A 61,988-nucleotide genomic window follows, 5' to 3' on the forward strand; every position below is an offset into this window, starting at 1 on the left:
TGCTGTGATGCTCTCCACTAGACTCAGATGGAGAGTAAAGTTTTTCCTAATAACGTTGCTTTAATCTTTGTGATTTCTAAGCTGGGAGAATTATCCCAGAAATAAAACAACAGAGAGATTACCTGCACAAACATGCAGCTCCATTTATTGTACATTAATGTATAGATGCCTGGGCCTCCATGGGCCTTGGATTTAAGGAGCCTGTGTGCTGCGCTGTACCCACCTGTACTTTACCACCAGGCCTGCTGTGTGTGAGAGTAGAATTAGGTCAGCTTCTGCCTGAGAGCAGTCTCGGTTAGTTCCTTATCATGGAGCTCAGCTAGGCTCTGTCACATTGGATTCTGCCAGAATAGGTTCAGGTCAGGTCAGGTCTTGTTTGAGAGCACCAATGGGTCAGGTAAGATTGGCATCTGCCCTAGATTGGGTTGAGTTCTGCCTGAGAATGGGACCGGGTTCTGCCTGACGGCACAGTTGGGTTTGGGTCACATCAACATCCGTCTGAGATTGGGTTTCAATTGGGTCAGGGTTCGCCTCAGAACACAGTCAGGTTGGGTCAGAAAGGGTTCTGCCTGGGCGGGATGTTGTTTCTGCCTAAGCATGGGTTCGTGAGCTGAGTGTGGTGGGTTGGGTGCCTCAGGTCGTGTTCTGTCTAAGTGGATTCGTATCAGGTCAGATTCCATCTGAGAATGCAGATCAAGTTCTGTCTGAGGTGGGGTTGGGCCTGTTCTGCCTGAGAGCATGAACCGGTCAGGCTAGGACAGGATCTGGTCAGGTCATGTTGTGCCTGAAAGCATGAACCGGTGGGGCTAGGTCAAGATCTGGCCAGGTCACATTCTGTCTGAGTGAGATCGAATGCTGCTTCGATGGGGGTAGAAGTTATGCTGCAGCTATACAAAACCCTGGTTGGACCACACCTGGAGCACTGTGAGCAATTCTGGGCACCACATCTTAGGAAGGATATATTGGCCTTGGAGGGAGTGCAGCGTAGGTTTACCAGAATAATACCTGGACTGCAAGGGTTAAGTTATGAGGAGAGATTACACAAATTAGGGTTGTATTCCCTAGAATTTAGAAGGTTAAGGGGTGATCTGATCGAAGTTTTCAGGATATTAAGGGAACAGATAGGGTAGATAGAGAGAAACTATTTTTTGCTGGTTGGGGAGTCTAGGACTGGGGGGGGGGGGGGGGCAGAGTCTAAAAATTAGAGCCAGACCTTTCAGGAGTGAAATTAGGAAATATTTCTACACACAAAAGGTGGTAGAAGTTTGGAACTCTCTTCCGCAAACGGCAATTGATGCTGGATCAATTATTAATTTTAAATCTGAGATTGATAGCTTTCTGTTAACCAAAGGTATTAAGGGATATGGGCCAAAGGTGGGTATATGGAGTTAGGTCACAGATCAGCCATGATCTCATTGAATGGCGGAGCAGGCTCGAGGGGCTGAATGGCCTCCTCCTGTTCCTATGTCCTTACATTGAAAAGCTGTTGGAAAAAAAACTCTTTCTCCTACAAGTAAAGTATGTCATTTTATTTTGGTTGGTACATGGTGGGCGGGAGGGGTGTGGAGTGTTTGAGGGCAGTCATTGTATACCCAAAATAACAACAGAAAATGCTGGAAAAACTCAGCAGGTCAGGCAACATCCGTGGACAGAAATTTGAGTTGACGTTTCGGGTCGAACCCTTCTTCAAAACTGGAAAGAAAAGATAGATCGGAGGCAGGGCTACGATCGGACAAAAGAATATGAACAAGGTTGAAGAGCCAAACGGAGATCCCGTCGAAGAGAAGAGCAGAACTTCTTAAGTTGCCTTGTATATGCAAGTATATATGATAGATCTGAAGCAGCAAAGCAGTGAATAGCACAGTACAAGTCAGAGGAGCAGCTATTGATTTAAGATGTACGGAACATATATATGAATCAGAGAGACAATGAGGTAAATGGTGAAAGGCTCCACAGTCTGATACGAGACAGGAAGTATCTTCACATATGAGACTTCAGGGTTTCCCACTGGTTGGTGTTGGCGCTGTTTCTGCTGAAAGTGTTTTGCTTCTAGTTCCTAAATAGGTCATTGCTCAAACATGTTCCCCCCGCCCGCCCCCAGTTGAATGGCTGTGCATCACTTCACGTGGTCAGTTGGCAGGTACTCCCATCCTCAAGGTTAATTGAAGAAGGAGGGTGTGTGTTTATAATGGTTTTGCTGACCTCAGAACCATTCTAGGGTCCCATACGAGCACCATTAATGTGAGAGAAAATAAAATGCCAGGAAACTTTCAAGCTTTGCAGAATTTCTGCCGCTTTTATAAGAAAACCTGTAATAAAAGAATCTATTTTTTGTGTTTAGCCTGAAAATTCACCACGGGAAACGGACTCAATAGTTTAACAACCAAACCTCCTTTGTGTTTCCGCACAGGCTGCTTAAGCCACACAGTGCACATTGAGTTAAGAAAGGAAGACAAATCACTTCACCCTCCCCCCCCCCCCCAACAGGTATATACGGCAGTGAAGTAAAAGGTAAATTATATGTAAGATCACCAAAATAAACGGAGGCATAGTAAATGATGCCTTCAGACTATTTTCATTATTGGAAACTTCCTATCTGTCCTTGAAGCAATTCTTCAGCGTGAGGAGAAGTTATGCAGTCTTTGATGGTATCCTGCGGTAAGCATTTCTAAAGTAACAGGGATTTTGTCTAGACAACTCTTCCACTGCATTCCCTTGACAAATTTTCCCTGGTTTCGCTTTAACATTCATTTTCTGTTTGGTGACAAGAGGTGCCACAAGGTATCTATACATTGTGAATGTTAGCATAAAATCAATCAGCGTGATTATGCAATTTAGCGGTGTTTCTAGTGCTAATTTATCTACTTGCATCTGCAAATTACTTTACTATAAAAAATTCAGGAGCAGCACGGAAAACCAAAGCGGACCTCTCGACAGCTTAGGGAACCTCTAAAAGCTTCCGCGGGCAGCGGGGCCATCAAGTGATATATCGGAAAAGGTAAAATGGGATATATGTTCATTTGCCACTGACAGCAGTTATTTCATTTCCACTTTGAATGAAAGCGCATTGATAGCTGCTATTGCCGTACTAATATACCTTGGGGATGCTTTTACATTTGTTTCTGTTACCTAGTCATTTAGGAATGATGGGTCATAGCCTTTTCTTAACACTTAAACTGGCTGGGTTCACTACTCTGAATGTATCTCGGAGATGGTTTTGCTGTCCAGAGGAAGTATAGTGAAAAGGTGACATTCATATACATAGATCAAAGGGTAAAATTACAGCAATGCCTCTCTTCTGTCCCATTTTAAAGTTTTTTAGGCTTCTCTCCTGTACCTATGCAGCATCGCCTCATCAGAAGAAAGAACTTGCATTTATATAGCGCCTTTCACAACCTCAGGACGTCCCAATTTACAGCTAAGGTGGCATTCTTTTTGAAGCGTAGTCACTGTTGTAATGCAGGAAATATTAAATGATATAAATGATCTAGATGAGGGAACTAGATGTAATATCTCCAAGTTTGCAGACGACACAAAGCTGGGTGGGTGTGTGTGCTGTGAGGAGGATGCCGAGAAACTCCAGTATGATTTGGACAGGTTGGGTGATTAGGCAGAAGCATGGCAGATGCAGTATAATGTGGATAAATGTGAGGTTATCCACTTTGGTGGCAAAAACAGGAAGGCAGATTATTATCTGAATGGCAATAGATTGGGAGAAGGGGAAGTGCAACGAGACCTGGGTGTCCTTGTGCACCAGTCGCTGAAGGTAAGCATGCAGGTGCAGCAGGCGGTTAAGAAGGCAAATGGTATGTTGGCCTTTGTAGCTGGAGGGTTCGAGTACAGGAACAAGGATGCCTTGCTGCAGTTGTACAGGGCCTTGGTGAGACCACACCTTGAGTATTGTGTGCAGTTTTGGTCACCTTATCTGAGGAAGGATGTTCTTGTCATGGAGGGAGTGCAGCGAAGATTCACCAGACTGATACCTGGGATGGCAGGAATGACGTATGAGGAGAGATTGGGTCGATTGGGCTTATACTTGCTGGAGTTTAGAAGAATGAGAGGGGATCTCATTGAAACTTATAAAATTCTAACAGGACTTGACAGACTAGATGCAGGAAGGATGTTCCCAATGGCCAGGGCGTCCAGAACCAGGAGTCACAGTCCAAGGATAAGGGGTAAGCCATTTAGGACTGAGATGAGGAGGAATTTCTTCACCCAGAGAGTGGTGAACCTGTGGAATTCTCTCCCACAGAAGGCAGTTGAGCCAATTCATTAAATATATTCAAGAAGGAGTTAGATATATTTCTTAAGGCTAAAGGGATCAAGGGATATGCGGAGAAGGCAGGGACAGGGTACTGAATTTGGATGATCAGCCATGATCTCATTGAATGGCGGAGCAGGCTCGAGGGGCCGAATGGCCTACTCCTGCTCCTATCTTCTATGTTTCTATGTCTATGAAATACGGCTGCCAATTTGCGCACAGCGCGCTTCCACAAACAGCAATGGGATGATGATCAGAACATTTGTTTTAGTGCTGCTGGTTGAGAGATCAATATTGTCCAGGACAGGATACCAGGGAGAACTCACCTGCTCTACTTTGAAATAGTGCCATGGGATCTTTTACGTCCAGCTGAGAGGGTCTCTGTTTAACATCTCATCTGAAAGATGCCACCTTTGACAGTGCAGCACTCCCTCATTACTACAGGACATCGCTGCAGGAGTTCCTCAGGGCAGTGTCATAGTCCTAACCTCCTTCAGCTGCTTCATCAATGACCCTCCCTCCATCATAAGGTCAGAAGCGGGGATGTTCACTGATGATTGTAGAGTGTTCGATGCCATTTGCAAATCCTCAGATAATGAAGCAGGCCATCCCCACATGCAGCAAGACCCGGACAACATCTAGTCTTGGGCTGATAAGTGCCAAGTAACATTTGCACCACACCAGACAATGACCATCTCCAACAAGAGAGTCTAATCACCTCCCCTTGACATTCAATGGCATTATCATCATCGAACCCCTCAACATCCTGAGGGTCAACACTGACTGGAAACTTAACTGAATTAGCCACGTAAATACTGTGACTACAAGAGCAGGTCAGAGGCTGGGCATACTGCAGTGAGAGACTCACCTCCTGACTCCCAAAAGCCTTTCCACCATCTACAAGTCACAAGTAAGGAGTGTGATGGAATACTCTCTACTTGCCTGGATGAGTGCAGCTCCAACAACACTCAAGAAGCTCGACACCATCCAGGACAAAGCAGCCCACTTGATAGGCACCCCATCCACCGCCTTAAACATTCACTCTCTCCACCACCGGCGTATCATGTCTGCAGTGTGAACAATCTACAAGATGCACTGCAGCAACTCGCCAAGTCTTCTTTGACAGCACCTCCCAAACCCGCGACCTCCACCACCTAGACGTACAAGGGCAGCAGGTGCATGGGAACACCACCACCTGCAAGTTCCCCTCCAAGTCACACACCATCCTGACTTGGAAATATATCGCCGATCCTTCATCGTCGCTGGGCAAAAATCCTAGAACTCCCTCCCTAACAGCACTGTGGGAGCACCTTCACCACACGGACTGCAGTGGTTCAAGAAGGGGGCTCATCACCACCTTCTCAAGGGCAACTAGGGATGGGCAATAAATGCTGGCCTTACCAGCGACGCCCACATCCCGTGAATGAATTTAAAAAAACACTGGAGTGTAATCCTAGATCTTGTGCTCAAGTCTCTGGAGTGAACTTCTAGCTCAACCTCCTAACTCAGAGGCAAGAATGCTATCACTGAGCCATGGCTGATGACAGGTGTGTGATCCACTTTGGGGGCCTTGACTTTTTGCTTTTCTTTAATGATCTAGAAGATATTTGGAAATCTGCCTTATGAGGAACTGTGGGTTTCAACCAATTCATAGGCCGAGAAATTCGTCTCGGGCAGTGACACAAATCGGGCACTATCGGATCGGCCGTCCGTTAAATGCAGGGACTGACGCTCAGTTCCAGTAGCTTTTTTGGATTTGGGTAATATTTAAACATCAAACCTTTGTGAAAATAGTTTCATTTCTGATACTTATATATTTAATTATCTAGTTGCAAAAAGCTTAACATTGCATTTTTGCAATGCCCAAATAAAGAGGAGGATGTCCCAAGATTTCTTAAAGGGAAGGGAAAATTTTGATTTTTCACTTTTGTCTATTCCTACATATTCAAAGGCAAATATATGAGCAAAAATTGCAGAGTACAAAGCCCTTTGGCAAGGATCCTTTCTTATGCGAGTACTTTACCTCCTTATATGAATGTTTACACCAGTATTTAAATTTCTCAAATCAGCCATTCTGAAAACGAAATTCTGAAAGGAAGGTGTAGCATATTTGTGCCCAAGTAATGCTTGTCCACCGTGTTCTGTAGTAAAGCCTACGTAAGAGCAGCTTTGACATGATCAAACCCATATTTAGATCACATTTTTAATGGACTGCTCTATGACTTATTTATGCAGTTGCAGATATTACAACCTCCCGGTGAGATCAGTCCTTCCTTTGACAAAATAAATGTAATCTTGTGAGTGTCATGAGGATGTTATTAAATACCAATTTTTAATAATGTCGTTTCAAGAATCAGTGTCAGACTTAACATGTCATCTTATGTCTTGTTCAGTTTTGACAAAATCTGCTATGGTAACGTGCTCAATATTAGTGCCATTATGTTGATGTTCTATCAAGTGACATTATTTGTCACATACACAGGGACTAGGGGAGGCGGGGAAGCTGCGGGTGAGGTCGAAAACAGCCGGACAACCCGGGAAGGCTGGAACGCGGAGGTCCTGCCGATCTTAATGGCAGGGCCACATTTTGCATCTTGTAGCTCCGGCGCCCGCCTGATAGCCGACCAAATGGACAGCCTGGCTAGTGGGTGGGAGTGAACACTAGCAGATCGAGGCCACAGCCGGGGACCCTTGGGGACTGTCCTCGGCAATTGGGGTGGGGCAGAGGGAGGTTGCCAATCGGGAGGGCTGGTGGAAGGGGAAGCTGCGGTCAGCAATCAGTGAGGGTGGGGGTGACGGGTACCTGTGAACGGGAGGGGTGGTTGGGGGAGGCTGGAGATCGGGGCTGGAGGAGGCCGATTTAAATATGTTAATAAGCGTCCTGCCTCTCCACAGCAAGACCGTCTCTCAGGGTGACAGTATATCTGGACCCTCGCAATCCCCCCCGCAATCAAAGCCCAGCCCGGTGCCAGAAAGCCAGCAGATGCCGAGTTGCTACAGCCTCAGGCCCGAGCTCCTAAAGGTTGCTGACCAGAACATCTCATGAGCCCTTGACTGAGCCACAGTGGCCTTCCACCTCCCATGCTGCAGCTGCTGAGGAAGCGCCTCATAGAAGCACGTGAGTCGGTCAGAGAGAGCACTTAATCAGGCAGTAGGAGCTCATTGCAGGGTGATAATATGTAGACATTTTTGTGTAAGCCAGTAAAATGATAACCCTTTTGTAAATCTTTGTGTGCAGAGAGTACTCCTTTAGTAGCTGATAATCAATAGCATTGTTAGTTGACATGAATAAAAATGTTGGCCTCTGGGCAGATGCAGTTTATTTAAGGGTGGAAGAATTGGGAGAGCTGTTGGACATGACGGCGAATGCAAGGGTAGCAGGGATTACTCAGATGAAGCATTCTTCAATGAACTGCTTGCCGAAGAGCTCTGGCTGTAGGTAACTGTTGAACGCCTCCCTCTTTCTCACCACCCTCTATATCACCAGTGTCCTCTCCCTCATCATGCTGAAGGTCTCTGTCCAATGGCAGCTCCACGTGCAGAGCAAAATTATGCAGCATGCAGCAAATCACTATTCTATGGGACACTTTTGTGGGCTGCATTGCAGGACACCAACAGACCAGATGACGTGCAGGCACCTGAATTGTTGCTTGAGTCCTCCAATGGTCTGCTCGAGAAGGTCTTCAGTTGTTTCATTAAGCCGATTGTAGCACAGTTAGTCACCGAGCGTGGGCTCCTAAGAGGAGTCGTGAGGCAAGTGTGCGGGAGATAGCCCTTATACTCAAGCAGCCAGCCTCTTTTGCTGTGCAGGGACAAAGACTGGATTGGCATAATATAAAGGCATCATGGCAACTGCAGGAAAGCGGATATAGTCCTCTTTGATGCGCTGCTGGTGATCTCCCAACAGTTGAACATTAATGAAGTGGCAGTGTGGTCACGTGAAGGAGTCCGTGGAGCAACATGGGTGCAGTCAATGATGACCTGGAGTTGGGGGAATCCTGTAATCAGTGCGAAGCCCAGAGCCCTATCCTCCTGCTTTTGATTGTCCTCAGGAAACATGAAGAAAGTGTTTGTTCGTGGCATCAGTCTCCTGCTTAATGCAAGCAAGAATTGCAGGTTGGCTGATGTTACTGATATCCCCTGGCGTAGCCTGGAAGGAGCTGTAGGCAAAGAAGTTGGGGGACGGCAGCGATCTTGGCTGCAGCAGGCAGTGCCGTGCCAGCTGTGGCAGTTGGTTGCAGGTCTTGTTGCAGGAGGCGACACAATTCTGTCGCAGCCTCCCTCGAGAAATGAAGCCTCCTTATGCGCTGCTCCTCGGAGAATTGCAGGTGTGAGCACCATTGGGAGGGAAAGGCTTCCACAGGCACGTTTCCTTCTAGTAGTTCTCCCTCGAGCTGGTGCTCTTTTTGCTCCTAAAACTGCTCCTGACAGAGTGGAATTCCTAGAAGGACCCCCATGAAAGGGTAAGTGCCTTGCCATCAGAAGCCCTTTAAGAGTTCAGAATGTTCTTCAACAAGTACAAGCACTTTGAAGTTGTCTAAGTAGCAAAAATCACTCTAATGCAACCAAAATGTCTCCCAAAATTTTCTAGTGTTACCTGAGGATCCCTTTAAATACATATAAGAACATAAGAAATAGGAGCAGGAGTAGGCCATACGGCCCCTCGGGCCTGCTCCGCTATTCAATAGGATCATGGCTGATCTGAACCTAGACTCACGTCCACTTCCCTGCCCTCTCCCCGTAACCCCTAATTCCCTTATCTGCACACGAAAATGTCTATCTCCATTTTAAATTTATTTAATGTTGCAGCTTCCACAGCTCTCTGGGGTAGCAAATTCCATAGATTTACTACCCTCTGAGTGAAGAAGTTTCTCCTCATCTCAGTTTTGAAAGGGCAGCCCCTTATTCTAAGATTATGCCCCCTAGTTCTAATCTCACCCATCAGTGGAAACATCCTCACCGCATCCACCCGATCAAGCCCCCTCACAATCTTATATGTTTCGATAAGATCGCCTCTCATTCTTCTGAACTCCAATGAGTAGAGTCCCAACCTACTCAACCTTTCCTCATACGTCAACCCCCTCATCTCTGGAATCAACCGAGTGAACCTTCTCTGAACCGCCTCGAGAGCAAGTATATCTTTTCTTAAATATGGAAACCAAAACTGCACGCAGTATTCCAGGTGTGGCCTCACCAATACCCTGTATAACTGCAGCAAGACTTCCCTGTTTTTATACTTCATCCCCCTTGCAATAAAAGCCAAGATTCCATTGGCCTTCCTGATCACCTGCTGCACCTGCATACTAACTTTTTGTGTTTCATGCACCAGGACCCCCAGATCCCTTTGTACTGTAGCACTTTGCAGTTTCTCTCCATTTATATAATAACTTGCTCTTTGATTTTTTCTGCCAAAGTGCATAACCTCACACTTTCCAACATTATATTGCATCTGCCAAATCTCTGCCCACTCACTTAGCCTGTCTATATCCTTTTGCAGGTTTTTTATGTCCTCCGCACTCACTGCTTTCCCTCCCATCTTTGTATCATCGGCAAACTTGGATATGTTGCACTCGGTCCCCTCCTCCAAATCGTTAATATAGATACCACTGCAAAATGTCCGCCTCCTGACTTGTACCGCCCATGGTTTGTGGGCGGTAGCGGGAACTGGCGCGTGCAAGGCGGGCAGAGATGAAATTGGGGTCAGGGGTTGTAACTACGTCACTGTGGTAAACCACTTTTATCGTTCACTATCGTTACACTATAGTTATCACTGTTGTATTGTTCTCACTGTTCTCACTGTTGTATCACTATACGAGGTCGCCTCTTGTCGCGCTGTTATACCTGGGCTGACCACCTCCGACTCCGTCCATGGCTCCACCTACCTGCCCAGGTATAAAGGTAGTCGACTGGCTGGTATTCCTCCTTGTTGGACCCGATCACCCACGAGGGTGGGCTCTGTTATTTAGTCAATAAAAACCTTTAGTTACATTCCTAACTCGTCGCTTTTTATTGGACGAATTGATAGGTATATCAGTCACCTGAGCCTGGTCTGCATTTATTCAGGAGGTGCTCACCTGTTGGAGGAGCAATGGGGGCAGTAGCAACATACACGTTGCTCCCAGTGATTGCCCACTGATCATGGAGCAACCCAACCCTTTTGAATGTCTAATCCAATCGTTATAACAAATAAGGAATTTTCCACTGGGTATTGGCTTGTTGACATTCGTATTGTTGTCAGACTGAGAGTAGCTCACAGCATTTACACTTTCAAATAAACAACAGAGGTACACCTGGGCACTAGCACGAGAGAAAATCCGCAACTTAGACAGTGTTCATGGCACTCAATCATCTGCCAACTCATTCTCCGCTGCGGAGAACAGGGTGGAAACAAACTGAGCTTTACAAAAAACAAACAAAACCCTAGCACATAGTAGTTCCTGTCTTCTTCCCATCCCTAGCCAGCTGATCCTCTATGACAAGGAAGCTGCCTGTTGACACAAGCACACACTGAGCCCCATCTGTGACTGGGTTTTGTTATGTTTAAAGACCTTGAACTGTCTTGATTATGCATTGTCTCACAACTGCGATAGTTAACTAAGCAGTGAGTTATTTTCAAGCGCAACCTAGAGCTCCGCCAGCTTTTACTGTGCCTTACATAGAGTTAACGCAGGCCATTTGGCCCAACTGGCCCATGCCGGGTACGGCATTGCCTTCGCTCACAAGTCGCAACCCTTATCCCAGTTTGGAGTGCTTTCCGAGATCTCGGGCCGGAATTTCCCGTGGGGGCGCAATTGACAAGCGGGGCCGATTTTATGCCCATTCTTGTGCCCATTTTGATGATGTGATTTTACGCCAAAATTTCCTGTTCCTAATTTGACTCGGCAGGAATGTAGGAATCAGCATAAATAATCAGCATGATTTAAGCGAAGCCAATGGGAGGCAGACCTATTTTTAAAAAAAAGCAGGGAGAATTTTTCTTCCGAGTGAGACTAGGAATTGCGAGGTAAATCACAGCCAGCTACCTCTTCTTAAGGTTTCTTTTCATTTATTTAAGTTCCTCCATTGCCTCAATTCTTTTCCCCTTCGCACAGATGAGTGTTGAATCTCAGCTGAGGCCTGCCAGGAAGAGGAGCCTGCAATTTCGTGGAGGGTGACCTTCAGGCCCTCCTGAACGAATATTGGGGGGAAGCCGGACTGGCTCCTCAGCTCCCCCACATCCCAGCCCTCATGTGTGGTCAGGAGATGGGCACAGAGGGAGGTGGCAGAGGCATTGAGTGCCATCTCCACAGTCCCCAGGACGCCAAGAAATTCAATGACATGACCAGAACAGGGAAGGTAAGACAATCGCCATGCTCTCCCTTTATTCCTTGCCCACCTTGGGCATCAGCATACTCAAGTCTCTGAAGAAGATTTGCATTTATATAGTGCCTTTTATGAACTCAGGACGTCACAAAGTGCTTTACAGCCAATTAAGTAATTTATTTTTGAAGGCCCTGCTGCACATTCACTCACTGCACAAACCATCTTTACCACTCAGCCAAGGATGACATATTTATATTGTTTGCTGTAATTTATTTAGTTTTTATTTGTTCATGGGATGTGGGAGTCACTGGCAAGGCCAGCATTTATTGCCCGTCCCTAGTTGCCCTTGAGAAGGCGGTGGTGAGCCGCTTTCTTGAACCGCTACAGTCCGTGTGGTGAAGGTGCTCCCACAGTGCTGTTAGGTAGGGAGTTCCAGGATTTTGACTCAGCCACGATGAAGGAATGGCAATATATTTCCAAGTCAGGATGGTGTGTGACTTGGAGGGGAACTTGGGGGTGGTGGTGCTCCCATGCACCTGCTGCCCTTGTCCTTCTAGGTGGAAGAGGTTGCGGGTTTGGGAGGTGCTGCTGAAGAAGCCTTGGCGAGTTGCTGCAGTGCATCTTGTAGATGGTACACACTGCAGTCACGGTGCGCCAGTGGTGGAGGGAGTGAATGTTTAAGGTGGTGGATGGGGTGCCATAACATCATGTATATGATCGGCTATATGGTAGATTCTGAAATTTGGTTCTAGTGGCATAATGAGTAAATGTCTATTGTTCTCGTTCTTGGTGTCACTGGGGTGGAAGTTCATGTTACCTCATGAGGGTTGAGTTTTATGTAAAACATCTGCTCCAACAACAACAACTTGCATTTAGATAGCACCTTTAACATAGTAAAACATCCCAAGGCGCTTCACAGGAGCGTTATCAAACACCGAGCCACATAAGGAGATGTTCGGACAGGTGACCAAAAACTTGGTCAAAGAGGTAGGTTTCAAGGAAAGCTCCAAGGCTATCTTGAACCAGAGATTCTAAACTAAAAAAACTGAAGGACCCTTTGCAGTATTATGTTGGTTATTCTTCAGTGGAAAGTGCGTCTCCTTTAATCAACAGTGGCAATGACAACTTAAAGATAGTCCAATACTGTAAACTATTTAGTACTTTATAACTAATTGATTGGCACCAGACCAATGAATATTTTACTGAAAACATGGACATAGAGGACAAAAGAACTCCTCATGTATCCCAACACTACTATAGAGGCCCAGACGATAACAGAAACAGAGGTTGCCTTTAACCAACAGTTCTAAATCATGAAACAAGATAACAGAGGAGTAACTGAAAACTACCATTAAATCTACAGGTAGCTTCTTTTTTAACATTTAGAATTATGGGATGACTTAATAGGATGTTTCGGACATTACAACAGTAACTACACTTCACAAAGAGTACTTAATTGGCTGTAAAGGCACTATATAAATGCAAGTCTTTCTTTCTTTCCCTTTAAGAGCAGTACATAACAAAAATCAAACTGTAATTTTGAAAAGATATAAGCCATTTTTAGAATAAAGGGTCGCCCTTTTAGAACTGAGATGAGGAATTTCTTGTCCCAGAGGGTTGTAAATCTGTGGAATTCTCTGCCCCAGAGAGCTGTGGAGGCTGGGTCATTAAATGCATTTAAGGTGGAGATAGACAGATTTTTGCAAGATAAGGCAGTGAAGGGTTATGGGGAGCGGGCGACAGTGCAGCACTCCCTCAGCACTGCACTGGAGTGTCAGCCTAGATTTATGTGCTCAAGTCTCTGCAGTGGGACTTGAACTCACAACCTTCTGACTCAGAGGTGAGTGTGCTACCCACTGAGCCACAGCTGACACAGAAATTTATATTTATAAGAAATTGTGGCGTAAAACCATCTATGAAGGCACCTTCGGGGAGGCCCATCGCACTGCTGATGCAGAATGTAAATGCCAGCTGAGGAAGTCTGGCCTGAAAAATCAGGATTTCCAAGTTGGTATATCTAGGATCCACTCACTCTGCGGACGCTCATTCCCAGCATAAATCGATCTCATCAGTCATCAAAGGAACTCTCTGCAGAAAATGAGATGATATTGTGGCTGTCTTCTTTGATATCAAAGAGCGAACAAACTCGAACTCGAACCACTTTGGGACCTGGCGCCATGTTTGGTCTGTAAATTTGTTGCTTCCCGTCTCATGGGGCTGGGTACTTTATAGTGTGGGACAGTGCAATGAAACCAGGAGGCAGATAGCCATCCACGTCCTGTCTGCTCGTACTCAGGTTGGCACCTTACAAAGTGGATTTCACTGTACCCCGGTGGTACACTGCTTAGCTACTGTTTAATTACAACAGTGACTACACTCCAAAAGTACTTCATTGGCTGTAAAGTGCTTTGAGACATCCAGTGGTCACGAAAGGCGCTATATAAATGCAAGTCTTTCTTTACTGGTGTTCTAAACTTAAACTTTAAATAAAATGAATCATAAAAACATACACACATCCAAGTGCAGGTATTTTGAAGCATTTTGGTTCCCTTTTAATTTAAATTCAACAAAATAATGGAGAAGTAGTAGACGAACCCGACACCTATTTCGCACCAGAAATTTTTGATTAGGCTGCCAGGCCATTCTATTCATGCTTTTTACTACCTCCTCCACCTTTATGTTCACTGTCACACCCTCTGTCATCTCTAATGTAATCCCACTATGCTAATGTAACCCCACTATTCAAAAAAGGTGGTAGAGAGAAAACGGGGAATTATAGACCGGTAAGCCTGGCATCGGTAGTGGGGAAAATGCTAGAGTCCGTTATAAAAGATGTAATAGCAGAGCACTTGGAAAACACTGACAGGATCGGACAAAGTCAACATGGATTTACAAAAGGTAAATCGTGTTTAACTAATCTACTGGAATTTTTTGAGGATGTAACTGGTAGAATAGATAAGGAAGAACCAGTGGATGTGTTGTATTTGGACTTTCAGAAGGCTTTCGATAAGGTCCCGCATAAGAGATTAGCATGTAAAGTTAAAGCACATGGGATTGGGGGTAAGGTACTATCTTGGATAGAGAACTGGTTGGCAGACAGGAAGCAAAGAGTTGGAATAAACAGGTCTTTTTCCGAGTGGCAGGCAGTGACTAGTGGGGTAACGTAGGGATCGGTGCTAGGACCCCAGCTATTCACAATATATATTAATGATCTAGACGAGGGAAGTAGATGTAATATCTCCAAGCTGGCAGACGACACAAAGCTGGGTGGGCGTGTGTGCTGTGAGGAGGATGCTGAGAAGCTCCAGTATGATTTGGACAGGTTGGGTGATTGGGCAGATGCATGGCAGATGCAGTATAATGTGGATAAATGTGAGGTTATCCACTTTGGTGGCAAAAACAGGATGGCAGATTATTATCTGAACAGCAATAGATTGGGAGAAGGGGAAGTGCAACGAGACCTGGGTGCCCTTGTGCACCAGTCGTTGAAGGTAAGTATGCAGGTGCAGCAGCCGGTTACGAAGGCAATGGTATGTTGGCCTTCTGTGGAGGATTCGAGTACAGGAGCAAGGGTGCCTTGCCGCAGTTGTACCGGGCCTTGGTGAGACCACACCTTGAGTATTGTGTGCAGTTTTGTTCACCTTATCTGAGGAAGGATGTTCTTGCCATGGAGGGAGTGCAGTGAAGATTCACCAGACTGATACCTGGGATGGCAGGATTGACGTATGAGGAGAGATTGGGTCAATTGGGCTTATATTCGCAGGAGTTTAGAAGAATGAGAGGGGATCTCATTGAAACTTATAAAATTCTAACAGGACTAGACAGACTAGATGCAGGAAGGATGTTCCCGATGGCGGGGAGTCCAGAACCAGGGGTCACAGTCTAAAGATAAGGGGTAAGCCATTTAAGACAGAGATGAGGAGGAATTTCTTCACCCAGAGAGTGGTGAACCTGTGGAATTCTCTACCACAGAAGGCAGTAGAGGCCAATTCATTAAATATATTCAAGAAGGAGTTAGATATATTTCTTTAGGCTAAAGGGATCAAGGGATATGGGGAGAAAGCAGGGACAGGGTACTGAATTTGGATGATCAGCCATGATCTCATTAAATGGCGGAGCAGGCTCAAGGGGCCAAATGGCCTACTCCTGCTCCTATCTTCTATGTTTCTATTGCTACCTCTTCCAGCCCATAATCCCTTTAAGTACCTCGTCATTCATCCTAATTAACTCATATCATTTCACATCAAATCATTTGCATCCTTCACTTACCTCCTTCTCCCCTCGGGTTATGTTTTGCTCACTTCTCTCTTTTCTCCTAGGGTATATCTGAATAAGACTTCAGAAGTGAAATGTTATCATGTCCTAAGCGTTTTTTAGTCTGTGTAAACTTGAGCACATCCAAAACTCGCACCAAGTCCTGTTCACCCATCTTCTTTTCTTCTTAGGCAGTCCCTCGGAACCGAGGATGACTTGCTTCCACACTAAAGATGAGTTCTCAGGTGACTGATGAGTCCAATGCGGGACCTACAGTCTCTGTCACAGGTGGGGCAGACGGTGGTTGAAGGGGCGGGTGGGTGGAGTGCTTGGGTTGACGTGCGCTCCTTCCGCTGTTTACGCTTGGCTTCCGCTTGCTCCCAGTGAAGAGACTCGAGGTGTTTGGCACCTTCCCGGATGCTTCTCCTCCACTTTGTGAGGTCTTGGGCCAGAATTCCCAGGTGTCAGTGGGGATGTTGCACTTTTTCAAGGAGGCTTTGAGGGTGTCCTTGAAGCATTTCCGCTGCCCACCATGGACTCTCTTGCTGTGTCGGAGCTCCAAGTAGAGCACTTGTTTTGGAAGTCTCGTGTCGGGCATGCAGACGATGTGTCCCGTCCATCGGAGTTGATCGAGCGTGGTCAAAGCTTCGATGCTGGGGATGTTGGCCTGAGCGAGAACACTGATGTTGGTGCGCCTATCCTGCCAATGGATTTGCAGGATCTTGCGGAGTTGGTGATACCTCTCCAGTGCTTTGAGGTGCCTGCTGTACATGGTCCATGTCTCTGAAGCATACAGGAGGGCATCACCCCTGTGCTCACTGAACTACATTGGCTCCCGGTTCGACATTGCCTTGATTATAAAATTCTCATCCTTGTTTTCAAATCCTTCCATGGCCTCGCCCCTCCTTATCTCTGTAATCTCTGTAGTGTATGTACCCGTCTACCTTTAAGGGAACTATTGAATGTAACCGTTCACCTTTAAGAGAACTACTTTAGGTGTGGCACTATTTGTTTGGCTTCTGTATACTGTAATACCGACAGTGACCACACCAGTATATAAGTGTTGTGGCAGGATAACTGGGGCAGATTCGCCCTGACCTTCGAATAGTAAAGACCTGTTTGTTTGTTACTCCTGAAGTCTGTGTCGTTATTAACCGTACAACCCACAGACTTTACAGTGGCGACGAGTCCGATCGTACCCTGCAGCAAGACTACCAAAGCAACGAAGAGCGTCGAAGAGAGGCAACCGCCCTCGTCGTGCTGCTGAAAGAAAACATGAGGCTGCAGCAGGAGGAAGGAGGAAGACTTTAGCAATAAAAGCTTCCATCTGCAACAGGCACTGACTACCCTTCTACCACGGTGCGGAGTGAGCCGATCAGCTGGAAACAAGGCGGCCACGGAGACTGTGAGTAGGGGAAGGTGTAGAGAATATCCGGAGGATAAGGGCTGTGCACTCGACCACGGTCAAGGGGGAACGGAGCCGGTCAGAAAGTCGGGTCCAACGGCGTCGTGAGACAGTCGGACCTCGATCGGCGGGAAAAGCTGGGCAGCGACCGCAGCCACGAAGCGCTGAGACTGGGAGTAGGCGCGGGAAGAGAAACCCAGCTGCAGCCGGGGAGGGAAACACCGGTCTGCGAGAGGGCTGGGAGGCGAACAGGAACCGTGCGGGTGGGAGAGAGAGACAGAGCCGAGCAAGGGGAGAGAGACTGTGCGAGAGCCAGTCCAGCGGCTGAACTGTTCTCCACCAACGGGGTACCCAGAGCCGGTAGAACCGAACGTGCGGGGGAGAGAGCGACAGAGCCGGGTACGGAGAGAGAGACTGCGCGAGAGCCAGTCCAGCGGCTGAACTGTCCTCCGTTAACGGGGTGTACCCAGCGCCGGTAGAGCCGTGCGGGCGGGAGGAAAAGACAGAGCCGAGTAAGGGGAGCTGTGCGAGAGCCAGCCCAGCGGCTGAACCTGTCCGCTGTGGGGAAAGCATACCCCTTCCACCAGGAAGAAACGCGGAAAGCCGCCATTAGGTGGAGAAGACGACAGAGGCAGGAAACCGCCATTGAAGTGGGCGGGGAGAGAAAGGAAGAGTGGGGAACCGCCATTTTCGCGGGAAAAACCACCATCTTAACTGCCATTGAAGTGGGCAGAGAGAGAGAGAGAGAGAGAAGGGAAGAGCGGGAAACCGCCATTTTCACGGGAAAACCGCCATTTTAGAAATAAACAGATAATAAATAATACTTAAAGAAATACTGTGCTGCTCCAAGGAAAGGAAGATGCCTAAGCGAGGGAATATTAACGATTTTAATTCTGAGATAGAAGACTGGGCCACGTACGTGGAACGCATCGAGATCTATTGTGAAGCCAACAAAATAGAGGAAGACGACAAGGCGATAACATTGTTAAACTCGATGGGCGCAAAGACATACGGGCTCTTGAAGGATTTACTAGCACCAGCTAAACCGGCGGATCAGTCTTTCGATGATATTGTGGCTGTTCTGAAGGACCACTTGAACCCCACACCGTTGATGTTGGCTGAACAATTCAAATTCTATGCAAGAACGCAACGGAAAGACGAAAGCAACGCAGAATACTTGGTCGAACTGCGTAGGCTAGCGAAATACTGCCAGTTCGGAGGGAATCTGACAGAGGCACTGCGAGACAAGTTCGTAAGCGAATTGTCCAAGGAAGGGACGCAAAAGCGCCTACTCGAAGAGAACGACCTTACACTTGACAGGGCTGTCCTTATAGCCGCATCACATGAAGCCGCAGCGAAAGGAACGGCGGAAATGCAACTAAAGGCGGCGGCACTCTGGGTGGACCAAATTACCTCGAGTACAACAAAATGCTATCGTTGTGGGAAGACAACACACGACCAGAATCAATGCTGGTTTAAGAACCAAGAATGTAGGAAATGTGGCAAACTGGGTCACATCGCTAAGGTATGCCGGTCAGGGAAGAAGACCAACAACCAAAGGAAGCCATCACAAGAAAAGTACAACAAGGTATACAAGGGGGCTGAGAAGAGTTCAGACGAACAGAATCCAGACTCAGATCCAAACGGCCAGGAGCTGGGTAGTCTGAGTATCCACCATGTGAGTAAGGAAGCTGACCTACAAACTATCTGGGTCATGCTAAAAATAGCTGGAGTCCAAGTGAAAATGGAGTTGGACACTGGATCAGCTGTATCAGTCATAAATCGAAGGGATTACCACCGGCTATTCCCACACATACCCTTAAGAGATACCAAGTTCATATTACAGACATACACGGGGCATAAAGTATACCCCATGGGAAAAATAAGAGTCAAGGTGAGAGATAGGGGTAAAGTACACCCAAGAATGAACTTGTACGTACTACCTGAGGGAGGACCACCACTTCTAGGACGAGAGTGGATCAAGAAAATAGACATGGAATGGCACTACCTACAAGCAATGACGAGTGAGGACTCGGTGCAGACAAGCAGCTCAGACTCTGAGCCGGAAGACGATAAGTCCAGCCCACGTATGAAAAACAAGGTTAACATGAACTCACTGACTAAGGTTGGAAAAACGATGGCGTGCATAAAGACAGAGAATTCTGAGTCTGTTCAAGTTACAGACATATGCATTACGGAGGAACACCGGGCTCGAACTCAACGTTATTTCAAAGTACGACAACAATTAGAACAATTAAGTTACCGTCTCGTACAAGAGATGAAAACAATGAAAAAGTTCTATGACACCGAATGGGAGAGTCTGGAAAGACAACAGAACCTGCTGGCTCAAGCAGAGAGCGACCATAGAGCCATCGTGACCAATTACCGATCACATCTCCCTTATGATGTTCAGGAGTTAAAATATTTGCATGATCTAGAGATACAGCATAAAGGCAAACCACGCTACACTGAGGATTTTGTTCTGCAATTGGAGACGGAGCTAGTGCAGGCAAGGTTAAGAGAAGCTGAATCGCAGTGTGCACTTAAAGAGATGCAGAAAAAAATCTTGGACATGGAAAAGAGAAACGCTTCTTTACCTGATGTGAATAATGTGGCCATGTTGCAAGAGGAGCTTATAGGGGCGAAACTAAAAGAAGCTAAGCAAAGGATGTTGGAACTTGAAACACAGAACCAAATCAGCAGTAACCAGCTATGTCGAGCAGAGAAGGAGTGCTATGGTCTACATGAGAAGGTGCAATATCTCTCAGCCCAGAATAAGGGTCTACTCACTCAGTTAAATGAAAGTAAACGGAAAATGGCTGAGATAGACTGCAAGAATAAAGAAGATTTGATGGCAGTGAGACTTCAAGAGGCAGATAGCATAGCAGCCTTGGCTGAACTCCAACAGGAAATTGCGAAAGAAGCAAATGAAGAGGAATCTTCAGGAAGCCAGGATTTTATTCCAGTTCTTCTCTACGACTCCTTACAAGCAGAGTGTGAGAAGTTGAAAGAACAGTATGAACAGGCCCAGGCTACAATTCTGGAGGGGATTAACTCGGCAACCTCCGAAAAGCTAGTTTCAGTAGAAGCATATGAACAACTAAAGGTTGAACATGAGCAAGAAGTCCAAAGGCTGCAGGAAATTCTTGATGAGCTCAAGGCCAAGACAGACTCATCGGTAGAAGTTCCATCCATAGATGAGAATTTAGAGGTGAAAGACATGGCAGAACATGAAAGACAAGATGTCCAAGAACTCATAAAAATATTGAAGGAAACCCAAGTCAAATATGAGGCGGCAATGACCGAGGTTCAACGACTTGAAGAACAAATTCAACTGGGAATCCTTTCAGTGGAAGGAAAGGAAACTGTAAGAAACACAGAGACTGTAAGAATGGGCCCTGAACATGAGCTAGGGAGCATCAAGGCGCAACTTCTTCGAGCGCTTGAAACCAAAGTACAAGAGGAAAGGAAGGTGAAAGCATTGGAGGGAAAGGTGGATGAAATGGAGAAGACTCTGATCCACAGAGTCCCCGTGGAAGAGTTAACGGTCAGCCAACTCCTTCACATGCTGAGAGACAAGACTCCACAATGGGAACACGAGCTTCAATCTTCAAAGGGAAGGAATTCGGAGCTCCCAAAAGTTACGGAAATAACTGAGGTGGCAACACAGATTTTGTATTACAGTTTATTCTATGAAGAGTTCGTTGAATCACGTAAATGTGAACAGAAGAATGTTGAAACAGCTGCTTCAGTAGAAGGATTAAATAGCCTGATAACGCAATCCCCGATGGAAGGGAAGGTATTGAACTCACAAATGAGGTCAGTAGTGAAGGAATGGCAGACAACCCAGGAAGAGCGGGATGAAATTGAATGCATGAAGAAGTCTTTTCAAGAAAGATGTCTAGGGAAGGAACCACAGTCAGCTAACGTCCAGATGGGTAAGGAGGAAGTAGAAGGCCCTCTCGCTGGCCTAACTCAGGACGAACCCGAGTATTACCATGACCTGTTGAGTGACACTGAATATTACGAGGATCTGGTCTGCTCAGTTTGTGATGAAAACTCCCAAAGTGCTGAATTCCGGATGAAGCACTTAAGGTCTAAGGAACATAGAGAGTTGGTGGCGCTACAGCTGGCAGCCGAGAAAGGAGCTCCGAGAGTTTCAAAAAGGCAGAAAAGAAAAAGAAGAAGCAGAAGATAATAACCGTCTAAAATATTATCACTTCTACCATCTCAGGCGGGACACTACGAAAGGAGCTAAATTAGTTGAAAAACCGGAAATTATCAAGACAGCCAGTTGGTTGTAAAAGTCCGCACTGCTGGCTCAACAGGACGAAAGTTCAAGCTGTTACGTCAAGAAAAAGGCTATGGAGGAGTCACGCTAGCCATGTGAACCGGCTACACCAAAGAGATGCTGTTCGGAACGAGTCAAGATCAGAGACTGAATCTATGAACTGTTCCCACCGAGATTATATCTGTAAATTGTTTTATATGAAGTTGAAGATATGTATGTTTAACGGGGACTCTAAGTAATAAGCTAAAAAGGGAGGATTGTAGTGTATGTACCTGTCCACCTTTAAGGGAACTATTGAATGTAACCGTTCACCTTTAAGAGAACTACTTTAGGTGTGGCACTATTTGTTTGGCTTCTGTATACTGTAATACCGACAGTGACCACACCAGTATATAAGTGTTGTGGCAGGATAACTGGGGCAGATTCGCCCGGACCTTCGAATAGTAAAGACCTGTTTGTTTGTTACTCCTGAAGTCTGTGTCGTTATTAACCGTACAACCCACAGACTTTACAATCTCCCTACAACCCTCTGAGATCTCTGCGCTGCTCCATTTCTGGCCTTTTGAGCATTCCCGATTTTAATCAGTCCACCATTGGTGGCCGTGCCTTCAGCTACCTAGGTCCTAAGCTCTGGAATTCCCTCCCTAAACCTCTCTGCCTCTCTCTTCTCCTTTTAAAATGCTCCTGAAAACCTCCTTCTTTGACCCAGCTCTCTGTCCTAATATCTCCTTAAGTGGTTCGGTGTCAAGTTTTGTGTGATTATGCTCCAGTGAAGTGCCGTGGGATGTTTTACTACGTTAAAGGTGCTATATAAATGAAATTTGTTGCTCTTGTGTAACTCTTTGGAACAGCCAAGGTTACACAGTGTATTCTTTAGTATAAATGCATTCCAAGCAGTTGCTAATGAATATCATAGAATCGTAGAGTCATAGAATGGTTACAGCACGGAAGAAATCCGAAATAACAACAGAAAACACTGGAAAAACTCAGCAGGCCAGGGCAGCATCCGTGGAGAGAGAAACGGAGTTAACGTTCCAGGTCGAAGACCCTTTGTCAGAACTGGGAAAAAAAAAACAGGAAAAGGGGATAGATTTAAAGCAAGTGGGGGCTGGGGAAAGGGGGAGGGGGGTGAAAGAAACTGAAAGCAATGAAGATGAACAAGGTTGAAGAGACAAACGGAGATCCCGGCGAAGAGAAGAGCAGAACTTCTTCAAGGTGGGCATTCCTAGAAGAGAGGTGGCAGTGAACCTGCTTGTATGTGTTTCTCTTGCGTCTGCTGGTGGCAACTTCATTACTGCGGATGGACTGTTATCAGCCTCAAAAGAGTGATGGGGCAGTAATGAACAAAAGGTCCCGCTGCGGCACCAGGACATCACCTGATGTCTTGATGTTTCCATTCCGAACAGAGCTCCAAGAGGGAAGAGACATCCTTTTGTCTCAGCTGTCTGTGTAATTATCGCTCTTGCTCACTTGGGAGGGCAGCCAGTGCATTGTTTAATCACTCAATCAGCAAACTTGCACTTTCCAACTGCACGGCAGCTAATCACTCTGGGAGCGAGCCCATGCTTAAAATGTGCAACAGCATCAATATCTGATTTCTGATTGCTCACCGCAAATCAGCAGTTGGACGCTGTTTTTTCCCCCTCCGAAGTCGCTTTGCCTTTTGAACTTGTTCGCGTGGTAATTACACATACGATATTAGTTTCTGGACGAGTTACACGGCAGCCACCTCAGATGATTGCCTCAGTGCGGTGACAAGGCACAAGAGCAGTTATAAATACAATCCAGTGTGAAAATGGGGGGGCATTGACTCCAAATCAGCATGATTAAAATTTAAACTGACAAACCAATAAAGGGCAATTTGTTAAGTGATTAAAAAATTGCACCTTTGAAAAGTGTAAGCCACACAAGCTCTCTGTTGCAATGTTCCACAACTGATGCATATGAGATTTCAGTTCTTCTGACAATTTTTCAGTGATAAATGACTAGGCTTCCCTTCTAAGCCTTCAAGTATGCATTAGGAAACTTCAACACAATGCGGCAGAAATTTGCTGTCAAAACACCGGTGAGGTTAATGGCGTGCGCCGTTATTTGCGCGCAAATGGTACAGCAACTTCAGGCGAGGGGCAGCTGCACTGTTTAAGGCGGCGATCCAAAGGTTGCTGTCCGAGCTGCGCCACTCCGCTCTGCCGTGAGCTTCACGAAAACAGCATCCCGCTGCCTGCCTCGTCATTGACAGGTATCGAATGTCGTGAAGTTGCTGCATTTGCAGGGTAAACTAAACTCGCCACCGAAAGTTATGCCTTGTCCATTCCCATCTAAGTGCCCTTTTAACGTGGTGGTAAGTGTTAATTACTGCCAAACAACCTCGCTGAAAATGAACTACTACAAGGGTGGAATCTCATTCCTTCAGGTTTTAATTGTTGTTGGAGATTTTAAAAATTTTAATTAAAAAAAATAAATATTTTTAACTTTTCCTTTGTGTCTCTTTTCTCTCTCTCATATTCCAATTTTTCTTTCCCTTTCTTTATTTCTCTTTCTGTAGCTGGTTTGGCATTGAGTTCATCCACTTTAATTGACACTTCCTTCTCAGTCCTTTCGCTGGTTATTTTCAATCCTTCAATCTGATTGGTTAAGGAGCTACACAGTTGCTTGGTCTGTTCACTCAAGTCCCAGGTGCCCTGTTTCCCTCGCTGCGCTGTTATCAGCTCGCACTTTCAGCAACTTACCATGCAAAAAATATTGAAAACCTAAGCGTGCAAGAAACAAGTCCAACTCATGGCAGACGCCGTTAGATGCCCTGCTACAGCAAATGATGGCCCATTATAGAAGAAGAATGGATCAGGGCTGATGGATGACTGTGCTTATTCCTGGCTGACATATAGCAGAAAAGGAGAGGGAACTCTTCAGATGGGAATTTAAAAAATGTTTCCTTCATAAATTTCTGCTCAAAATGTCAATAGATCGTGCAACAGTTCGGGTTAGGTAATTCTCCTGCATTTGTCATTTGGTGGTATTTTAATTATTCTTTTTTGAATTCTAAGATGGCAACAGCACATGTTATATTGCCTGTAGTGTGGTTAGTCTTGCAGCTCCATGTGGACCTAACTTGGGCTCGACATACAGTGATATAATATCTGTACCACATCAGTCACAGGCCATTTGCCATCTTCCCGAATCGGGGCGTGATCCGTATGCAGCACACGCCTAATGAGGCCAGCGGTAGGAGCACACCAAATTGCCACCCACCACCCTCCCTCCCCACCAACCCCCCCGGCCTCAGTAGTACTGTACCGGCGGCAAGCTTGCCAGTGCCAAACGCGGCCTCAGAGGTGGCCCGCCGATCGCGGGCGGTTTAACAAGATAGGCCAGTTGGGTCTAATCGGGAGGCGGGGGAGAGCGGTGGATGACAGTTTTAATGTGGAGCCGAGAGGAGCACTCCTGCTCTTTAAGGACTGCTAGTTAGGCCACATGTAGACCAGGTGATCCTGAATTCAGGGCCTGCTGCCTGCTGCATTCAGGGCAAACCAATTTCTGGTTTGGTCGCTGAAATAGGCCCCTTATTAGCACATTAAAGGGGCCTAACACTTGTTTTAGGTGGTTGCCAGGCAATGTTCCCTTTAAGCTCTGGACCTCTGGATCTCCCGCGCAGCCGGCTCACAGGCTTTTCAATGGGGAAAAAGCATGCATGCCCGTTAGTTTAAAGGGTCTGGAAACCCCCCCAAAATTTATGGGAACATTGCTGCCAGGAGGGAGCCCATATAGCACCCGAACCATACGGCATTGGGAATACCTGACTCTTTTTGGATGTGGGAGGTTGGCACCTAAATCGGACATCGTCGCACCTGTTCTCCACCTGAGAAATTGGTGTAACGAGGTCCAATTTCACCTCTGCTCTCTTCCTCTTGGTATTATTCCCTGAACTTTACTGAACACTGGTTGTTGCCATTCATCCTGTGTACATTGCTAATTTTGGTTGGGTATAAACTCCTTCAGCTTTACTCACTGTTGAATGCCTTAGTTTAACAGATGATCTTACTACCCTAAGCGCAGGATCAAAGGATCACATGCAATTTCAAGGGACTCTAGCTTCTGTCAGTCCTCTGATTTCGGTGTTTAGTTTTCAGCAGGATTGACAATACAAAGATCTTGAGTCATCTCATCTTTGTCTAACATGCAGTGTTACCATCCTTTCAGACAGCCTATGGATCAGCAATTGCTGCTGTTGACAGTTTCATTTTTGCTTTATGTCTCAACTGAGCAGCTGTTAGTTGGTTTGAAGTTATTGCTGAAGTATTTGAAAGTCATGACACTTGTTGCCTCTCTGTTTCATCATAGATTCATAGAATCATAGAAATTTACAGCACAGAAGGAGGCCATTCGGCCCATCTTGTCCGTGCCGGCCGACAAGGAGCTATCCAGCCTAATCCCACTTTCCAGCACTTGATCCGTAACCCTGCAGGTTACGGCACTTCAAGTGCATATCCAAGTACTTTTTAAATGCGACGAGGGTTTCTGCCTCTACCATCCTTTCAGGCAGTGAGTTCCAGACCCCCACCACCTCCTGGGTGAAAAAATTTCTCCTCAAATCCCCTCTAAACCTCCGACCAATTACTTTAAATCTATGCCCCCTGGTTATTGACCCTTCTGCTAAGGGAAATAGGTCCTTCCTATCCACTCTATCCAGGCCCCTCATCATTTTATACACCTCAGTTAGGCCCCCCCTCAGCCTCCTCTATTCCAAAGAAAACAACCCCAGCCTATCCAATCTTTCCACATAGCTAAAATTCCCCAGCCCTGGCAACATCCTCACAAATCTCCTCTGCAACCCCCTCTAGTGCAATCACATCCTTCCTGTGATGTGGTGACCAGAACTGCACGGTCTAGCTGCAGCTGCAGCCTAACTAGTGTTTTATACAGTTCAGCACAATTCGACTGAAATCAGCGTAACCGGCACAAAAGATCGCGGAATGTTTGTGATGTAAGAAAACTACTAGGCACTTGGTCAGAGTATTAAACAAGGCTTTAATCGACTGTTTCACAACATGGAAGTCCAGTTATCCTTCACTAGTTCCTGTTTACAAAATGTCCCTGAACAAGCTGGGCCCGTGCCCGAGTATTTATACTCACCCTGGACAGCGCCACCAGCAGGCCGCCCAGTATATTTCATAAGTCCTTTCTACAAAAATGGCACGATTTATGTCAGTTTGTTTCGCAAACATATGGTGCGCTGGGATCTTTGGGGAATACCACAGTCTGGGTCTACTGGATACTTTAATTTTACCCATTCAACCTCTACAGATCCTCGCCAATGAGATCAATTATCAGTGCCACATCTGGGCCTGGAGTTTCCACCCAGCTGCGTCGTTTATTTTTGGCGCAATTTGGCTGAAATCAGCATAACCAGCGCAAAAAGATCGCGGCATTTTGAGCGCGAATTACGTTCAGCGCAACTGGTGTTCCCGCGAGCTTTTGCGCTAGTTTAAAAAAAATATTGCGCTGGAAGCAGTCCACTACCCACAAAACTGGCCACGCTCCCCCCCCCTCCCCAGGGTGAATTAATCACCATTGGGAGTTTCCGCTAATTGCGCTCGTTTGCGGGCCTTCAGGGGGTTTTGGGCACAAGGACACTAAAACGTAGGTTTTAAGAGCTTTTGAATGTCATTTTTATTTTAATTTACTAAGAAACTGTCTACTGTACCCCAATCTAACCAGAAAACTGTTTTGTCCATTCTGTTTAAGTGAATTTCAAGTAAGTTAAAAATCAAGTTACTCACAGGTGCTGGACTGACACTGTGATTAAAAATGCTTATTTTTTTGTGATAAACCCATTTTCAGCTGTTTTAATCAAACGCTACCAAGTTACTGCTCTTAAATATATGAAGGAAAATTTTTAAAAGCAAGATTTTATTTTATTTTTTATTCCGTTTTAAAAGGCTGCCCGATTGCGCTGGTTCATGGCAGATTTTGCGTTCGGCGATATGTAAATGAGTTTTAGTGGAAACTCGGGCGGGGGGGTGGGGGGGGTGGACTTTCCAAAACAGGCGCAATTTTGGCTGCGATTTATGCCGTAATCCTCGATTGCGCCCAAAGCGGAAACTCTATCCCCAATATTTAAGAATACTGGCAATGACTCGAAGTACATTCAAAGTCCTTTAAGACGCTTCTTAAAACCTACCTCTTTGACCAAGCTTTTGGTCATCTGCCCTTATGTGGCTCGGTGTCAAATTTTGTTTTATCATGTGATATACCTATCAATTCCTCCAATAAAAGGCGAAGAGTTACGAAGGTGACTAAAGGTTTTTATTGACTAAATAACAGCCCACTCTCGTGGGTGATCCGATCCAAGCAGGAGGAATACCAGCCAGTCGCTCACCTTTATACCTGGCCTGGTGGGTGGAGCCAAGGCGGAGTCGGCAGTGGTCATCCCAGGTATAGCAGTGTGGCAAGAGGCGACCTCGTACCGTGATACAATAGTGGTCAGTGATACAGTTATAACGAACAGTGGTGAACAGTGCTAACGATAGTGAACGTGGTTTACCACATTCACCCCTTGTTTAGAATTAAGTCCGGCGGGGTGAAGTGTACTACCAATTCTGGTAGGTCAGTCTGTCCGGAGGCTTCGTAAGCCTCTCCGATCGCCGCAGCGGTGGTGTTGCCTTATCCGGTGCTGGTGCCTTATCCGGTGTTGATGCTGGTGTTTGCGTGGTCGGCGAGGGCTCGTGGGGTTCCGGCATGCCGTCTACCTGGACTGAGGTTGGGGGGGGTGGTGGCGGTGTTTCCGGATCGGCTGAGGGTGCGAGGTCTCGTAGGGAGACAGTGTCCTCCCGCCCGTCTGGGTACGCCACGTAGGCGTACTGGGGGTTGGCGTGCAGGAGGTTCACCCTCTCGACCAGGGGGTCCGTTTTATGGGTCCTCACGTGTTTCCGCAGCCAGACCGGCCCCGGGGCGGTCAGCCAGGTTGGTAGAGTGGTTCCCGTAGTCGACTTCCTGGGGAAAACGAACATTCGTTCATGGGGGGTGGTGTTAGTGGCCGTGCAAAGTAATGACCGGATGGAGTGCAGCGCTGTCGGGAGGACTTCTTGCCAGCGGGAGGTTGGGAGGCCCTTAGACTTTAAGGCTAAGAGGACGGCCTTCCATACCGTCGCGTTCTCTCTTTCCACCTGACCGTTACCTCTGGGGTTGTAGCTGGTGGTCCTGCTTGCTGCAATACCTCTCTCTAGGAGGAATTGCCGGAGTTCCTCGCTCATGAAGGAGGAGCCCCGGTCGCTGTGTATATAGTTCGGGAACCCGAACAAGGCGAAGAGGGCATTCAGGCACTTAATGACCGTGCTACTGGTCATGTCGGGGCAGGGGAAGGCAAAGGGGAAACGGGAGTACTCATCAACGATGTTGAGGAAGTACACATTACGGTCAGAGGACGGGAGGGGCCCCTTAAAGTCGATGCTCAGGCGCTCGAAGGGGCGGGTGGCCTTGATCAGGCTTGCTCGGTCCGGCCTATAGAAGTGCGGTTTGCACTCCGCACAGGTCTGGCAGTTCCTGGTCATGGTCCTGACCTCCTCGATGGAGTAGGTCAGGTTGCGGGCCTTAATGAAATGGTAGAGTCTGGTGACTCCGGGGTGGCAGAGCTGGTCGTGGAGGGTCTGAAGCCTATCGATATGCGCGCTGGCGCATGTCATTCGTGAAAGGGCATCAGGGGATTCGTTCAGCTTGCCTGGCCGGTACAAGATCTCATAATCGTAGGTGGAGAGCTCGATTCTCCATCTCAAAATCTTGTCATTCTTGATTTTGCCCTTCAGCTTGTTATTAAACATGAAAGCCACCGAACGCTGGTCGGTGAGGAGGGTAAATCGTTTGCCTGCCAGGTAGTGCCTCCAGCGCCGTACTGCCTCCACGATCGCCTGGGCCTCTTTCTCGACCGACGAATGTCGGATCTCGGGGCCCTGTAGGGTCCTTGAGAAGAAGGCCACTGGCCTCCCCTCCTGGTTTAGGGTGGCGGCTAAGGCGAAGTCGGAGGCGTCGCTCTCCACCTGAAAGGGGATGGACTCGTCCACTGCGTGCATCGTGGCCTTGGCTATGTCTCCCTTAATGAGGGAGAAGGCCGCGCACGCCTCCTCCGTGAGGGGGAAGGAAGTGGCTTTCAGGAGGGGTCTGGCTTTGTCCGCGTAATTGGGTACCCATTGGGCATAGTAGGCGAAAAGCCCCAGGGTTCTCCTAAGTGCTTTAGGGCAGTGGGGGAGGGGTAGCTCCATGAGGGGGCGCATTCTTTCTGGGTCGGGGCCGATGATTCCGTTCTCCACTACGCAGCCGAGGATGGCAAGGCGCGTGGTGTTAAACACGCATTTCTCCTTATTGTAGGTGAGGTTCAGCCGTTGGGCCGTACGGAGGAATCTCTCTAGATTAACGTCATGTTCCTGCTGGTCGCGGCCGCAGATAGTGACGTTATCTAGGTAGGGGAATGTAGCCTGCAGTTCGTTCTGGTCAACCATCTGGTCCATCTCCCTTTGGAAGACCGAGACCCCATTAGTGACACCGAAGGGGACCCTAAGGAAGTGGTATAGGCGCCCATTCGCCTCGAAGGCGGTATACTGGCGGTCCTCAGGGTGGATAGGGAGTTGGTGGTAGGCCGACTTCAGGTCGATGGTCGAGAATACTTTATACTGTGCAATCTGATTGACCATGTCAGATATGCGGGGGAGGGGGTATGCGTCCAGCTGGGTATATCTGTTTATGGTCTGGCTGTAGTCGATGACCAGGCGGTTTTTATCGCCGGTCTTTACGACTACGACCTGGGCACGCCAGGGGCTGCTGCTCCCCTCGATAATGCCCTCTTTCAGGAGGCGCCGCACCTCAGAGCTAATGAAGGCTCTGTCCCCGGCGCTATACCGCCTGCTTTTGGTAGCGACGGGTTTGCAGTCAGGGGTAAGGTTAGCAAACAGAGAGGGTGGCGGGACCTTGAGGGTGGAGAGGCTGCAGGTGTTACGCGGTGGGCGGTTTAACGTTTGCTGGTTGTTGACTGTGAGTGGGGGGAGGGGTCCACCGTATGCTAGGGTTACGCTTTGGAGGTGGGATTGGAAGTCCAGCCCTAGTAGGACGGCAGCGCAGAGATGGGGGAGGACGAGGAGTTTAAAGTTTTTATACTCCGTGCCCTTAACCGACAGGGTCACGACACAGTAGCCGCTGATGTCCGTGGCGTGGGACCTCGATGCCATCGAGATTCGGCTGCGCGTTGGTAGGACAGAGAGGGAGTAGTGGCTCACCGTGTCTGGGTGGATGAAGCTCTCCGTGCTTCCGCTGTCGAACAGGCAGGTCGTGGCGTGGCCGTTCACTTTGATGTCCATCATTGACTTGGACAGATGGTGCGGGCGGGCTTGGTCCAGGGTGACGGAAGCTAGTGTGTAGCTGAGCGAGTCGTTGTCATCTGCGGGCGAGGCGGTCGGGCGTGGTGAGTAAAATGGCGTCTCCCACGAGGTAGGGCCCCATGAGGCACTATTGGGGTCGGTTGCCTTAATCAAAGATGGCCGCCCCCATGACTCATGTGTGGGGATGCTGGCCTCAGTTGCCCTAAACAAAGATGGCCGCCCCCATGACTCATGTGTGGGGATGCTGGCCTCAGTTGCCCTAAACGAAGATGGCCGCCCCCATAGTTCGCATGCGGCACTGCTGGCCTCTGAGGATCCGCTCCTGCAGGCCTTGGAGAAGTGGCCTTTCTTCAGGCAGGTTCTACATATGGAGTTCTTGGCTGGGCAGCGCGACCTCGGGTGCTTCTCCTGGCCACAAAAAAAACAGCCGGCGGCCCGATCGCGGATGCCCGATGTCGGGGCCGGTGCCGGGGGTGGCAGGGCCGGTCGGGTCCGGGACGCCGACGCAGAGGTAGGTCCCGGGGGCGGCGCTGGGAAGGGTGCTGTGGTAGGGGTCGGGCCCGAGTCCCAGGGTCGCGAGCAGTACCTGGTGAATGCTTCCTGATCTTGGTGGGCCACTTCCAGGGAGATAGCGAGGGCTTCAGCTTTTTCCATGCTGAGGTCTTTAGCTTCCAGCAGTCTTTGCCGTGAGTACTCGGACCGTAGGCCTTTCAGGAATGCGTCGCGGATATTATCTTCAGTATTTTCGGCTGCCGACACCGATTTAAAGTCACAGTTCCTGGCGAGTGCATATAGCGCCTGTGAGAATTCGGCTACTGATTCTCCTGGCTGTTGCGGCCGTGATCTTAGGAGGTGCCTAGCGTACATGTAGTTTACCGGGGTCCGGTACTTCTGTTTCAGCAGGTTGATGGCGGTCTCGTAGGTAGTCATGTCCTCGATGAGAGTGTATACTCTCGGGCTCAGTTGTGCCTGCAGGACACTTAGTTTGGATGCCTGAGGGACGCTGGATTCTCTCAGGTATGATTCGAAGCAGACCAGCCAGTGTTTAAAGTCTACGGCTGAGTTTGCTGCTCGTGGGTTCAGGTCCAGGTACGGCGGTCTGAGGGCTCGCAGCCAAGCTGGCTGGTGTGGCTGTGCTCCTGGGAGCTGCGCTGGTGGCTCCTCCGCCGGTTGTGACTCGTTGTCGGACATCATTAAATTTAGTCAATAAAATTGATATACCTATCAATTCCTCCAATAAAAGGCGAAGAGTTACGAAGGTGACTAAAGGTTTTTATTGACTAAATAACAGCCCACTCTCGTGGGTGATCCGATCCAAGCAGGAGGAATACCAGCCAGTCGCTCACCTTTATACCTGGCCTGGTGGGTGGAGCCAAGGCGGAGTCGGCAGTGGTCATCCCAGGTATAGCAGTGTGGCAAGAGGCGACCTCGTACCGTGATACAATAGTGGTCAGTGATACAGTTATAACGAACAGTGGTGAACAGTGCTAACGATAGTGAACGTGGTTTACCACATCATGCTCCTGTTTTTAAAAATTAATTCACGGGATGTGGGCGTCGCTGGCAAGGCCCAGCATTTATTGCCCATCCCTAGTTGCCATCGAGATGGTGGTGGTGAGCCGCCTTCTTGAACCGCTGCAGTCCGTGTGGCGAGGGTACTCCCACAGTGCTGTTAGGGTATGTGAGGCTGTTGCTTGACTAGTCTGTGGGACAGCTCTCCCAATTTTGGCACAAGTTCACAGATGTTGGTGAGGAGGACTTTGCAGGGTCGACTGGGCTGGGTGTGCAGTTGTCGTGTCCGTAGCTGGTGCCGAGGTCAATGCCGGGTGGTCGGTCCGGTTTTATTCTTATTATTGTTTGTTACAACTGAGTGGCTTGCTAGGCCATTTCAGAGGGCAGTTAAGAGTCAACCATATTGCAGTGGGTCTAGAGTCACATATAGGCTAGACCGGGTAAGGACGGCAGTACACAAGTCAATGCCTTATATCGAGGAAGCTGCCCTGATATCTTCCTTATATAGCAGTCTGCTGTGCTCAGATAATTTGAAACCTCCGGATGGATGGTTGCTTGGAGACCAGGGTGGGCCTCTGTAACCATGGTTGCTGAAGCCCTCCTTATGAAACCCCCTGAAAAGCAGTGAACTGTGAAGCAGTGTGATTGGTGGGGAGAAGGCGGGAAGTCCTGTGAGACAACAACTCTTAAAGGGCTGCTGCTCACTGTTGAAGCAGAGATGATATAGGCCCAGAACTTCTGGTCTCCACGGGTGAGTACGCACGGGGTACTCACCCGTAAGCCCAATGGAAGTGCCGGTTTCCTGCATGCACTGCGCATGTGTGGGAAACCGGCACTTCTGTTCCCCTGAAAGAAGGGGTTCAGAGTTCGAATGCGTGCGCAGGAGAGGCTGCGCGTGCGCATTGAACTTAGGTTTTTTTTGCAGGTTTTCCCGGGAGGGTAAGTCTCCAGAAGTTAGACATGTAAAAAGCAGGTGTAAGGCCTGCTTTTTACAAGGTAAGTGGTGAATTAATTGAAATTGAAACATTTTTTCCACAGGTTTATTATTTTTAAATACTTTAAAGAAAGGTAAGTTTATTTTTAGCCCCGTTAGAAAATGTAATCATTTTTTTCAAAAATTTAAATTATTGTTTAAAATAGTTATTTTATGTAATTTATAGTTTATTTTAAAAATGTGATTTAAAAAAAAAATGATTTGAAGGTTTAGTGATGTTTTGGGGCTTATAGTATTTATAGGTTTGACAGGTCTGTCAAACTTATGAATGAAGCATTCCCTGCTACCATTGGCTCTCCATGGCCCACGTGATCCCGGGGGACGCTTCGAACTAACTGCACCCCTGGGATACGCAAGCACTGCGCGCCGGCAGTTGGAGGAGGCCCAGGATCGGAATCCCACGCGGGCCCACAGCTCAACGGCCGGCGCGCTAGGTAAGTTCAGGTCGGGGGCTTGCACCCGCGGGAAGCCCCCGACCCGAATTTCTGGGCCATTGTTTTCTCACGGCACACATACTTTGTTTAAGCAAAACTTATTGTCTGCTGGGTCAAAAGTCCCCGGCTTCTTCCATCAAATTAGCAACATAGATTTCCAGTGCCAGCGCTTTGAAAGTGGTTAACTGCTTCAAGTTGGTAGGTCCCCCTTCCAGTCCCTTCTCACAACATAGATGCAGATGTTAGAATTTGGATGCATGGCTAGACAGCCACCCCGTGATCAGTCTGCACCTGCCCCCCCCCCCGACCTTGTGTGAATTTATTAGGATGCAACATGCATATTGTTTTTGATGGCAGCATTGGATCGAGCCAAACATGGCAAGAATTCTCTGGAACAAGCTATTTGTGTGCCACGTACAAAGCTTCCTTGTTGTGAAAGCATATGTGAGGTTGTCTCTAAGCTTTGCATGCTGTATGTCTCTGTGAATGCACCAGGCTATTTATGTGCGTGCCATGAATGCTATGCACTAATAATAACAGCCTGCCCAAATGTGGATGTGATTACACTGGGACTCCTGATATCTAAAAACCTTTTTCCTGAATTTGGCCCCAGGTCTGGACTGCATTCATTCTGTGTGCCGCCTCCATCCAGCTGCTTAATAAAGGAGGGTGCCCTCATGCTCCAAAGCTGTTCAGCCTCCTTTGCTGCAACTCCTGCAACAGGCCCTCCAAGACATTGTCATCGTCCAAAGCAGAAGTTTGCCCATATCTCTCCGTCGAGGTAATGGGCCGTATTTTGCAACCCCTACAGGTGCGTCCGAGGTGCGCACGCGCCCGTAAGGGGGCGCGCAAGTTCCAGGTTTAGGCGCGCAAAGCGCAGGCGCTGAAACCCGGCACTTGTGATCTGTCAAGAATTCTCCTGACAGATCCTCCGCATGCCTGGGAGAAGGGCCTCTGTGGGTGGAGAGTTGAGCTAATTGCACAACTTCCGCCTGCTGAATGCCTGTCAAATTCTTACGCCTGGTAAAAGACCTGGCGTAAGACCTACTTTTACCAGCATAAGAGTTTTAAAAAATAGAAAAATAAAATTGTATCACTCATTTATACAGGAAAATCTTTGGTATCCGGCACCGACGGGACCGGGATGGTGCAGGTTGATTAAAAATTCCGGATGACGGAGAGGGTTATCTACCGAGGCTATTTTTAACAAACAACGAGTCAGACTCCTGTTATTGAGGTGTTCGGACTTCCGACAGTGCCAAGAAGCCGAGTAGTGGCAGTTTGGAGAACTACCCCCACTGACTAACTCGGCCACCGCGGGAGACTCGGACTCGGCAACATTTCCAGTTATTGAGGTGTTGTTTTCGGAGTGAGAATTTTGCCGGTTAATAGAGAATTCTGGACATTTAGATGCCGTTTAAACAAGAGTTTCCTGTAGATTAAAAATACTCTTCAATAAGGTAAGTTTATTTTTAGCCCCATAAAAACATAATTTTTTTTTCCAAAATTACATTTTTGTTTAAAATATTGAATTAAATGGCATTTTAATTAATTTTAAATATGTAATGTTTAAAAAAAATTTATTTCATGTGTTGGTGTATTTTTTTAAGTGATCCCGATTCATACTTATTAAGTTCCGTACGTACGGAACTCCGATGAGTATGAATGGGGATTCCCTTCTTTTATTGATTGGGCCAGCCCACGTGATCACAGGGGCGCTTATGAATCACCTGCGTCCCTCGGATATGGGGACCTCTGTCCGCATGGACCCGGAGAAGCCTAGGTTCGCAATCCGCCGTATCTCCCAGGCCACCAGGTATATTCGTAGAATTCTTGCAGGTTGGAAGCCTCCAATCGCAAATGTTGGCCCATTGTATCAACTTTGTGGTGTAAGTTTGGCCCAGTAAACAATGAGTGTTGCTTTAATAACCATTTGTGCCATGACAAAAAATAATCAGCTCCACTTTAATGATGTGCAGCAGCCCTTTAAGAACTGCTGACTCGCAGGACTTTCGTCCCTCTTCGCACCAATCGCACCACTCCACCGTCTCTCTGTGTTCATTTCTCATGCTGTGGGAGCCTATTAAAAGGGATAGGAAGAGCTGCTCTCGCCGTTTCCATTGAGGCCAGCCCTCTGTAGTTTCAGACTGAGCCTGCCCGTTCTGTCAGCTGTACTGCGCTCCCTGAATTTGCTAGGACTCCAAGAATCAGGGCTGCAGTTTCTGTTACATCAGTGATTCTTTTCATTCTGCCTCTTGGATATGGCAATGAGACATTGTTGGCCGCTGTGCTTTGAGGCCGTATTGTGTTTTTGCTAAATGTCAATGTTTATTATTGGTTGCCTGCCACATAGAAGCCTGAAGAAATGCTGGCGGTCGAGAATGAAGAGAGAAAATATAAATAAATCTCTCTGTTCCAACTTGTGTAAACAAGATAATACATAGTGATGCTTCATAAATATAGTGCTATGCACAATTCCTAAACCATTCACCTTTCATATCAATATAAACATCGTGGAACGAGCCTTATTTGGACTTCTTCACAAATAGGAAATGTATTTCTGTTAGGTTTAAAATGGACATGTTAATTTTATGATAAAATGCAAAAAGAAAAGACTTGCATTTATATAGCGCCTTTCACAACCTCAGGATGTCCCAAAGCACTTCACAGCCAATGAAGCACTTTTGAAGTGTAGTCACTAGTGTAACGTAGGAAATTCAGCAGCCAATTTGCGCACAGCAAGCTCTCATAAACAGCTCAGGAAACCCGGCAGCTGAAAGGAGACGAGAACTCCCGGATCCAATGGGTAAATGCTATTCCAGCACTGCTTGTGGGCCAGGAGGAACAGGAATGCTTCCCTGACCACCCCCCCAAGCTAACCTGCCATGATCTGCCTCCCTCCCCATGATCAGCCGACCCTCCTACGATCCGATTTTCAGCCTCCCCGCAATCCGATGCCAACCCGTGATCTCCCCACCCCCCACCAACTCCTATCCCGTGATCTCCCCAGTGATCTCTCCCTCCCTCCTTCCTCTCTGCGTTCCCCATATTTCCACGTATCCCACCTGCTAAAAGTTGCCCCCGTTCCCTCCCCCTAAATATCGGGGCCTATGGCTCCAAACGTATGTTGAGGAATCTGTAATGTTGTTGAAGTGAGAGCTCAGAAATTTCTCCTCAGCAGTTTGAGAAATGCTACAATCGCCAACTCCTTAATCTGGTAAAGGCCTTTCGTTTTCCAAATGTCCTTTGGAGTAGGTTCACTCTCAACAGGGAGCAGCGCTGGAAAGGAACAGAGATGGGCTACAACACGACATCACTGATTCTCCAACAAGGCACTCCCAATGACAGCAACAACAGCTTGTATTCATATAGCGCCTTTAACATAATAAAACATCCCAAGGCGCCTCACAGGAGCGTTCTCAAATAAAATTTGACACCGAGCCACATAAGGAGATATTAGGACAGGTAACCAAAAGCTTGGTCAAAAAGATAGGCTTTAGGGAGCATCCGAAAGGAGGAGAGAGGAAATTCCAGAGCTTAGGGCATACCTTTAGGAAGCCAACTTGTGCATTCCTTGAAGTTGCGCAGCTTATTGAATATTTAACCTAAAGGCTGTAAATGCCAAGCTCCTCACTGTCCCGTGAGGCGCCGGGGGATGTTTTATTATGTTAAAGGCGCTATATGAATACAAGCTGTTGTTGCTGTCATTGGGAGTGCCGTGTTGGAGAATCAGCATTGGGGAACTGTAAAATCTCCAGCTTCTGAATTAAGGATGGAGTTTGTTCTGTCAATCGTAATGAAAAAGTTACATCGAGTGAGTGTACAGCACAGAAACAGGCCATTTGACCCAACTGGTCTATGCCAGCATTTATGCTCCACACGAGCCTCCTCCCACCCTACTTCATCTAAGCCCATCAAATTATCCTTCTATTCCTTTCTCCCTCATGTGCTTATCTAGCTTCCCCTGAAATGCATCTATGCTATTTGCCTCAACTATTCCTTGTGCCTTCCATCCCATCACAGACCTTCCCTTTGTTCTTTCCTCCCCTCCTCCCTGTCCCTGTTTAAAAATCTCTCCTCCCTAAACTTTTCCAGTTCTGATGAAAGGTTCGACCCGAAACGTTGACTCTGTTTCTCCTCTCCTCGATGCTGCCTGACCTGCTGAGTGTTTCCAGCACTTTCTGTTGTTACTCCTTGACATGAATCAGCCATTCATGAAAGAAAGACTTATGAAATAATACTGAGCGGCCTACGGGTGGCGCTGTCCAGGGAGAGTATAAATACTCGGGCACGGGCCCAGCTTGCGCAGGACATTCTTAACAGGAACTAGTGAAGGACACAACTACACCTCCATGTTGTAAAACAGTTGATTAAAGCTTTGTTTAACGCTTAGACCAAGTGCCTAATAGTTTTCTTACATCACTCCTTGTGGTAGCGGGTTCCACATTCTCAGCCATCTCTGGGTGAAGAAGTTTCTCCTGAATTCCCTAATGGATTTATTAGTGACTATCTTATATTCATGACCCCTATATATTTGGACTTCCCCACAAGTGGAAACATTTTCTCTGCGTCTACCCTAACAAACCCTTGCGTTATCTTAAAGACCTCTATCAGGTCATCCCTCAGCCTAGCACAAAATAGGATTCCCCATTTTTACTCATGCTGAATGTTCAGTAAAATTATTAAGGGAAGAAATTCCGCTACTTAATGATGACAAGTGAGAATCCATTATCTAAAGCAATCTACATGACACCACAGATTCAAATATGGGCCCATACGTCACTTGCTCCGTGTGCCATAGGCTTCTTAGACGAGGATCATTCAGGAGTAAGTCCTGTTGACTGAAACTGTTAGGCCTGCTGCCTATTTTAAGTACAAGCATAGCTGTTAAAATCATTTTAGGTCAATGTTTCTTCAGCGTTCTAAGTTCATAATTTTAGCCTGGCCAAATGAAATCGCAGCTTATGAATAGTTATTACCCTGCCGAAATGTTTTGCAGCTCGCTCGAAACAACAGGTAGGAATGACACACAGCTTGATTATGTAGCTTGCCTGAAATATCCCTTGTTTTTATCTTTCTTTCCCCTTCTGTTTTCTATTATACCACCACAAATGTAATTTAGTCAGCTCTGCTTGGAGTACCTTATTGTGACTGAGACTAATAATCATTGGTGCCAAGGTTAGGACCACAGGAGCTAATTTAATAACCCAGTGCTGGGCTGGATTGAATGCTTATTTGAAGGTACAGTACCTTTCTCCATTCTTAAAGACAGCTGAATAGCTCAAAGAGCAGCGTGAATGTTTATAATGGAGACATCTTTGGACCGAGGTAGATCATTTATTAAAAGAATGAATAGACGACATGGATTAGATAATTGTGTAGTGTTCAACTACTTAAATGATATACTGCCCTTAAGCAATAACGGTCTAGTTTAGTGTCAAAATAAGTTGTGTCAGAGCCCGGATGAATCACTTAATATAGTTTTTGTGAAACCAATCTAATTCTAATTAGGGTGCCACTGCCAAAATCATGACTATTTTAAGGAAATAAAGGGGTTAGAAATTGGACGCCGCTGCACCCGGTTTACAGATGTAAAACTGGCGAAGTGAGAGCCAATTTCGGGGGCCAATGCCTCGTGCCCAAAGTGCGCCTGAAAGTTGACCAATCTGAGGCCTAATTTCCCAGTTGGGGCGCACGCTGTGTGAGCAGGGCACATTTTAGGCCCCAAAAAACAGGCCTAAAGGAATTTCCGCCCCACACACTCCAAAATGGATAGTGTTTTAACCACTGTTTTTCCACAATAAATAATTCTGACATGGAATGTGGAGAAATGGCTGGTAGCTTTTTTCATGATATAGATTTACTGATGCCTGCCTCACTTATGGCGACAGTACATGCCCTAACTACATGTTGGGAAGTCACATCACAAGACTTCAAGAATAACCATCAGTGGTATTGTGGAGTGCTGCACTGAAGTGTCAGCCCTGATTGTGTTCAGTTCCTTCAGTGGGCTTTAATCTACAACACTGGCTCACAGGTGAGAGTGCTGCCACTAGCTGAACTATGACTCGACTATTCCACTGCTCTCTTGTCCGGCCACCCATACTCCACCCTATAAACGTCTGCTGATCCAAAGAATGATACCTGAACATCAAGGGTTAAGTTACGAGGAGAGATTACACAAATTAGGTTTGGGTTCCCTAGACTTTAGAAGGTTAAGGGGTGATCTGATTGAAGTTTTCAAGATATTAAGGGGAACTGATAGGGTAGTTAGAGAGAAACTATTTCTGCTGGTTGGGGATTCTAGGACTAGGGGGCACAGTCTAAAAATTAGAGCTTTCAGGAGTGAAATTAGGAAACACTACTACACACAAAGGGTGGTAGAAGTTTGGAACTCTCTTCCGCTAATGGCAACTGATGCTGGATCAATTGTTAATTTTAAATCGGAGATTGATAGCTTTTTGTTAACCAAAGGTATGAGTCAGGTATATGGAGTTAGTTCACAGATCAGCCCTGATCTCATTGATTGGTGGAACAGGCTCGAGGGGCTCAATGGCCTACTTCTGTTCCTATGTTCCTCTGCTACCCTATCCTATCCCTCACTGTTCCGCTCACTCATCACCCTGTCCTCACTGAGCTACATTATCTCTGGTCCACTAAAGCCCAAAATTTTAAATTCTCATCCGAGTGTTTTGTTAAGTCTGTGTGTTATATTGAGAATTAATACACAGACCACAAGAGTAAACTTTAACAGGTCTTTACTAGTCGAAGGTCAGGGTGGAACTGCCCAATAAATCATTACACAGCACTTATATACCGGTGTGGTCACCGTCGGTATTACAGTATACAGCAGCCAAGATAAAGTAGTGCAACTCTTAAAATAGTTCTCTTAAAGGTGGAACGGTTACTAAAATAGTTCTCTTAAAGGTGGAACGGTTACATACACTACAATCCTCCCTTTTTAGCTTAACAGTATATATATTCCCCATTAAACATAACATCATAACATATATACACAACTTCATGTAAAAACAGTTCACAGATTCAGTCTCTGCGGAGGCGCCTCCTGCGCTTCCTGACTCGGTCCGGATAACGCCTCGGTGGGGTAGTAGTTCTCGGTGGTGTAGTAGTTCTCGGTGGTGTAGTAGGCTCTCGTTGCTGGGGTGACTCATCTAATAGTCCTTCACTGGACTTAACAGCTTGAACTTTCGTAACTTCAGAACCAGCATTGCTGACTTCTAAAGGCTCGAGTACCTTGGGAAGTTTTTCTACTTCCAGACTGATTTGGCTCAGTTCGGAGGGACCACGTGCGTGACCTGGTAGGGGTGATAATGGTTCAGATGAGTCATCATCTTCTGCTTCTTCTCTATTGTCTTCCATTTCCTCCATCACTTCAGCTTTTGCCTCTGCCACCAATCCCGAGTGGCTTATTACTGCTGAAACTGCTCACAAAAGGGTGCTCTTTCTTCTTAGCTTTCAACTGATCGATGAATTTGACATATTCCCTTTCTTGCTCAGCTTTGATTCGTTTGGCCTCATCGCGCAGACGGTTTGTGTGTTCCTGTTCCATTTTCTCAATCAGCTGCTTCTGCTGTCTTTCCAGATTCTCCCACTCTGTGTCAAAGAACTTTTTCTTTGCATTCATCTCTTGCTCAAAACAGCGAATCATTTGTTCTAATTGCTGTTGTAGTTTGAAATTGAGTTGAGTTCGAGCCCGGTGTTCCTCAGAAATGTGCATGTCTGTAGACTGGACAGACTCAGGATTCTCTGTCAAACTATGTTGTTGTTGTCCAGTGAAATTCTGTTCTGATACTTTGTTCCCTCCTGAAGCATTTATGCACTCCTTCGTTTTTCCATCATTAGTCTGCAAGTCCATTTTAGACTTGTCTTTTGCCCATGGGCTGGTCTTACCATCATCAGTTCCAGAGTCTGAGCTGATTGTCTTCACCAAGTTCTCACTCTCTGCTTTGTCACTGTCACTGCTGCATATGCCCTCATCCAATATTCTGGACAATCGTTCAGGTTTGACATCTTTCTTTTTCCCGGAATCTACTGTTATTGCTTTTAGGGAGGGCCAGTCCATATTTATTTTCCTGATCCACTCCCGTCCCAGAAGTGGTGGACCTCCCTCAGGTAGTACATATATGTCCATTCCTTGGTGTGCTTTGCCCTTGTGTACCACCTTGACTTTTATCTTTCCGATGGGGTATACTCTTTGCCCCGTGTATGTCTGCAATACTATCTCCGTATCCCGTAGGGGAATATGTGTGAATAACTTTTTGTAATCTTGCTTATTCATGACCGTCAACGCCGATCCAGTGTCCAAATCCATCTTCACGTGGACTCCTGCTATCTGCAGTGTGACCCAGATAGTTTGTCGGTCAGCTTCCTTACTCACATTGTGAATTCTCAGACTACCCAGTTCCTTGCTGTTGGAGTCTGAATCCGAATTCTGTTCATCCGAACTCTTCTCAGCCACCTTATGTACCTTTCTGCACTTTTCCTGTGGTGACTTTTTGTTGCTGGTCTTCTTTCCTGACCGGCATACTTTAGCTATGTGACCAAGCTTGCCACATTTTCTACATTCCTGGTTTTTAAACCAGCATTGGTTCTGATCGTGTGTTGTCTTTCCAGAACGATAACATTTCGTTGTACCCAAAGCCATTTGATCTACGCTGAGTACCGCTGCCTTCAGCTGCATTTCCACAGTGCCTCTCGCTGCGGCTTCGTGCGATGCTGCAATAGTGACAGCCTTATCAAGTGTAAGATCATTCTCTTCAAACAACCGCTTTTGTGTTCCTTCTTTCGACAATCCACACACGAATTTGTCTCTCAGTGCCTCTGTCAGTCTTTCCCCAAACTGACAGTATTTCGCTAACTTACGCAGTTCAATTAAGTACTCCGCGTTGCTTTCCTCTTTCAGTTGCGTTCTCGCATAAAATTTAAATCGTTCTGCTAACATCAGCGGTGTGGGGTTCAAATGATTCTTCAGGACAGCAACAATATTAGCGAAAGTCGGATCCGCCGGTTTAGCTGGTGATAGAAGATGCTTCAATAGCCCGTATGTCTTCGCACCCATTGAGTTTAGTAAGGTTAATGCTTTATCTTCATTTGATATTTTATTTGCCTTACAATATATCTCTATGCGTTCTACATACGTGGCCCAATCTTCAACATCGGGATCGAAATCGTTGATGTTACCACGCTTAGGCATCCTCGCAATCTTCTTGAGAAACAACAAGAAATTTTTCTTTAACTTCTTTTTTTTTTCAAAATGGCGGTTTCCCGCGCTTGTCTTCTTCCCCGCCTACGAAAATGGCGGCTTCCCGCGCTTGTCTTCTTCCCCCGCCTACGAAAATGGCGGCTTCCCGCGTTTGCCTTTCTCCCCCGCTGGCTGTAATGGCGATTGCCGTATTGCTGCGTTCGCCCTCCCCAGCGGTTTTCAAATCGTGCCTCCCAGCCCCTCTTGCAGTCCGGTCCTTTCCCCCCCAGCTGCGGCTGAGTTCTCCGCGTTTTTTTTAATTTTCTCCCGCGCTTACGCTGTCCCGGTCGCTGCGCCTCGCGGCCTCGGTAGCTGCCCGGCCTTTTTCACCGGTCGCGGTCGAGCTCTCTCTCGACGCTGTTGCGTCTCCCAGCCCGCTGTTTTCTCCCGCGCCTTACGCTGTCCTGGTCGCTGCGCCTCGCGGCCTCGGTAGCTGCCCGGCCTTTTTCACCGGTCGCGGTCGAGCTCTCTCTCGACGCTGTTGCGTCTCCCAGCCCGCTTGTAGCCCGGTCTCTCACACCGGCTGCGTTTGCATTCACCGCAGCTTCCGTGCCTTACGCTGCCCCAGTCTCAGCGCCTCTGGCCCCGACTTCTGTCCGGCTCTTTTCCCCGGCCGTGGTCGAGTTCTCCGCCCTTATATCCTCCGTTTTTTTATTTTCTCCCCTACTCACAGTCAACGTGGCCGACTTGCTGCTCGTCGCTGATCGGCTTACCCACCACCGTGATAGAAGGGATGATCACTGCCTATTGCTGATGGAAGGCTTCGTGTCAGAATTCTTCCTTTGCTCTGCAGACCCGAGTCTTTTCTCAGCAGAATGATGAGGGCGGATGCCTCTTCTCGACGCCCGTTAAACTGCCTTGGATGTATCTCTGCCGCAGGGTAAGATCGTACTCGTCGCCACTGTTAAGTCTGTGTGTTATATTGAGAATTAATACACAGACCACAAGAGTAAACTTTAACAGGTCTTTACTAGTCGAAGGTCAGGGCGGAACTGCCCAATAAATCATTACACAGCACTTATATACCGGTGTGGTCACCGTCGGTATTACAGTATACAGCAGCCAAGATAAAGTAGTGCAACTCTTAAAATAGTTCTCTTAAAGGTGGAACGGTTACTAAAATAGTTCTCTTAAAGGTGGAACGGTTACATACACTACATGTTTACTTTTCCTTATGGCCTTGTCCCTCCCTATCTCTGTAACCTCTTTAAGCCCTACAAACCTCCCCGAGAACTCTGAGCCCCTCTGACTCTGGCTTCTAATGTATCCCCCACCCCCACTTCCATTTTCCACATCATTGGCGGTTGTGCGTTCAGCTGTCTAGGCCCTATGTCTGGAATTCCCTCCCTAAATCTCTCCACCTCTCCACCTCCCTTTCCTCATTTATGATCTTCCACCCCTTTCACCAAGTTTTCACCACCCCATCTAATATTTCCTACTTTGGTTTAGCAATCCATTTTAATCTACGCTGTGTCCTGAGACATTTTTCTGTGTTAAAACCACTATATAAATGGGAGTTGTTGTTAGAAACATAGAAGATAGGAGCAGGAGTAGGCCATTCGGCCCCTCAAACCTGCTCTGCCATTCAATGCGATCATGGCTGATCATCCAAATTCAGTACCCTGTCCCTGCTTTCTCCCCATATCCCTTGATCCCTTTAGCCTTAAGAAATATATCCAACTCTTTCTTGAATATATTTAATGAATTGGCCTCTACTGCCTTCTGTGGTAGCGAATTCCACAGGTTCACCACTCTCTGGGTGAAGAAATTCCTCCTAATTTCTGTCCTAAATGGCTTACCCCTTATCCTTAGGCTGTGACCCCTGGTTCTGGACTCCCCGACCATCGGGAACATCCTTCCTGCATCTAGTCTGTCCAGTCCTGTCAGAATTTTATAAGTTTCAATGAGATCCCCTCTCATTCTTCTAAACTCCAGCGAGTATAAGCCCAATCGACCCAATCTCTCCTCATACGTCATTCCTGCCATCCCAGGTATCAGCCTGGTGAATCTTCGCTGAACTCCTTCCATGGCAAGAACATCCTTCCTCAGATAAGGCGACCAAAACTGCACACAATACTCAAGATGTGGTCTCACCAAGGCCCTGTACAACTGCAGCAAGACATCCTTGTTCCTGTACTCGAACCCTCTCGCTACGAAGGCCAACATACCATTTGCCTTCTTAACCGCCTGCTGCACCTGCATGCTTACCTTCAGCAACTGGTGCACAAGGACACCCAGGTCTCGTTGCACTTCCCCTTCTCCCAATCTATTGCCATTCAGATAATAATCTGCCTTCCTGTTTTTGACACCAAAGTGGATAACCTCGCATTTATCCACATTATATTGCATCTGCCATGCTTCTGCCCAATCACCCAACCTATCCAAATCATCCTGGAGTTTCTCGGCATCCTCCTCACAGCACACACGGCCACCCAACTTTGTGTCGTCTGCAAACTTGGAGATATTGGGGTCAATTTTCTGGCTGCCGTCGGGCGGCTTTTCATGCGGCCGGGGGCCGAAAATTGGCGAAAAAGCGGGTCGGGATTCCCCGCCCCGTCTGACTTTCGGACCGCCGTTTCTGCATGACCCGCTTCAGTCCCGGCCACCGCTGGCGGGACTGGTTGTCGGAGAACTAATGAGCAATTATCAGCTTGTTGAGGTAGATTTTCCGGGGCCGTTGCGACTTTGGGGCTTTCCCCACCTGAAACACGCCTGCGGGGAACCCCGCTGCTGAGACCTGGCGTGAAGCTTGCTGGCTTGCTTGCTGTCAGCTGCAGGTCAATTGGAGAAGCTGCGATTTAAAGGGACAGTACTTGTATGTTGAAAGACCTTGTTGTTGCAGGTTTGGGGCTACTTCTTCAAGGCTTCGGCACAGCTATGGAAGATTGGAGCCTCACACACTTCTCTAATGCGATCTCCTGGGAAGCCCCTCTTGCCACCCTCACTCAGCGCTTCCTCAGCGGAGGCATCTACGAGAAGCATGGGACACCTTTTTTTCCTTCCCTTCTTGCCATTAGAGGATCTCCAGCAGCAGAGGTGGCAGCAGCAGAACCAGGAACAGCAGGATCCGCACCAGGAGCACCAGGTTGCTGCTCACTCACCTGAAGCTGCACAGGCCAGAAGGGGCCAGCGCTTGGAAGTGGCTTGAGAGCACCTTGCTGCGCTTTAGGGGGCCAGTGGGACCCGTTTCTGCACTGGCAGTCCTACTCAGAAGGACTTCCATGAAGATCTGGTTTCTCTGTTCAACAGATGGCCAACGCTCCTCAAGAGATGTCATTCTCTTATGAGCACTCACCATGTTTTCCGTACCCTGGCGAGTTATCTCCTCCATGGAGGTTGCCAGCCTTTCCATGGTGATGCGCTCATGCGCCAATGACTCCACAAAGGCTCTGCTCATGGTTGCTATGGACTCCTCCATTCGCTCCACACTCGCAGCGACCCTGGAGACAAAACCTGCCAGAGACTCCTGCATCTGTGCATGGAGATGCATCACCTCTTCTCTTGCGGATGGACCCAGAGGCAAAGGGTCGACATGCAGCGCAGCTGAGCTGAGCTGGCAGAGTCCTGCGCCCTCCGACGAGGACTCTCCACTGCTGTCCCTGTCTCCAGAATCTGCTGAGGCTCACTTGTGAGCTGTGAAACACCAGGTGGCAACACTACTCTATGTCCCGAAGGTCCCCCCGAGGTGTGAGTGTCTGCGCTGGTGCTGGGTGCGCTTACTTCTGCTGACGCTGCGCCCTCAGAGGTTGGAGCTTCCTCTGAGGAGTCTGGCTGCACAGCCTCTTCCTCCTCCACAGTGAGGATGGGGGCTCTGGATGGTACTGTGGGGGAGCAAAGGAAGGAGTTAGAGATGTAATGCCAAGGTTCTTCTGGTGATTCCCAGCGAGTTGGCATCTGCTGACACCTGCATCCATGCAGCATTGTTCTCAGTGGGAGGCCTCTTCCTCCCTGACCTAGGGAAGAGGACCTCCCTGTGGGCCCTTACCCCATCCAATAATGCCTGCAGTGAAGCCTCGTCGAATTTGAAGGCAGCTCGGTGTCTGGCACTGGCCACAGCTGCTGCAGGCTCCTCTGCCATCCTGTATGGTTCATTTGGAAGCCTTCAGAGGATGCAGTGCTTGCTATGGGCCTTGAAAGCACCACGAATGATGACATCATACTGTGGGGATTTCTGACTCGAATTGGACAATTAGCAAGGCTTCCCACATGCTGGGAATTAATTGGCCACTTGAGGGAAAATTGCGTGGAGCTGGCTGACACTTTTTTATGTGTGTCAGAAACCCCACATTCGGGGAAACCCGACCATTTCCCACACAAGCCGAAAATCGGGGCCATTACATCTAGTTCCCTTGTCTAGATCATTAATATATATTGCGAATAGCTGGGGTCCAAGGACCGATCCCTGCGGTACCCCACTAGTCACTGCCTGCCACTCGGAAAAAGACCCGTTTATTCCAACTCTTTGCTTTCTGTCTGCCAACCAATTGTATTGAAAGATCCCTTATTTAAAAGTAGGATTAATCTAACAGTGTGATGCAAATATGATACACAATGGAATACTAAGTGGATTACTCCATGGAATTTGCCTTTAGCTCCTTTACGCATATGTTTTTTCAGTTATTATGCCTAGTATCACTCATTGACTTAATTCCTGGTTAAACCACTATTCCCTGTTTTGTATTTCTTGATAATATTTATATAAAGTTGCTGATTTTTTTATTTGGTACCTCCAGCAATATCACCTTCGGAGCAGTGCCGAGGTATAAATATGATAAGCATTTTGCAGAAGTAAAGAATACCACAGATCATATTGCACTAAATTAATTATGTCTCCAAGCATTTCTCATATTGAACTGCCATGAATATTTTACGAACTGATTATTCAGAACACTGTCCCGAAGAGCAGTTTAATATTAGGTTTAATCCTTGCTTCGCCTAATGTACCTACTGTTGCGTTTCTTTAAACGGCCTACAGTGTCTTTCAATTTGTACAAAAGCCTTGCAAGGTCCAAGGCAACTTAAAGGTTGACTCTAATCACTGTGGATGCATGTAGCCAAGAAAATAGAGGACGCATATTGATTCTTACACAAGTTTTATGTGTGTAGTTCTAATATTTTCTCCCCCTCCTTCTTTGAGGTTGGTGACTCATGCTGGAGTAAGGTACTGTACAGGAACATAGGAACAGGAGTAGGCCATTCAGCCCCTCGAGCCTGTTCCACCATTCAATGAGACCATGGCTGATCTATACATTAACTCCATCCATCCGCCTTGGCTCCATATCCCTTAATACATTTGGCTAGCAAAAGCTTATCGATCTCAGATTTAAAAATTATTAATTGAGCTAGCATCTACTTTTTGTGTGTGGGGGGGAGGTGGGGTGGGTGTAGGGGGAAGTTCCACACTTCTACCACTCTTTGAGTGAAGTAGTGTTTCCTAACTATAGGTTCTGGCTGCCATCCAGCACCTCATTCAATTGTCCATTTTCCATGTGTGAACCTGGACAGTGAGGGTCAGTGGGCTATTTGACCTTAAAAGGCATCACAGCTGAGCAAGATCCTGTCCTTGCCCAACATCCACACTTCCTAGTCAGAGACACTGGATAGACAACAGCAGAAATGTGCCCATATTACAACAGTGACCACATTTCATTGGCTGTAAAGCGCTTTGGGAAGTCCTGAGGTCAGGAAAGGCACTACATAAATGCAAATACTTTTTTTCTTTGTTATCCTAGTGAATCTATGTTGCACCTTTACAATGGCTCTAATATGCTTTGTATAATGAGACATCCCAGACTGCAAACAATACTAACCAGTTTTGACGAAAGGTCATCGACCTGAAACGTTAACTCTGTTTCTCTCTTCAGAGATGCTGCCTGACCTGCTGAGTATTTCCAGCATTTTCTGTTTTTATTTCAGATTTCCAGCACCTGCAGTATTTTCTTTTTGTATTAGTGTTTAATTCACTGTTACCTCTCTTCCAGGAATGCCCACCTTGAAGAAGTTCTGCTCTTCTCTTCGACGGGATTTCCGTTTGTCTCCTTTACCTTGTTCATCTTCATTTCTTTCTGTCTCCCTTCTCGTGTTTGATCAGGTATCTACCAAAACTCGCTATCACAGCCACATATGTTTCCCAGTTCTGACGAAAGGTCATCGACCTTAACGTTAACTCTGTTTCTCTCTTCACAGATGCTGCCTGACCTGCTGAGTATCTCCAGCATTTTCTGTTTTTATTTAATACTAACCAATGTCTTGAATGGATTGATCATCGCCTCCTTGCTTTTGTAGTCAACAGAAACATAGAAACATAGAAGAATAGGAGCAGGAGTAGGCCAGTCGGCCCTTCGAGCCTGCTCCACCATTCAATATGATCATGGCAATACCATATTCCCGCTCTCTCCCCATATCCCTTGATGCCTTTTGTGTCTAGAAATCTATCTACCTCCTTCTTAAATATATTCGGTGACTTGGCCTCCACAGTGATTAGAGTCAGCCTTCTGTGGTAGAGAATTCCACAGGTTCACCGCCCTCTGAGTGAAGAAATTTCTCCTCATCTCAGTCCTAAATGTCCTACCCCGTACCCTGAGACTGTGACCCCTCGTTTTAGACCCCCCAGCCAGGGGAAACATCCTCCCTGCATCCAGTCTGTCAAGCCCTGTCAGAATTTTATAGGTTTCAATGAGAATGCCCCTGTAGAGAAAGCCCACAATCCCATTTTGCATTTTATGGTTTTTTTATCCACCTGCAATCCAGCTTTAAAAAATCTGTGGGGTTAAATTTACTATTCTGCCCTTGCAGCGCGTTCCTATGCAGAGCTAGACAGGTAGCTAACAACTTGATATCTTCCCATAAAAATCACAAGGCTTGACTTTTCTTGTAAACTTTACTGAAAGATTCTTATTGTGAAACTGAAATACAATACAGAAATGGAAGCACACATTAGTACACAAGCACATAGCTGATATGCATAGACAAATTTAGGTAAGCCTGAGCAACACAGTACATTTGGCATGTAACTTACCAAAACACGTGGAAACACAGCTTACTGTGAATATACATTTAGCAAACTGAAAGGCATTCTCTTTAAATTAGCCCTGTACATAGTGCATCAAAATACAGCTACAAGTTAACCAGCTAGACAGAGAGCGAGCACTTCATGGCTGGCTGTGTAAGTTTGCTTACAGAGAAAGGTTACAAACTAAACATTTTCTGCAAAATATAGTGTACACTAATCATCTATAACATTCTCAAGTACTTCCAGACAAATAGTGTCCAAGGCTGGAGCGTAACAAGGAAATAACTTCCCAGACCATGTGTCGAGCTGCAGGTCTGAGATATACAGTAGTTTACTTTACTGCACTTGCTAGGTACCAAATATCCACTAGGTGGCGGCACACAATGGCAATCGACCCAAATTACTCAAACCCCTGAATTAACTGGAAAACTAACATAAATTCCTAAAGGAAGGCAGCACACTCCCCGCTTGGTACAATTCCATTGTACCGCTACAGGTACAAAATAAAACCTAAAGAAAATGTCCTTTTGCTGCAAACATACTCAGAATCCTTTCTCTAGGTTTCTTCAGAAAGGAGGACTATGATCTCTGAGACTGGCCTCAGAAACACTTTGACAGTACCCTCCTTGACAATCTTCACCTCCACCTTGCGGACCCTCTTGTCCCTGCTCGGCAGAGTTTTGACAACCCGTCCCACTGGCCATTCATTTCTGTGTGCTTGGCTGTCTTTCAGCAAGACAACATCTCCCACTTTGACATTTGGCTTGTCTTCTGTCCATTTCCTACGGCTCTGTAGGGTGGACAAATACTCTCCTCTCCATCTCTTCCAAAAAGTGTCTGCAAGACACTGGACTTGCTTTCACTGCTTCCCGTGCAGCTCAGCCATGTCAAAGTTTCCAGAGGGGGCTGAAGTAGCGCTCATCTTTTGAGTCAGGAGCATCACTTGGGTGAGGACTGCAGGCATGTCTGGGTCAGTGGACACCGGCACCAGGGGTCTTGCATTCATGATCCCCATGACTTCAGCCATGAGAGTGCTCAAGACGTTGTGTGTGAGACGAGTGGGTCCCGTCCGAAGCAGCATAGCATCCAGAATACGCCTGGCAACACCGATGAGCCTCTCCATGATGGTTAGGAAAGCTTTGTCGACCACGGATAGTGCTGGCTTGTCATCATCCTTGGACCTTTCAAACACTGAGCATCCTAGGCTGTCTGTGTTCACAGTGAGGCCTGCCTCTTCCTCACAGGCAGAGGAGGTTGACCTATGATGCTGCGTCATGCCATCATAGTCTTCCTTTACCTGGATCCTGTTTGGGCATGGGCTGAGAAAGGATGTGTGACCGTTGTGCAACACGTTTGCTTTATAGACGTTGACATCCGCTGGTTTGTGGACTGTTCCCAGGCAAACTCCACCCACGAGGACCCATCCCAGGTCAAGCCGCTGCGCATAAGGAGCATTGTGGGGCCCGTTGATTTGCTCACGCACCTTGTGCACCCTTAAGATGTCTCTTCCCAAGAGCAGGAGGATTGGAGTGTCTGGGTCCACAGCTGGAATCTTGTTGGCAACTGGCTGTAGGTGGGGCTGATGGCGTGCGACCTCTGGGGAGGGAATTTCCGTCCTATCATCTGGCATCATGTCACACTCAATTAAGGTGGGGAGGGGAAGCTGTAGTTTCCCATCCATGGACTCAATCATGAAGTTGCCAACTCTCCTACCCATAGTCTCTGTTGTCCCTGAACAGGTTTTTAGCATGTACGGAGCCGCGCTGGCCTTGACTTCAAAGAGATTGAAGAATTCTGTCTTCGCTAGAGACTTGTTACTTTGCTCATCAAGCACTGCGTACATCTTGATTGCCTTCTCCTTTCTCCCTGCAGGATATGCTTTAACCAAGCAGATTTTGGAGCATGAGCGTGGGCTGCTTGCATTTCCACAAACCTCTGTACACTTGGAGGTGACTGAAGAAGATGCGCTTTCGCTTTGCTCCCCGCTATCCTCTTTGTCAACCGCAGCACTCTCGGTGGTCGAAGAAGGAGGACCTGGATGCAGGGCTGCGATGTGTTTTTCGCTGTTGCATTCGAAGCACTTGATTGTCGCCTTGCAGTCTTTTGCCATGTGCATAGTCGACCTACAACACCTGAAGCAGATGCAATTCTCTTTCAGGTATGATTTGCGCTCATCAATAGGCTTGCCTCTAAAGCTTCGACACTTTTTGAGTGGGTGGGGCTTCTTGTGTATTGGACACTGACGATCTGGGTCATCCACTTTATTCCCAGCAGAACTGGATTGGTTGACTGAGGGTTCAGCTGGAACATCTGTTTTGTGCACGCTCACAGCGGCTTTGTTGCTGTACTTTGTGGGTTTCTCTGTTCTCGAAGGAGCGTAACTGCTGGAGGTGGAGAAAGTGAAACTTGGATCATTCCTCACCTTTGCCTGTTGTTGGACGAACCTGGAGAAGAGAGAGGGAAGGGGGGAAATGCCACTCCGTAGTCCTCCTTGCACTTGGATCCCTTAGCTATCCATTTCTCTTGAAGGTTGTAGGGGAGCTTTTCCACTATTGGGTTTACCCCACGAGCTGTGTCTAAATACAAGAGGCCTGTCAGGTAACCTTCTCCCTTAGCACACTCCAGTTCGAAGAGAATGTCACCCAGTTCTCGAAGCTCAACATTATCTTTGTCGGTTAGCTTCGGAAAGTCCTCAATCTTCTTAAGCAGTGCGTGTTCAATGACTTCTGGTGTCCCATAACAGTCTTCGAGACGTTGCCAAACCAGGTTGAGGCCTGCTGTGGGATTGCGGACGTGCGCTGAGCGAATTCTCCTCGCCTGTTCTGACGACTCAGCTCCGAGCCACTTTGTCATCAAATCTAGTTCTTCTCTGGCTGACAGATTCAAGTCCTTGGTGGTACTCAGGAAGGACGCTTTCCATGACCAATCATTTTCAGGATGGTCATCAAATTCTAGAAGACCTGAACTTAACAATTCTCGGCGGATGAGGTACCTAGCGAGGTCTTGTGCACCTTGTGGCTCGGGTGAGGACTGCTTGGCTGGATTGGCCGAATGCTGTGGAGATCTCTGCAGGTAAGTCTTACTTGTTTCTTCTCTTTTAAGCTCAGTGTCTCCGAAAACAGGCTGTTTGTTACTGTGGTGAGTAGCTGGTTCTGCGTCGAGATACCTGGATGTTTCCTTGAAGAACAATTTGGAGTGTTGTTGAACATACTCACTTGTACGTTGCACTGGACTGAGGGGCTGTTCTGGAACATATGGTTCATGGCTGTGCTCCCCGCCTTCGTTCTCCTCACCTTCTTCATAAGCTGCAGCTTCAGCGGCAGCGGCAGCTCTCTGGCTTTGGAGAATGTGAAGACTGGCGTCGAGGTCAGCTCTCTGCTTCATCACACTAGCGTCGAGGTCAGCTCTCTGCTTCATCACACTAACATCGAGGTCGGCTCTCTGCTTCATCACACTAGCTTCGTTTTCAGTGAAGGACAATTGAGCCTGGGCAGCTTTTGCCTTAGCATGTGCTTTGGCGGCTGCAGAAGCTGTCGATGACGACGGTCTGCTGGACCGCCGAGATGATCTAGAGGATGCTTTAGAGGACTGTGACTTGGCATCATTTGCTCGAAGAGGCCCATGCTTCTCGGTTGGCTGGTCGACGTCCTCTATGTTATATTGTCTTCCTGAGCGTAGACTCATGGTAGCTGAGTGGTATCTTCTTGTGCTTGAGCCTGCTGTGCTGTTGTCTTTTCACTATTCTGCCCTTGCAGCGCATTCCTATGCAGAGCTAGACAGGCAGCTAACAACTTGATATCTTCCCATAAAAATCACAAGGCTTGACTTTTCTTGTAAACTTTACTGAAAGATTCTTATTGTGAAACTGAAATACAATACAGAAATGGAAGCACACATTAGTACACAAGCACATAACTGATATGCATAGACAAATTTAGGTAAGCCTGAGCAACACAATACATTTGGCATGTAACTTACCAAAACACGTGGAAACACAGCTTACTGTGAATATACATTTAGCAAACTGAAAGGCATTCTCTTACATTCACTTTAAATTAGCCCTGTACATAGTGTATCAAAATACAGCTACAAGTTAACCAGCTAGACAGAGAGCGAGCACTTCATGGCTAGCTGTGCAGGTTTGCTTACAGAGAAAGGTTACAAACTAAACATTTTCTGCAAAATATAGTGTACACTTATCATCTATAACATTCTCAAGTACTTACAGACAAATAGCGTCCAAGGCCGGAGCGTAACAAGAAAATAACTTCCCAGACCATGTGTCGAGCTGCAGGTCTGAGATATACAGTAGTTTACTTTACTGCACTTTACTGCACTTGCTAGGTACCAAATATCCACTAGGTGGCGGCACACAATGGAAATCGACCCAAATTACTCAAACCCCTGAATTAACTGGAAAACTAACATAAATTCCTAAAGGAAGGCAGCACATTTACATCATCACCTCTGGGTAGTAACCTGGAGGAGCAGATCGCCCGTCTGTTGTAGAACCCACCTGATCTAATTCTATTGAACTCAATTGAATGAAAATCCAACGGGTTCTACAATGGCTGGGCAATGGTGAAGTGGAGAAGCTGAAAATTTACATCCGTTTATCTGTTATCCAAGATCGTCCTTTTCCTATTTTAAGGTACAATTTCATTTTCTGTTTTTTTGCTAAAATGCACAACTTCACATGTATATTCATTGAACTGCACTTTTCACCCATCTGCTTATAATTCTAATCTATGTCCTCCTGTATTCTCCTGCATTCCTTCTCACACCTTGCCATGCCCCCTAATTTGGAAAAATGCTGATATTATTCCCTCTGTACCTATGCCTACATTATTTATGTACAGTACATGGAGAACAAAAAAGGCCCCAACAGAGATCTCTGGGATCATGCCAATAGCTTCATCCTGCCAATCTGAGAAACATCCATTTACACTTACTCTCTGCCTTCTTTCTTTATTTCTGGCATTCCTCTATCCGTGCCACTGCTTTCCTTTTAATAACATGGGCCTTAGTCTTCACAAGTCTCTTATGTCGCACATTATCAAGTGTATCACATCCATTTAATTCCTTTTCTTATTCTGCTCAGTAATTTCCACAAAAAATTCAATTAAATTAGTCAAGCATGACAACCCCGTGTTGACTGTGTCTCATTAGCCCTTACTTTCTCTAAGCGCTCACTGATGTTCTCCCTCATTATAGTTTCTAGCTGTTTTGTTAACCACTGATGTGAGACTAACTGGTCTATATTCACCTTATTTATCCCTTTCCCGCTTTTTGAACAATGGAGTTACATTGTCTGCCTTCTAGTGCCTGTGTAAGATTTTGGAATAATATGGACAGTACCTCTAAGTGTCAGCCATGGCTCAGTTGGTAGCACTACCACCTCTGAGTCAGAAGGTTGTGGCTTCACAGTCCCACTTCAGAGACTTGAGCACAAAAGTCTAGACTGACGCTCCAGTGCTGCACTGTCGGAGGTGCCATCTTTCGGATGAGCTGTTAAATCGGGGCCCCGTCTGCTCTCTAAGGTGGATGTAAAAGATCCCGTGACACTATTTTGAAGAAGAGTAGGGGAGTTCTTCCCCGGTGTCCTGGCCAATGTTTATCCCTCAATCAACATCACTAAAAGACATTATCTGGTCATTATTATATTGCTGTTTGTGGGAGCTTGCTGTGTGCAAATTGGCTGCCGTGTTTCCTACATTACAACGGTGACTAGGGGCTGAATTTTCCAGGGTGGTAGCGGGCGCGATCGGTGGCGTGTCGGGTGGGAACGTTGTTATTTTTGATGGCAGGTCGGGAACCCGCTGTCATCTCGCTCCCACGCACCTTTCCCCCAGGCACGTTTGTCATCGCAGAGCCGACCCGACCTGCAGCGGTGGGCGGCCCAATTGAAATCATTATGGGGTACTTTACAGGCACTTATCCCCCTACTTTTTAAATTTCCCTGCATGGCCACGAGGGTTCACGCAGCTCGGGAACCACATCTGTCAACCTGAGGCGTGAGTTCTGTGGCCATTGCTCCAGCTGATTACTGGACAGCATGGAAAACAAACCAAATAAAAACATGTTGATTACATCAGCTAACAGATTGATGGAGATTCTGTTCTACTTGAAAAGCTACTGGTAAATGTTAATTTGGAAAATCCTGAAGGGATGTGAGTGCTGAAGGCTCCCTTCCTACCCTGGATGGTGAGGGAAATACATTTTTCACTGGCCATTCTCGGCTGTTGCCTTCCAACTCAACAGTAATTGCACTGAATTGATCTACACTATAAAAAAAGACATATACCATTTAAATATATTTTTGTGTTGTTTCTTGTCAGGTTTTTATCACTGTATACTGTAATTGTCCAGTTACAGGTTAAATCAAGTCATCAACCATAACAATTTCATTCTCATCACTCATTCTACTGGTTCAATTTGCTTTCAGTCCCTGAATATAACTAATTTAATTTTTCAACCTGAGACTTTGGGGTGAATTTCTGCGGAGGTTTACTCACTTGTCCATTGTTAACTTCAACGGAAGAGCTACAGAAATCCCAGAAATGCATTGTAAGCACCACTTACACTGTTTGTCAGGGATTCTGCAGTTCTTCCACTGATTGTAGATTGTAAATCCACCCCTTTACAATTACATTTAAAATCTGCTTAATTTTATATATTACCTATACACACACATCTTTTATTTGTACCAGTTGCTGATACAAAAGTCTGTAGATGTGTGACTAAAGCACCGATAACTTCCCAATTAATGTACTTTTTAAATTATGTTCTTGATCGTATTTGTAGATGGGTTCATATTACTTAATGATAATTTTAATTAAATATTTCTTTATCACTCATATATAACTTTTATTATATTATTGTACAGTAAAGATTCAACACCCACTATGTTAGATTAAATTTCAAATTTAATGTGGCCATGGTCCCTTTAAGGATCCCGGCTGCAAACGCGTCATGAATGACGTCACCAGACCCGCTCCATCTAATTGGGCCGGGTAATGTGCTGGGTCGGGCTTAATAGGCCCCATTAAAGTAAGTTCATTTTCTACAACGGGATGGAGCCAGTAGCCGGGTCGCGACCGGCCGCACCGGACCTGCCAAGGTAAGGAAAATTTGGACCTACACTTCATTGGCTGTAAATCGCTTTGGGACGTCCTGAGGTTGTGAAAGGCGCTATAGAAGTACAAGTCTTTCTTTTTTCCTTTCGCTGCCATTCCTCACAGACCTTAATGATAAAATATTTTATTGGAACACAAATCTGCACCCCCGGTAATGAGTACTGCAGCAGTAAGAAAAGCTAGCAGTGTGGTGGGAACAATCCAGCATTTGTTTCAAGTGAAGCATCTCTGCCGTTCCCTTCTCTTAACATAAAGAAACAATAACACATTCTGAAAAGTAAAGGAGGGAGTAAGTCAGCATGAATATGCCAAGCACACATTAAAATGTCACTGCCAGCAGAACAGTCAACCCGAATTCCATCAAATGTAGCGGAAAAGTACGTGTCATGATCCCCCGAGTCCTAGTCAGAGCTAAAAGACATGCAGATGACTGAGTCAGATATGTTTGTTTATTTAAGATACATAATGCATTAAGGAATAGAAAATGGTTGACAGCTCCCCGCTGGAACAACTTACATTTTTTCCACTTGAATAATATATCAGCATCCAACCTTTACGTGTGAAGCCTGGCTCTGGGTATTTCCCTGTTAGCAAGTTACAACTATCCTCCATCCATTTTAGAAGCCTTCAAGAGAGCCTACAAGAAAGAGAGTGATTCTCTGTACTCATGGAAGATGGAAGTCCATGTACTTCTAATACTGGCCACCATTCAATACGTAGGAGCAGGAGCAGGCCATTCAGCCCCTCTAGCCTGCTCCGCCATTCAATTAGATCATGGCTGGACTGTACCTCAACTCCATCTACCCGCCTTAGCTCCATATCCCTCGATACCCTTACCCAACAAAAATCTATCAATCTCAGTCTTGAAAGTTTCAATTGTACCCCCAGCATCCACAGCCTTTTGGGGGAAGAGAATTCTAGGTTTCCACTGCCCTTTGTGTGAAAAAGTGTTTTCTCATTTCCCTCCTAAATGGCCTAGCTCTGATTTTAAGATTACGTCCCCTTGTTCTTGATTCTCCCATCAGAGGAAGTACTTTCTCTGTATCTATCCCATTGAGGCCTTTTAACATTTTAAACACCTCAATCAGATCGCCCCTCAATCTTCTATACTCAAGGGTATTCCACTCCATTCAGTGTTCTGACGAAGAGTCATCGACCTGAAACGTTAACTCTGTTTCTCTCTTCACAGATGCTGCCTGACCTGCTGAGTATCTCCAACATTTTCTGTTTTTATTCCACTCCATTCAAGACCAGCTTTAAGAACATCAAGGGGTACACTTACTCCCAGTAGGGAGACATGTTCAACGGATAATGGGGTGGAGATATGGTTACAACACTGTGATGCTGATTCCTTGATCTATCACTTTTACATAATTTTTAATATACTAGCAGATCTCCTGTGGCGTTGCTCAGGAGACGAGTGTTGTACCATGCACAATTCTACAGGTAAAGTGCAGCTGTGTCCATTTAAGGTTACAAAGTCTAATTGATGTTAAGTAAATACTGGTTCTTTCAAAGGTTAATTATCATGCAAATCAAAATCTTGGCTTCGCTTCTGGGAATCAATTAAGAGGTTGTAGATATTATAGCTCTAGTATTCTATTCCTGGAGCACTTTCTTGTATATTCCAATTGATTGTCTTCCATACTTTATTTTAAATGTGTGACACAAAAATTTGTATTAGTGCATGGCATGCAAAGTAGGACAGACATCTAAAAGTATGACAGACAGGAAATGTACACTATTTTATAATATTGCTAGCAGTGGCATTGCTCAAGGTGAGTCAGAGAACGTGCTGTTTTATAACAATACTAGCTGGGGGGAGCCCGGCATTGCCAGGGCTGTTTTGGGCCAGGCGGTTTAAATGGAGTCCCAGGCTTTGGGGCCTCTCTGTGTCCCTCTGTGAATCTGCTGCCGGGCAACATTTTAAATCGAGTCCCAGGCTTTTGGGCCCTATCTGTGTCCCTCTCTCAATCTGCTGCCGGGCAACATTTCTACCTTTTAATACCTTGAAAGATGAAAGTGAAAGTACTTATAAAACGTTTTTGGTAAATATGTTATTTTTAAAAGAGATACTGTGGCGGTACCACCGGTTGTCCCTTACATGGATATACATAATTCCCTTTAACTTACCTTACTGTATGTGGCTGTTACTATACTCAGGCTTCTCTCCTGTACTCTGACGTCAGAGCTCGGAACCTTTCAACAGTAGAGCTCGGAACCTGCTGGCAGTTGAGCTTGGAACCTGCTGGCAGTTGAGCTGGGAAGTTTCTAGTTAGTCCTCGTGGCGTCCCTGCTGGGGAAAGACCTACACCACGGTGCTCCTACAGTCAGCCATCTTACCTGTTGTATTTAACCTGTTCCTGTAAATAAACAACTTATTTATAGTTCGTCGAAGTCGAACTCGATTATTTAGTGGCGACCTACATGAACCGCTACATTGGTGACCCAACGACGTGAGTACGGGAGTTCATCAATTCCTACACTACAATTGGTGACCCCGTATCCGTGAACGATTTTCACGGTAGCAACGCGCAGCCTGACCCTTGTCTTCACAGAGGTACAGCACGCCCAACGGCAACCGTCGACCGCCAACGCTACATTGGTGACCCAACGACGTGAGTACGGGAGCTCATCAATTCCAACACTACAATTGGTGAACCCGTATCTGTGAACGACTTTCACGGTAGCAACGCACGCCTGAACCTCGTCTTCCCACAAGACGACCAACGCACAACCGACGAACAACTACGGAACAGCAACCGCCTAACACCGATTCCTCCAAAGGCGACCCCATCTTTGCGAACGTATTCGCAAGGTAAGCGCAGTCTGGAGCAGATCCCGTTTGACACGGACAAAACTCAACCGGACTCCGTTTTTTTGTGAGCAATTTTCACAAAAGAAGCACGCCATGGAAGCACCAGCCGTTTTGCTGTCACTGCCGCAATCCAGGGAGCCACAGTCTCCCCCGTGCTTTATAAAGGTAGAAGCCCCATTCGACGAGAACATCGATGCAGCGCCGACCACACACTTGCTTACGGTCCCCGTACTCATTTTTCCTACCGCCACACGGATCGTCCGCCTCTACGTCCAAAGCAACAGCAAGTATACATCTCTCCAAGCGCGGGGTACAGCATGTTCGGGCCCACAAAATCGGAGCGCGCCCTGCGGGGATACCACGAGGACTCACCCCAGCAAAACACGAGGACCCACTCCTCGCGCACGAGGACCTATCCCTCGCAAACCACGAGGACTCATCCCTCGTGAAAAACGACGACTCCTTCTCCGCCGATGACTCACCAGCCCTTCAGTCTGCTGGTTGTGTTACCTACTACACGATTCGGCGTGAACAAAAGGCGTGCCGCCCTCCCGGCTGTTTTCTCCTAAATCTACAACTGTTACAAGTGTTGCCGCCCTCCAGGCAGAGTTAACCCCTCCTGAAAGCAACAACAACCTGGACCGTTGCCGCCCTTTCTCCAGTTTTCCCTTTTAACAAATGCAAATGTCTATTGAAGCTGTATGCATCGAGGACGGGTCCAATGGGCATCCTGCAGCCGCGATCAACACGTGGAAGTTGCTCTGATCACAGATCAACACAGCAACTTTTCACCCTCCGTTCTGTTAATGTCGTAGCATTATGGCACGCACTGTTCCGTGCGTTCCAGCCTCCTGAAGGTTTCGCTCACCAGTCAACGGAGGCATCGCCCGCGTCTGCCCAATCCGCCCGTCACTCTGATAAGGCCTGCTGTTTCACACGTCTCTATGGTCCTTCGCCTGACGGATACGTTTTATTCGCCATGACGTGCGTAAGGATCCGCTTACGAGCAGTATTTTTATACCTCGTCTACTAAGCCAAGACAGCACGACCGCCGAGACCACCAGCTCGTCAGACCATCTCATCCTTGGACTTTTGTTAAAGCGAATTCTGGGGGGGCCTATGTGGCGGTACCACCGGTTGTCCCTTACATGGATATACATAATTCCCTTTAACTTACCTTACTGTATGTGTCTGTTACTATACTCAGGCTTCTCTCCTGTACTCTGACGTCATGACGTCAGAGCTCGGAACCTTTCAACAATAGAGCTCGGAACCTGCTGGCAGTTGAGCTCGGAACCTGCTGGCAGTTGAGCTGGGAAGTTTTTAGTTAGTCCTCGTGGCGTCCCTGCTGGGGAAAGACCTACACCACGGTGCTCCTACAGTCAGCCATCTTACCTGCTACCTTACCGGTTGTATTTAACCTGTTCCTGTAAATAAACAACTTATTTATAGTTCGTCGAAGTCGAACTCGATTATTTAGTGGCGACCTACATGAACCGCTACAATACTAACTTTTTCAAAGCTGGATGATCAAAGTAGTTTGAGCTGGAAGCTGAAGTAATGGCAGTGAAACAATGGCTGCCACATCCCTGAGATGGAAACGATTAGTCCCGCCCACACACACACACCGATTGGCCAACCATCAGGGGACTGTACTGTAGGATTGGTCAATCGTGACGGCACAGGATTGGTGGAACCTTGATGTCAGTCAATCAATGCTAAGTAGCAGATAATGAGTTTAATTTTGAAGGTTTTTTGCATAAGGCGCGAACAATTTTCATCCGACCGAAAAGTAAATATGCTTACGAGCGTCCCAGAAGCGTAAGCTTTCTTCGGAGGTAATGCGTGCATAGGTATGCTCTATAACTTTCGAGCGCATAGCCGGACAGACGCACACGTGAGGACAGACAGACAGAAGGATAGACAGACAGACAGATCGATTCCT

At 46.9% G+C, this 61,988-nt stretch overlaps 1 long non-coding RNA gene across 1 annotated transcript; it reads left to right on the top strand.

Moving 5' to 3' along the window:
• The first annotated feature begins 34,858 nt into the window (after nucleotides 1-34,858).
• LOC147106371 (uncharacterized) lies at nucleotides 34,859-59,407 on the top strand. The gene is made up of 3 exons (XR_015081438.1): nucleotides 34,859-35,275; nucleotides 49,059-49,168; nucleotides 58,415-59,407. It is a non-coding gene; the product is annotated as an uncharacterized LOC147106371 (long non-coding RNA).
• Nucleotides 59,408-61,988: the final 2,581 nt, after the last annotated feature.

This window comes from Somniosus microcephalus, chromosome 16 (assembly GCF_052327205.1).
Source record: "Somniosus microcephalus isolate GS21.2 chromosome 16, FLI_Smic_1.0, whole genome shotgun sequence".
Taxonomy (NCBI): Eukaryota; Metazoa; Chordata; class Chondrichthyes; order Squaliformes; family Somniosidae; genus Somniosus; species Somniosus microcephalus.